General features: G+C 44.1%; 1 protein-coding gene across 6 annotated transcripts; it reads left to right on the forward strand.

The window, feature by feature from the left end:
- The first annotated feature begins 487 nt into the window (after positions 1-487).
- On the forward strand, positions 488-33,392 carry stac (SH3 and cysteine rich domain). Of its 6 annotated transcripts, none has more exons than XR_014570848.1 (14): positions 488-1,069; positions 4,376-4,390; positions 6,594-6,731; positions 7,051-7,225; positions 13,284-13,423; positions 17,230-17,311; positions 17,696-17,802; positions 19,856-19,931; positions 20,841-20,908; positions 25,406-25,497; positions 29,016-29,067; positions 30,663-30,800; positions 31,765-32,786; positions 32,835-33,392. XR_014570848.1 is itself a non-coding variant. In XM_083792047.1 (14 exons), the coding sequence occupies exons 2-14, from the start codon at positions 965-967 to the stop codon at positions 31,861-31,863; spliced, it is 1,287 nt and encodes a 428-aa protein (XP_083648173.1). In that variant the 5' UTR covers positions 491-622; positions 953-964; the 3' UTR covers positions 31,864-33,392. The 6 variants fall into 6 exon arrangements, 5 of the variants coding, with proteins under 5 accessions (XP_083648174.1, XP_083648175.1, XP_083648176.1 ...); XM_083792047.1 differs by having other exon boundaries at positions 491-622; positions 953-1,069; positions 31,765-33,392; XM_083792048.1 differs by having other exon boundaries at positions 25,412-25,497; positions 31,765-33,392.
- Positions 33,393-72,089: the final 38,697 nt, after the last annotated feature.

Here is a 72,089-nt window from a genome sequence, read left to right on the forward strand (position 1 = left end):
AGATACATTTTCATGTTGGGATACCAATTGTGTCCAAGTCCAATCAGGAGAGAGAACTCATACAGGATAATAAACAAGTGTAGCCTACTGGAAGTAATAAAACAAAAATAGGCCACCTAATATTGATTAAAACGAGATGACAAAACGGGAACACCAGAAATGAATGGGCCCTCCTGATGAAATTGGCAGAGAGACCCACATTTCTGAACAAACTCTCCATAGCAATGATGATAGAGCTTTAACTTTAAAGTTTTATTTGAATAATAAAAAAGTTAAAAAAAGGTTTTGTGTGGCATTTTCTATCCAAATTAAAACACAGGCTCACACCACCTTTTAAACATTTTTTCTGTGAATGTTCCTCCTCCTTCATCCTTCCTTCCCAGCCTCCCTTAATTGTCTCTTCGTCCTTCATCCTTCCTTCCCTCCCTCACATTGTGTCTCCGCTCTCCGGCTCCGCCCATCTAAGTTTACAGCAGGCCATGGAGCAGCAACGCGTGCGGCCGCGGCGTGCCTGCCCTGCCACAGACCACTGCGTTTAGTCGGTTAGAAGCGCACGCAGCGCACGCATGGACTCGGAGCTGTTTTGGCACGGCAATGAAGCGACCGTTACGCGATTTAAAAGGTACCCTCGATTGACTTTCAACGCGGTCCCATACCTATGAGTTGTTTCGTGGTGGCTTGGGTTATATTTGTCAGTGGGAGCCTCCCTGAGTCCCTCATCCCGATCCAGACACATCGGTTCTTTTCTTTTCAACAACACGGCGCGTCTTCGGTGGCGTGGACACAAGTTTGGACTTCTTCTCTGTCCTCTCAATTCACGCACGTGTTTTACGAATGTAACATAATTATGTAGACCAAACTCAACAAAGTGTTTTGTGGAAATCCGAGACTCAAGTGGCATAGAGTAGACTCGTCGCAACAGTTTTTGACATCACACTCACTGACAGACAAGACAGGCGAGAGGATGATCCCGCCGACAAACGCGATTCAGGACCAAAGTGACGGGAAAGATGACGACGGAGAGACGCCCCAGTCACCGCCGACGAGTGTCATTCAGCCGGAAACCAAGGTAGATCTCAAATCTATTACAAGAACACCTGATCAACTTAGACTATCGTGTATTTGATCGATTCTGACATTTGCAATTTTGCATATCTATACGAAAGACAGTAAAAGTCAAACTCGATAGCCTATAATATGTAGATGATAGTCTTGATCAAAGCTGTGATCATAATGTAATATGATGGCTTTCTGTCTGACTTAATGAAAGAAATAACAAAGAGTCGCTTAATTTAAGCCTCATAGATCACTCATAATCATTCAATCATAGCCTAATTAGTTTATTGTAGACCCTGGTGTAGGACTTCTTCGCATATTATATCCACTGATTATTACCACATACATATAGTGTTTAAAATGTTCAATAACAAAATCCATAGGCAAGTCCACAATTGTTCTTTTAGGCTTCTTATGTCAATTCATGCATATTCAGAATTACTTGAGTAATGGACTAAAGTATGGACTAAAGCCTTTTTTCTGTAGATATATTGTATTGTAATCTCAAGTAGTCTTAACTAGTTGGCTATTGTCTGTTCATAATAACATGATGGAGGTGGAAAAGCATACCTTCAATTTGTTGTTTCCTTGCAATATTTAATCCAGGTTTATGGTAGGCTACATTCAAGTAAACAACAGTTGGCTGATACAATTATGAGAACATGATCAAGAGTTCTAGGTTTGCCATAGGCATTTTATGGTGTTCTGCCATTTATATGGGTCACTCACTCATCGCCCACAGACGCAGTAATACAATTACCAGTGAAATATTGTGCTATTAATCCTGGTTGTTGAGGGGTTTATAGCTATAATGTTACTTTCTCTTGCTCTACTCAAAGCAGTGGGACAGATTAGACCTCTCTGACCTTATAACCACTTTCACCCTGGCCTCCTTATTTTGTTGTTATAGGCGGAAATGTCAAAAGATTTTCAAAAGATGTCAGTGTGAAAAAATAGCAGATCTTAAAATAGCAGATCTACAAGCTCACAATTGCATTCGTGACATGTGAGCTTGTCGATATTAGGCTATTTTCACCACACGACACCACACCACCCTGCAGCGTATAAAATAGTGGTTAGTGGTACTTAAAACCACATCCATCAAAAAGCTGACGGAAATGTATTAATCTCTGTCTAGCCTATACCTGCCTAATATTGCCTATACCTGATTATATAATTTATCCGTGGTCAACTCAGCTCAGTCAGCAGTGCAAATTAAGTGACTATTTTTCTTGTTTTAAAAGAGACTTAGTTGCTGGTTAAATAAAGGTTTATATCATCTCTGCCGGGTGGAAACCATATTTTCAAAACTGTTACTTTTCGAGGGGCACGGTGGCACAGTTGGTAGTGCTGTCGCCTCACAGCTAGAAGGTCCTGGGTTCGATTCCAGCTGGGGACGCTGTGGGCACTGGCGGCGTGTTCCCTCCTCCGTGTCATCAGTGCCCATACCCCAGGCGGGGGTTGGCGATAGGGCCTTTCTGTGTGGAGTTTGCATGTTCTCCCCGTGTCCCCTAGGGTAGATACCCTCACAAAAACATGCCGTAATCATGGTCTCTAAAACTACCTCCCCCTGGCCAGCCGGGGCGCCTGATGGAGGGGAAAGGAACTGGTCGGAATAACGTGTCCCTTCAACGCGCTACGTCCGGCCGGGGAAATTCCCCTCTGTCAGGTGAAAAGACGCAGCTTGGACTCCTCATACATAGAAGGAGGCATGAGGTCAGTCCGCTGCCCCCCCAGGTTGGCAGAGGAAGTGTAGTGCCCAGGATTACATTAGATAATTGGCACTGGGTGAAAAGAAAACTGGGTTACAAAATCGTGGGATAAAAATGTAGTTAAAAAACAAAAACAAAAAAAAACTGTTACTTTTCAGGATTCAAATTCCAAAGCATCAAAAGTAGCAGATCTACAAGATCAAAGCGCGCCGCTTTGTGCCATGTTTCCAGCTTGTAGGCTAGGGTTGGTACGTGGTAGCTAGGGGTCTGATATGGACATAGGAAGTTTCTGCCCGACAACAGCGATATATTAAATTTCCCATGCACTATACTGTGACATTGCAATATTAGGCATCATTTTAATCCCCCCCACCTGGCTGATATTTCCCTCAATTGTAATGCATTTGGCAAACAACTTCTGCCTTCAATATCTTGGGGTATTCTCAACAGCTGACCTTAAGTCAGCAAGTCAAAAAAGCATGAAATAAAGAGCTCGCCTGTCGTTTTGTATTGATAAAACAAGTCGCTGTCAATCAGAAGAAATACAAGTACTTGTAAGTATACAAGTATGTAAAGTTGAAGGTTCAGTAAGTGATTTGTTTGGTTAAAATAAGTGTTAAATAACTCTATAATCTGATAGCAGTAATTCCTATCGAGTGTTTGTTCATCTCTTCAGCTCTTAGGTAAAGTGAAAATACATTTTCATGTCTGGAATCTCAGGATACCAATTTTATCCAATCAGGAGAGAGAACTCCTACAGGATACCGTGTAAACAGGTGAAACCAAATTGGAGCTGGAACACTTAACATTGAAGCTGATAAATTATGGGTACTCTCTCCAGAATGGCTGAAATTGGCAACCCATCTGAAAAGGCTAGTTTTCCTCTTCTCTCTATAGCTGGAGAGACAGGGTCCTGGACATCCTTTTTACTGAACAAACACTATACTAAGCATTGATTACAATCAGAATATAGACTATAGGGCATTAAACCTTTTAACCCATTTTGGGCTCTTGGCCTTTTAACCTCTCTTGGTGTTTATAACATTATGACATACTTTAGCTATTGAAAAATAGCAGATCTACAAGCTCATAGCACGCGCTATGAGCTTGTAGGTCTGCTATTTTCGAAAAGTCGTGAAAATGGGTCCGCAAATCTTTGAATATATATTTCAGAGCGAACATTTTTAACTAAAATATTGGCTTCTGGGGAGTCCCTGGAGCAACATATTTTGAGATGGGGGTCCGTGGCCCAATAGAGATAATTCTGGGGGTCCTTGATATGAAAACGGTTGAGCACCTGCACTGACATAGAAACATGGGTTTTTCAGATAAAAAACTACTTTTTGTTTTAACAAAAAAATATCACTTTACACTAGCTTCAAGGTTTAGGGTCCCTGCCGTTATACTGCTAACTATGCCACTATACTGCACTACAGGAGAAAGAAGTGTAAAGCTACTGCCTCGTATGATGGTGTCACGCAACATCACAAATATCAGATCTACAAGCCCAAAATGAGCCTGTATGGACTATTTTTCAGCACGCGACACCAGTGCGAAACCAATTATAAATCTGGCTTAACGCTGAGGGTTTTGTTTCTCTTCCACAGCAGCAGAAGCGCAAGGTGAGAGAGTGATTCTACTCGTCTGCGATCTGTAGCGTATTCTGCCAATTTAAATCCATCATAACAGCATTCCTGCATGTAGCCTACATGAAGATAAAAGTTGTCTCACATCACAGCTTTTATTTCCCTTTTAAAATAACGTCACTCACTGATACAGGCTAATATCACGTGTATAACTCACATTGCTGCCTAATATACAAATGTATTTCTTGATGAAGCTCTTGCCCGTTTCGTTTTTTATCCATATAATTCATAATATAATTTGTATTATAAGAATATAAGGAAAAAGAAGCCTAATGAATTGCATTTTTAATGAATTGCATTTTTATGGCGCTTTTCTATGCACTACGTGCCTACTCAAAGCGCTTACAATGGTTCATTCATTCATACATTGGGAGCTCACACCGACCGACTCAAACCCCCTTAAACATCTCATGCTTTATGGTAAACTCTCTGAGTTAAATTAACACTGATTATTAACACTGTCAACTATTAACAAGTCTCTCCATTTGGCTGGGTAAACCTCATGTGATAGATATATATTACCATCAACAGCATGAGCTCTTATAAGTGCATGTACTGTATCACATTCTCTTAAACTCTTACATTTATTTTTAATATTATTAACTGCAACTAAAAAAATATTAACTGCTTGGTTTTTGCCCAGCGGAAAAAGCTAAGATTTAGTCATTCACCGTATTAGATGTAGATAATGTGACAACTTAAAACATTAAAATATTAGTTATATATGATATGTGGCCTGGCAAGTGTATGGGAATTGCCAATACCAGAGTGTATTCCTTCCCTTCCTGAGGCCACATACAGTCAAAGAGCAGTGAGAGGCCAAGAAAGGTGTGTGTGTGTGTGTGTGTGTGTGTGTGTGTGTGTGTGTGTGTGTGTGTGTGTGTGTGTGTGTGTGTGTGTGTGTGTGTGTGTGTGTGTGTGTGTGTGTGTGTGTGTGTGTGTGTGTGTGTGTGTGTGTGTGTGTGTGTGTGTGTGTGCGCGCGCGCGCACGCGGAATCCTAACCCTCTGTGTGGGTGGTAGTTGTAGACTGTAGAGAATGGGTCCTAATTGATTGTTTCCAGATTGACCCGCGAGATCAATTAGTCATCGTCACCACAAACACATGCTTCCAAATGTACTGCGTGTGTCTGTCTGACTGTCTGTGTGTGTGTGTGTGTGTGTGTGTGTGTGTGTGTGCCAGTGTGCCACTGAGCACAGAGTTTTCTGTGTGTACTGTATTCATAGCTAATTCTCTAGTACTGTACGTAGGCACACACTGACCGCATAGGAAACCATGCTAGGCACCAACCAACCAACCTGCTCATCGGGAGCAGTTAGGGTTAAGTGTCTTGCTCAAGGACACTTCGACACGCCGCCAAGAGGAGTCATGGATTGAGCCAGACATTGAACCAAGGACCGTCCGATTCCACGATGGAACAGCTCCTCCTGAGCCACATCTATGTTATGAGACAGAATGGATGATTAGTCACCCTTTCTCCACTCATCCCTGACACATATAGATCATGTTCTTTAATATTGCATCGTCAGACACCGGACTGGACAGAAACCAGCCCTATTAAAATTACATTATAGCAATATAGTCTGGAATGTGTTACTATACTGGGAAATATGGGGGGGGGAAGTGGATTACATTGTTGAAGAGGAGGTCCTCATATGGAGGGTGAATGAGGAGATGCTGTCGCCAGTCGTGCAGCTTTATAAATAGCATTTGTGTAAAAGAGATGATGATTAATGAGATGAATCGAGGCTGTGGTCAGAGACGGCAACACAGTGTGTTTATAAATAGTGTTGAAATGATGCATCACCCTAACCTTGGAAATTGCATTACCTCTCAAGGTGGGGGAACTCTACGGCTTCCCACTGAACAATGAGAGGTTGCCCCTAGCAAAGGTCTTTTCCATGGCTATACCGAGTGCAATTTCACAACTTGCACACTAGCGTTCCTATTTTGGGAGAACTGTTTTGCGAAAATAGCAGATCTAAGATATTTTGTGAAGAGGGAAAACACAAAACGTAGGTAGTGAAGGTAGTTATGTAATGGGACTGATGCACTCACAATCCACTTTCTCTTTTTTTGTCTCTCAATCTCACTTTCTGTCCTTTCTGCACACCGTTATTATGCCCTTCTTTCTGCCTCCTGGCTCCTCCCTCTCTCATCTCCCTCTCTTTAAGTTGCAGCGGCTCAAGCGATCCCTGTCCTTCAAGACCAAGACCGTCCGCAGCAAGAGTGCAGACAACTTCTTCCGGAGTAGCAACGACAACAAGACAGAGCTGCTCTGCGATGGTGGCAGCAACAGCACAGGGCATCTCAGCACGGTCAGGATGTCACAATTACTACATGATCGCCTAATCATCAGAATAATTCATCTGTATAACTTTGAATCTATTGAAAATTTGCAAAAATAGATGACGTTGCAGTTCAAGCCTCTAGATTGGCTTGAAATTATCAAATGATAAAATGAGTACATTATTCATTTTGATTATTGCTACCGGCCATTAATAATTTCTGTATATATTTGTCACATCTACCCTGTGGCAAACATGAATGCAATGCCAAAAACACAGTTAAATCATTAATCACAATGATTTGTATGCCAATTATTCATCCAATATTTCATGATTGTGACAACCCTAGAAGGCGCCCCCTCACTCCATCCCTCCGGTGCCTCCAGCTATACCCAATGCCCCGCCTGGCTCAGCACGCTCCCCAGCACGCAACGCGTTCCAGCTCGACTCAGCAGGCCACTGTTTCATGGAGCATATCTTCAAAAAGCCCACCTTCTGTGACGTCTGCAACCACATGATCGTAGGTATGATATGATGACCCCTGATTACCTCCATTTTCCGTCGTCTGGGAAAACAGCATATGGCAGATGCAATGTGAGCACAGTCAGACTCGCTTTAATCGACAAAACAGTTCAGGAAACTGTGTTCTGTGTCACTGGACCTCAGAGGATGGTCTGCATTTCTAGAAATGGGCTCTATTGTGGAGTTTGCATGTTCTCCCCGGGTCCCTTAGGGTAGGTAGGTACCATCACAAAAATCGTGGGATAACATTTTAGAGAGAAATGGGCTGTATTTCTATAGCATCTGTATCCAAAGGATGTTACTGTGTGCATTCACCCATTCACACTAAGCTAAGAACCTAACAGTGGAATATCTATATAATGAAACTATGCGTATACACTATAGAGTGCTATGTCTACATAAAATGCTATCTAAGTTACATAAATTGAGCCTATGCATATGCCTGTCATCGAGTCTAGGGCAAGTGCTACGGCGGAAGATTGGGAGTGAGTCTGCTGTTCTGATTGCAATGGGAAGTGTATTCCATAGTTTTGGAGCCAGAAGGGAGAATTGTTTTGGACGTGTGGAGCGTTGTCCCGGTGTTTTACCGATACTTCCAGCCTCCCTGCGTCGGCCGATTTGAGCGTGCGAAGGGTTTGTAGGGTCCGATCAGACTTGCAAGACTTGCACATTCACGTATTGAACTGAGATTAAAGAGTCACTTGATCTGACAGTAGACAGTAGGCGTTCAGTCCGATGCAAAAACCAGTCACCCAAGGCTTCAAGTGACCAACTGACTCCCACATTGAAACAGGTCATTCTGACCTATTCTCTGATACAGGCTCTGGCTTTCATCAGAGCCAAACGCCTTAGCAGCCTGATGTGGCAGAATAATAATTAGAAAAAAAGGAATTACATTTAAGCTGAAATCTTGCAACTAACTACGTAGACACATACGTACGAGAAATTAGGTCAAATGTCCACCAAATATGACGTAAATTTGTGGCAACAGGGAGCAGGCATTCTGATTGGCCAGTATGAGATGATGCATGATGATGTACGATGATAAGAGCGCCCCTCACTTCACACGGGTGTGATTTTTGTATTGTTTTTGGTAGGGAAAGTAAATCATAAACATTTGATTACAAACCAAAGAGAGCTGCTCAGGCCAATGTTTTGAAGGGGAGATGTGGAACATGGAAGAAAACTGCCTTCGTCATCGACAAAGGTCATTTACACAGGAAATGAGGAAGAGTGAGTTGTATTGCGTGGGGCCTGGATGACAGAATGTAAAATGAGGGAGAAATCGAGACAGTATTAAAGCAAAAGAAGACAAATGAGAGGGTAATAGAGATGGTGACACTTATCTGGCTGCTGTCCAGTCTTATTACTGTGACGTGAAGGAAAAATGGGCATTAATGGAAGCAAGAGTTAACCCATTTTGGGCGGGAACCCCTTTTGGAGTTAGCATTATGTTATGCTTTAGCTATTGAAAAATAGCAGATCTAGAAACTCATAGCGCGCCACGCTATGAGCTTCTAGATCTGCTATTTTTGAAAAATCGAAGAACGACTGACATAGAAACATAGCTTTTTCAGAAAACTGTCAGGATGTAGAAGACATTTTTAGAATCTGATCTCAGGTCAAAATGGAGCGGTTGCCAAAGGGAGCAACTGAGTGCTGCCATTCACTTCTCCTTTTTTGTTTTGAAATATATCAATTTTTTTTTTCAATGTAGGAAAAACAAATGTAGGATTTTTACTCAAGTCGTTTCTGAGGCTACTCGAGTCGTGACCCATAAAAATGTGTCTGTGATCCACAAATGGGTCCCGACTCAGTGTTTGGGAAACAGTGCCGTAGAGATACTCAATCCTCTTGAGGTCATCTCCCATGTCAGATTTCCACTGTAGCCACAAACAGTCGCCTCTTGAGGTCATCTCTCCCATGTCAGATTTCCACACTCCTCGTCCCATCAAAGGAAAGTGCCCTCCGGACCTTCCAAAGAAGCAATCCTGCAGGCACCATCGTCTTCGAGTACCATCCCTTTGGCAAGGGCAATGTTTTTGTCCTCTGTGTTAAATGCCATTACTTTCGTTTCTCCTTTGCATACTTGAGGTCAGTAATTGTGATGGGGAGGTACTCTGTGCTTAGCTTGGACAAGCAGCTCTGCAGTTGTACTGTACACACTGTACAGTGATTGGACTCAACTCAACTCAAACGTTACACGAGTACATACACGAGTACATTCAAAACCAATGTGCAATGTCGCGATCAAGCAATTTAACACACGCCATACACACTTGCACAAATGCATGTGTACTCACACATGTGCAAAAACGCCCATGCACGGCCCACTCTGTCATTAGAGTAGACACATGGCTCATCTGACCCAGTCATTATTGGGGGTGGAGGGGCATTGTGAGACGCTTGTGTCTTACTGCTCATGCCCATTTAGCTCTTCTTCTTATGCTGTCATGTGATTGGACATTGTAATGAGACAACCACAATCAACTAATAGATTGACATGGGGTGTCTTTTGTCCCCTTGCCAATGTCAGGTGGCACAGCCTGAGAGCCGGGAAAGGACTTCATATAGCAATGGAGTCCGAAAGCTAGGGTCATACAAAATGGTTGCGACTACTACAAGCATCTTTGAGAATTGAATACAGACAGAGATTCCCTGTTAATTACTTACTTACTTACTTAAATCCTACTTACGGTAGTTGAATCCAGGGCTATGTCTGTTCTGTCAACACCAAATCTTGAATGACACTGTTCACAGAGAATAGGGGCGATACGCGATAGGGTTCATGTCATTGATTTGGTCTAGTGAATAATGATTCCTGTTGACCTGATTTAGCTTGGCCCAAACTGCAAGTCTGCAACCCGATCAACAGTAGTCTGTGGCTTATTGTTTCATGTGGTTTATTTTGTTGCTGTTGCCGCTGTTGCTGTTGTTGTGATCTTTGACCCACCACTGTGGTTTACAGATCTACATTGCGTCTTTGGTTTCTCTCACAATATCATTTACACTCTTGTTCTGTGCCAGCCTCATGCAGGCTCAGTTAAGCGAGTTTCAGGTTACTGACATTTTAGCATGCCATTGGAAAGAAGTTCATGTTACATGTGTGCTCAGCATGCACAGATTTATTTCCCCTCTACTGGCTATTAAAATACCCATGAGGAGATTAGCCCCTGAGAGTGCAGGGCATCCCATGTTTGCTGTCTTGTTCACGGATCTGGTGTCATGTTTAATTTCATATTTACAACACAGTATCACTCCTGCTGGACCTCATCTTGACACCTTTTCTTTATTTTTTCAAAATAACGTTGCTGCATGACAGACTACTCACTGAAGTCCAACTGAATTTCTGTAACCAATTTAACAAATTATTCCCAAATGTAGGATCCTATCAACTTGGCAACATAATGTATACTGTACATAGACTGTCCACGCGTGCAAGCTACTGCATATTAATGCGTAAAAAAATATATACACACTCATACATGCCCACTGACAGAAAGGGATCAATGAATACTTTGCAAGCCCACGTTTTCACATGCACACAAAGATTGTGTGCCAGAGCATGGCATGTGCACATTGATTAATCAATACAGAGCTGGAAACACACAGCTGACTGGTAACCCTGCTTCACACCACCAAACTGCACGCCATTGTTGTTTGTAAACATCTGTTTAAACTTTAATGCTAATTGGTAACATGACTGTATTGCAGTGTCACATGATTATTTTCAGCCTGTCATACAAAAAGGCCTTTTCTACAAAGTCTCTCTACAGAGAGACTTTGTATCTCAGACTTTGTATATCAGCACTGATCTCAGATCTGTAGTCATTTAGAACCTGATGCTTGGCTTTAGCATTAACGCGCTTCATAAATGATATATACGAGAAGTGACCTCGAGCCGGTCACGCTGAAACAACAGAGCTAGCGAAATACGAAATGCGGCACAGTTAAGAAGCAGGAGTTAAACTATTAATCTGGTGTCCATTGTTTGTGGTTCGCCGCACATGCATGCATCAGAGCATGTTAGTTTCCTTCGCCAACCCGCAGACGGTTGAGGGTTTTCCAGATGGCCCGAGGTTGGTCATGGCCAGTCGCAAGACATTCATCTGGGGTGATGCCTCTCTCTGTTCATTGGGTTGTCTGGCTGCCCAAGCTGTTCCACTGGTTGTGCCACTCCGTGGTCCTGGTGACAGATGGTGTGGTGATGGTTTGATGAGGTCAGATCAATAGGTCGCAATAGGTTCTGAGAGCCGCACCGATAATGAGTTAATTAATTAAGTGTGCTCTGGAGCGTACACAGTAATATACTGTTGCAGGATCATTTTAATGGTTTCAATGGTATCAAAATAGATAAACTTGTAACAGGTATTCAGGAGAGCTTGACGTTATTCACGTTTTTATCATTTGAATATTTAAAAAGATAATTTATTATGCAAACATGGCAAGATTGATTGACATGAATCTCTAGGTCACAGATCAAAGTTAATCTATCTGTGGGCATATTTGTGGCAGAAAGGTGTGTTCATTTACTTCTGATTGTAGTTGCACGCCCACAATCAGATACAATACAGATCGCTGATCTGATTGTAGATCAGCGATACGCGAAACGATGCGCATCCACGTATAAATTGGCCTTCATTATTCAAATAACACTGGATTGTATGTACCTTCCCTCCCACCGCACCAATGTGCTGTATGCAGGCATTCTCTATCAGCACGCACGCACGCACGCACGCACACACACAGTCACACACACACACACACACACACACACACACACACACACACACACACACACACACACACACACACACACACACACACACACACACACACACACACACACACACACACACCTAATCAGGTATCCACTCATTAGACACTGGAGTCAGCTGGCAGGGAGACAAGAAGGTGGTGCACAACAGGAGTCTCCCTCCCTCCTCGACAACCTCTTTCTAACCCATTTTGACCTGAGATCAGATTCTAAAAATGTCTTCTACATCCTGACAGTTTTCTGAAAAATCTATGTTTCTATGTCAGTCGTTCTTGTCGATTTTTCAAAGATAGCAGACCTACAAGCTCGTAGCGCGCCACTCGGTGGCGCGCTATGAGCTTGTAGATCTGCTATTTTTCAATAGCTAAAGCATAACATAATGCTAACACCAAAAGGGGTTCCTTTTTCCTTCCTCCGTGGCTCTGTCTGTCCCCTCCCTGTTGATCATTTTATATTCTCTCACACACACACACACACACACACACACACACACACACACACACACACACACACACACAGAGAGAGAGACCGCTTGCTGTTTCGTAAATTGAGTTTACAAACAGAGTTGATTCATCTTAATTTATTGCATCATTAATAAGTAATTTCTCATTGGGTGGGTGCAGACAGACAGGGTGCTGCAGACATCCTTCTGTAGCACTAGCATGCCAAGTGAAGAGCTGAATAGGAATGGGGGTTGGTTTGAAGGTTAAACGAGGAATGAGGAATATTATATTACGTGAGCTCCAATTTTAATTTGAATACGTTTTTTGTTTTGAGAAGTTACCCTTTGCGGGAGGATGCTAAACTCACACCAGTCTTAGTAGTAGTGGTGCCAGCTCATCTAATTTAAACCTTAAATAATTTATTGTACAACGAATGGGGTAAATAACCAATGATCTGTTATATTCACTGTTGTCTATAATGGCCAAAATACAGATTGAAATTAGTTAACTTAACCCATTCTGTCCGGGCACCCATTTTGGTGTCAGCATCATGTTATGCTTTAGCTATTGAAAAATAGCAGATCTACAAGCTCATATCGCGCCACCGAGTGGCGCGATACGAGCTTGTAGGTCTGCTATTTTTGAAAAATCGAAGACACTTTTAGAATCTGATCTCGGGTCAGAATGGATTCATAATGAAACTGTCAGGATGTAATAGACATTTCTAGAATCTGATCTCAGGTCAGAATGGGTTAATACACACTGTATGTGATAATGTAATATGTCTGTGTGTGTGTGTGTGTGTGTGCGTGCGTGTGCGTGTGTGTGTGTGTGTGTCAGGTACCACGGCTAAGCACGTGGTTTTCCTGGCGGGGAACACAGCTAAGCACGGCCTGCGATGCAAAGCCTGCAAGATGAGCCTCCACCACAAGTGTGAGAGTGGAGTCCTATATATGCAGCAGCGTTGCATGGGCAAACTGGTAAGAACTGGATCACAATCACTATCTCTGTATTGCCATATAGATCAGGGGTAGGCAACCTTTGGCACTGGTGCCAACCTTGGCACAAAGGAGGGTGATCACTGGCACACTGGCATAAAGAAGACCAATTACCGGTAAATAAACAATTAAAGAAATGTAGTCAAATAAATGAATTCACTCATATTTGTATGTAAATTACATCCTGCACATCATTCTACATTCATTAAAACTCTTTAAACTCTGACTGGGGGAGGGAGATATAGGAGGGCTATGCTCTGAGTCTAATGATCATTATAACAATGTGAAAATATTTAACAAGGGAAAAGGTTATATTTGTGGACAATCAAAACATGTTGGAATTGTGGTGTGGTGGCATTAAAGTGACACGCTGACTATCCAGAAACTAAAAACATGGCACTTTGTTTCAAAAAGGTTGTAGACCCCTGATATAGATAGTGCCATTAATATATAATTGGCAAAATAATGTAATAACTGACGACAATGTTAACGATACGTGTTGACAAGGTTGCAGTTTATCAGTGGATACAATAGGCCTACACCAGTGTTTTTCAAACCTTTTATTTTCAAACCCCCCAGTTTCATAATTTATGCAATAGGGCACTACCCCGATTTGGTATGTTTTTTTGTTTTGTTTCATGTCTTTTATCTCTGGGACCCCAATCTACACCTCAAACTTCCACAGTGTTCATATAACTCTCTGTGTGGGTATAAATGGACCCAGGGTCCATTTGGTTCGATTTGAACACTCTTAAGAGTCCATTTGTTTCCTGACTGTCTCTCTGGAACCCCCTCAAGAACTCCTGGGGTTCCTGGAACCCACATTCCCAAGTAGCCTACCCGCAGCTATATTAGTATATCAACAATGTTATGTCATTGACCTACCGTTATATTAACAACGAGAGTATTAAAGAAAAAAGTTAGGTATGTCTTTTTCTGAAATGATTTTGGACATAGTTAAACAGGTAGAGTGACGCATTACTTTACCTGGCTTACGTCATTTTCTGACATATTTTGACATGAAATAATAATCCCGTCCCGTAGTGTTTTGTTTCATTAGCGCCAGCGTGACAAAATAGGCTACAGCTTGTTGTTGTTACACTGCTGCTGGTTGAACACACGTGAACGGTAAAGATACCAAGGATTCAACAGTGATGTCGAATCCTCAAAGACTATTTGCATTTGTTCGTTCAGTTTCATCATCCCATAGCGCAGCAAATGGCGTTTAATCCAATTGAGATTTGCGGTATGATATTAATGTGAGTCATTGAATAATTATTAAGGTCTGAATTGTATGCTTAAATCAATGTCAATCAATGTTATTTGGCAATTTACCAATAATATTATAATTTATATTGTTATTCTTAATGTATATAATCAGCACGTCTCTCTCTCTCTCTCTCTCCCTCTCTCTCTCTATTTGTGCGCTGTGTGTAGCCTTCTTCATGTCTTCTCTTCTCTCCCCATATGTGGTGTTGCATCATAATGAAACCATTTTGGTTCTGGTATTGGTCCATGGGGGTTTTGTGTGTGTGTGTGTGTGTGTGTGTGTGTGTGTGTGTGTGTGTGTGTGTGTGTGTGTGTGTGTGTGTGTGTGTGCGTGTGCGTGTGCGTGTGCGTGTGCGTGTGCGTGTGCGTGTGCGTGCGTGTCCGTGTGGTTGGGGGTGCTCACAAAGGCCTGTGCCAAGAAGCATTCGTCATTTTCCCATCTTCTATCGCAGTCCAAGACAATGGCAGTCATTACTGAACTGGGACTGTTTAAGTCAGAGTTGTACGTAACGGCGTGCCGGTGATGTGCACCAGGCACCGCAAATAGCTTGTAGATCAGCTATTTGCGGTGTGAGACACATAAATCATGCTTAGGTCATTTCAAATGCATATGTCCCACATGGAAATAGCTTCTCATTTTATTCTATTTTTTGGGAGCGGGGAATTTTTGCTTTTTCGTAATCGTGATGATGCGAATTTCCGTGTCAACCTTTGCAACACCACCCTTCATAATTAGTAGTATTAGTAGTAGGAGCATTCCTTGGGATTGTTTGAATTCAGGGTGAGTTGTAAATGTTTTTTCTCATCCACTGTAGCCTTTATGTCATTGAGATAATTTGATCAACCAAAACCCTGAAACTAATTTTCCCTCTTTTACGATTGTTACTTTTTCCATATAATGCTTTGAGGATGAGCCTTCGTTGGTGATAGGATCAGTGGAAAATGAGGTTGAGGGGTCACACATAAAAATGGAAACTGTCCCAGTGGAGCACTGCTCTAAATTAGGGTCGCTCTAAACATGGACACTACATCCGTGCTTATTTCTCTTGGCCTGAGAACCTTAGACAAAAAGAGACCTCTTATTTTATTTAGATTCTCAAAATGGATCTATATAACTCTGTGACCGACCGTGATGTGTGGTGGGTGGAAGGCTGCACAACAAATAGGTGATGTTCGTTTAAGCAGCATTAAGCATCTCTTTTTCCGCCTTTCCCCTCGAATGCCTGACAGCTCAGCTCTTGAGAAGAGCTCAAACAACTCAAGGGTTGCTTATTTTAGCCTTTCTCTTCATCAGTGTTGCAAAATAGAGAATTAATAATCAGGGCTATTAGGGATGCAGATTACCCCAAATGTTTATCATGCCAAACTTAAACAAACAGAGGGAGACAAGCAAGAGCAAGGCCAGGCAAATTCATTTGTATAGCATTTCAATAAGGTAATTCAAAGTATTTTACACAAACCATTAAAACAAAGTGTTAAACACATTATAATGGTACATTTACATACAATGAAAATGTATCTAAAAGTTCCAGCACGTCTTGGATGTTCATCATTGTTTCACTGTTTACAGTACATCCAAGAACATCTAAACACTGAACATGTTAGGCTATATATATATTTCCTATAGACTTAAGTTACATTTATCACATTATCCTCTGTGCTGAGATGACTTCATCTGAGGATAGAGGAGAATTTTACCCATCTGTCATTTTTTGCTGGTTGTGAGAAGAACTCAACATTGATCAACTGAATAATAAGATAGGAGGCAGTGTGTCGTGTACAGATAGATAATGGATTGATAAATGATAAAGGCTTGAAGCCTTATTATGTGAACTTGCACGATAACATGCAAGTAACTTTAGCCAGTGGAACTAAAGGCGCCATATCTCATTTGTACCGTAAGACAAGGTCGCCCGGCAACGTATACATTAGGGATCAACTTACACTCTATATACTACGTAGTACGTACTCAATTTATTTTAATCCGTCCCCACAACACAGCACCAGCTCACTCTCAATCGGTGGTCACTTCTTAAAGTCATTAGATGCTGTATTTTCTTTTAATATTATAATTTATGATTGTACTTTGCATAATATGTCATCATTATATTATTGCTGGTAATCTCTACATTGCATAACATGATCACCTAAAACTAAAACAAGTAAACAGGGAGGGTAATAGTGATACTACTCAAGGCATGATAAAATGTGAGCAGCAGGATGCACTGTGAAGCTATGGTCCAATAGTTGTTAGCTTTCTTTTCAAATTCTTTTAGGTTTACAGAGTCACTGGCCTGGGACTGATTGAGTTAGCGTGCTGAAAAATGAAAGGCATATTGCATTGCTTGCTGGAGGAGCAGTCCCAGCACATTACCAGTGGGTTTATGTATTTTAGTGTCAGGATACTGAGCTGTCTGTGGCTCTATATATCGATCCATCCCTCAATGTAATGGCTCTGTCTGCTCCCCATCCCCTCTTTTGTCTTCCCTCTGTTGCCCTTCTCTCTGTGCCTTCTGCAGCCAAAGGGCTTTCGACGATACTACAGCTCCCCATTACTGATCCAGGAACAGTTTGGGATCATCAAGGAAGTCATGCCCATTGGTGAGGACAGTCATCTTCATTTCTGTGATAAAGTTTAACTTTCAACCCACCAAAATGAAATGCATTGAAGTGGCAAATTCCATTATCCAAGTGACACATTCTTCCAGTCTAACCATTATCCAATTGACACTTTCCGTCAGTCTAAATGTTCTTACACACCAGCAGCATTTTCTCTTCTTTTTTTGTGAAATTAATTCACTCAAAAATATATATTTCTCATGAAAACGTCCACACACAATGCAGATTTTATGTGGCGATAACACATTTTATTCGCAACGAGGTAGAACTATCACCACGAACAAATGCATTAACCTGTATGAATGAGACACTCCCGGTGTGTAAATACAGTTCTTATAGCTGCTCGTATTTCTCCATGTTGTCCAGCTTGTGGTAATAAGGTGGACCCTGTGTACGAGGCTCTGAGGATGGGGACATCGCTGGCACAGAAGGCCAAGAGATACAGTGGTTCTGAGTCCCCTCACAGTCTCTCAGTAAGTATGATTCAGAGGTTTAGTGCTGCAACTATAGATTACTTTCTTAGCGATTATTCTATCTATTATTTGAATAATGGAGAAGTGTGATTTATTTCTTCTTTACTTTTTTTAAGTACGTACAGTAAGTAAGTACTACGGCTGTCCCCGACTAAGGATTTGCATAGTCGACTGATAGATGAATAAATTTGCTGTTAGTCGACTAATAGTCGACTGAGCAAAAAAAAATATATATATATAAATATATATATATATATATATATATTTGCCCCAAAACATTGTATATAAAAATACAATATTTACAAAAATATACAAAAATATTGTATTATTCCACTAGGTCTGTGGGGGACATAAACACACAAGTCACAGGCAATGTGCCACTGCCAACTGAGAGGCTTGTCATTAGCCAGATTGAGCACAGCAGGTGAGATTGAGATTCTGGAGTCTATCAGGCCAGCGCACTGTGCAATTCAAATCACAGGCAGTGGCACATTGCCACACAGGCAGACACACTCCACATGCACATTGGAGATTTGAACAGTCAGAATGTTCAAATGTGTTTATGTCCCCCACAGACCTAGTGGAATAATACAATATTTTTGTATATTTTTGTAAATATTGTATTTTTATATACAATTTTTTGGGGCAAAAAAAAGAAAACAACATTATTATTATTATTTATTGTTTTGCTCAGTCGACTAAGAGGTGGTCAGTCGACTGAGACCCGTTCCGATCGATTAGTCGACTATTCGACTAATCGAGGTCAGCCCTAGTAAGTACAGTATGTCAACAAATCAACACAAAATTAGATTATTACTTTTTTTTACTAAATAAATCAATTAGTCTGATTAACTGATGAAGCACTTTTTTATACTTTGTTGATGCACAATAAACAGAAATAAGCTATCTACAAGCTCACAATGCATCACATCGCAGTGGTTGTAAACATGTATATTAAGTTTAGACAATGTCACCTGTAATGACAAATAGAGATGCCAAACTGAAAGGTGTTACAGACCTATTGGACTTCATGGCCCATTCATGCTACTGTATTTTAAAATGGTAAGGGAAGGATGTTTAGAAAACAGAACAGAACAGTACAGAACACAGACCAGAATGCCGCTATTCTTGCATTTGTCTTTGTCCGGGTGATTAGAGCTCGAAGTTACAAACTGTACAACTCCCGTCCTGCAGTTTTTAGATCAAGTCCCTTAGTTCTGCTCGGTCTCTCTCTTTTTTTGTAATCATTAAATGGGATAGTTTTCCACATACACAGGCACATTAAGATAAGAAGATTAGCACAGTTTAGAGCAAGCATTATGAATGTTATGTTTAGTCCCAAGTCAGACATACAAAGTCGATGCTCTCCTTAGATATGGCCACTGTGCAGCAGTAAACACTACCAATAAAGGTAGTGGTTATAGGGCAATGAAGAAAGGGATGTGTGTGGGACTGCTCACATTACAGCTCTTTAGATGGACTGGATAGATTGTTGAGCTAGGCTACACTCTCCAGTCTGCTGTCCCTCGTTTGTGTAACACAAAAGGAAAGCTCTTATTTATAGCTTATCACTTATATTATAAGCTGTGTGATCTGCAGCTAGAATAGGCAGCTCTCTCTTAAGTGGATGTGAACGCTTGTTGGCTTGAGGCCACCCTGTCCAGTACAGCTGTTGGTGAATGGGTGTGTGTCACTTGCAGGCTTAAGACAGTTATACTTATCTGTGCACGGGTGTCGTGCACCGGAAATAGTCGATCTACAAGCTTATTGCACATCACGCTGCAATGTGTTGTGAGCTTGTAGATTGGCTAATGTTGGTGCATGACACCGGTGGACAACTAAGTCTAAATCAGTCCTAACAGACACAATGTGCACCCAGTGGGGGGGTTATGATAATAGTTACCAAATGCAGTCAGACTGGACTGCACATGTTGCTGCAGTCTGTTATGTTCAAGTCATCCACTCATTCACTCTGTGTGTGTGTGTGTGTGTGTGTGTGTGTGTGTGTGTGTGTGTGTGTGTGTGTTCTCTCTGTATGCGTGTGTGTGCGCAGACCAGTGATTTGGACAAGGTTCCAGAGGAAGTGGCGGCAGCCCACAGCAGTAGGCATGAACTATCCAGTGATGATGGTGAGCAGTGTTGTTTTTGGCAGAAATTTTCTATTTTAGTCATAGTCTTTGGACTGAAACTTCATTTAGTTTTTGTCATATTTTAGTCACCTGGAATGTCTTAGTGTTAGTCTAGTTTTAGTCGACTAAACGTCATAAGATTTTAGTCGACTAAATCTACAGTTGATTTAGTCGACTAAAATGTATTTTGGCGGGCCTTGATGCTGTAATGAGTGTTTTTACATTTGCTGAAAATAGACGATCTACAAGCTCACAACGCGTCGCACTTGTAGATCGGCTATTTTCAGCATGCAACCAAAGTGTAAAATGACTTATACTGGATATCTTGTCCACTAGTCCCTTCCTAACATTTAGTCTAGTTTTCATTTGTCTACGAAATTGTCAGTATATTTAGTCTTAGTTTTAGTCATCGTAGCTTAATTTTCATTTAGTTTCCATTCGTTTTTGTCAGTGAAAAAAGGTAGTCGACGAACATTTTTCGTCTTAGTTTTAGTCGACAAAAACAACACTGATGGTGAGTAGTATCCAGTACAGTGAAGCATGTGCATCTGGAGAAAAGAAAAGCCAGGCCGTGGTGACACAGAGAGAGAAAAATGCAATTGTGTTTTTTCCTGTAAGTGAGGCTGCAAAGGTTGCGACATCTAATTGTATGTCCCCAAAACACCATGAAGTATTTAGAAAAGGGGCCTTGGGTTCCATTGAGCTATAGACTCTCTTTTCTGTCTCTTCGTTCATTGAGCTGTCTACAGAATACACCAAGGGCAGAGTTCAAAGAAAACTAGGTTCTCTGTGTTTTCTCTGTTATTCCTGTGAAGCCTTAGTGGTTAAATCTCTTTGCCAGTGATTGTAAAACATATTATCCTGTGTTGTTGTAGTTTTTTGTTACTGAGTGATCTGTTCTGTTTTTAGTTTTCACAGCCATTGAGAATGGAACAAAGCCATACCACCAACCAGAGAGAATGCCTGAGGATTCACTGGTGAGAAACTCGCAACCTAACCTGTTGAACCCTAGCATCCCTATTCTGGGGATGAACAGGCTTTAAGTGCTTAAAGTACACCAAAATGTTCAATTAAAATTCAAGATTGATTGTATCATGAGAGACAAATATGAACACATTGCAACAAAACAAACCACACCAATGCAACTTGCAACTGCCATTGGGGATAATGGTTGATAAGAAGTTGCATGTTGCAAGGAGTTGCGTGCCGAATCATTGGTGTGGTTTGGGCCTAAAGAAGGACATTCGAAATCAGTAAACACCTATTCAGGACACACCTTAAAAAAAGGAAAAAACTAATTGTAATGATTAAAAGGGCGACCATCTGTAAGGCATCTAGGGCTCCATTTTCCATTTATCCCTAAACTTCTTTGCCTTTTTTACTATTTGTAAAAACATTTTTGAATAAGGGCTTTAGCGGTGACAAAAATGGAGTCTCCATGTAATCCCTTTGGGTGGTGGGTGAGTCACAGGCGCGGAGAACACATGCCAACACAACAGTGATATGTTACCATGCATTCTATACAGTAGGACAGTAGATCTATAGTAGATTATAGACAGTCAGTCGCTCTGATACAGTAGTATCAGAGGGACTGACATGGTTATCAATATGCTTATGCAGCTATGTGTCGTCTGAGTCAGGCAGCTGAGGCCAAACACAAATCAATATAAAATACACAATATAAAAGGAGAGTTGTTTGTATACAGTATACATAATATTAAATAAAACAGAAGGATAAGAAGCAGCTCAGCAGCAATGTTGCAGCAGACCTGCAGTTTTCTGCACTGTGTAGTTCTGATTCTAGAAACATAAAGGAGACCTGTCCCTGATGACTTGAGAGGTCTGGGTGGTTCATGATATCGCACAAGATCAGAACATTTTGACCCTAAACCATTCAAAGCATTAGTATTTTGAAACCAGAGTAGAAATCTAAGAACTGGAGTAATTTACTCCACTTTCTTGGTATTAGTACAGTAGATAATATAACTCAGACTTTCAATGTTAATTGAATCAATAGAATAGAGTCCTCGCTGAAATTGGATAATGGAAATAAGAGTGAAAACATTGTTGTTTAACAGCAAATTAATTGTTTATGTGAAGCACTTAAACAAGGTGCATTTCACATTGTTTTTTTAGTGTACCGTAGATCAGAGTCTAGGAGGGCAGTGCTGGCATGTTCAGAAAACCTCTGACTGACTGACCAGCTACTGAACTCTTGTTAGCCTGAGAACCAAGACAGTCAGTTCTTACTGTGTGACCCTCATCAGCTTGCTACACTTGGCCTGGCTCCATCATCACTGCTGTATTTCCCAGGAGTTAAAGAGGAAAAACCTATTTCTCTGTCAGTACAAATCATACCCATACTGCCTTAGACCCTGGCACACACGATAAGAATAAAACCAGCTTGAGAGACTACAGGGCCATATTTATTTTATACGGCACAAACGGAGCTAACTGTGCAATACTCATGTTAGTGAAACAGAAATGGTAAGATGCTTGTGGACACTATATATATTATTATCGCCTGTAGAAGTGAAATAAATATTGAATCGATTCATTGCAATTCACGCTTTTCGATGTCCATTGTGGTCACTTTGTGAGAGAGCTGCGGCAGTGACCACAGTGGAATACTGGGAAGATTCACTGTAGATTTTCTATTTGAGGTTCGATTTCCTGTTTACCTTTTAGTTGTACATGTTTATCTCCCAATTCAACAATGGAAAAAAGACACATAAACATGTTGGCATTTACAAACATGAACAAATAAGCATAGAAGACCCAGACCAACACACACCCCCACCCCTTACCTCTATCATCTGTCCTTTATCCTTTATCCTCTATCCTCTATCCTTACCTCTATCCTCTAACCTCTGCACACACCCAGTACAATCTCCCAGGCCAGTCGGCTATTTCAGGGTGTTTTGCGGTGATATCAGCCTGGGCTGCGCACAGCTGGCAGTAGGCCGTTTGTCTGTCTGACGACAGGGCCATTAGATCATTAGGGGCCAACAGACAGACGGAGACTCTGCAGGCTAATGAACATAGGAATGAGACATACGGTCATCGCTTCTTCACCTCTCCACAGGAGCATACTGCCTGTGGAGAGGCCTCCTATCTGGAATGAGAGGCCCGGGTGCACGCAGAAAAGCATGCACGCAAACGCACGCACACACACACACACACACACACACACACACACACACACACACACACACACACACACACACTGACAGTGCCCAGTCCCTTGGGATCACTGTCAGTTCACATTTCCACACTTGAGGTTGAAGCATAGCTTTTTTTTTCACCCACAAGCTATCATGTCTGAATGACTTGAGAGACCTGTCGCTCTCACCCCAATAGTCAGCAAATGCTTTGAGAAGCTGGTGAGAGAATACATCTGCTCCATACTACCTGCCTCGTCGGACTTGTGGCAGTTTGCATACCGTCAAAACGGATCCACCGATGATGCAATTGCCTGCAGAGCTCTTCGCACCGTCCTGTTGCACAAGGATGACAAGAAGCTGACATACAGTATGTTGTTCGTGGACTGCCGCTCAGCTTTCAACACAATTGTCCGAGCAAGACTTGACACAAAGCTCAGAGACCTAGACCTACACCTGGATACTAGACTTCGTGTTGAACCGATGCCAGGTGGTGAGAATGGACAGTATCACATCAGACACACTGACCCTCAGCATTGGAGCACCCCAAGGATGCGTGTTGAGCCCTCTACTCCCTGTACACGCATGGCTGCGCAGCCACACACGACTGCAACATCTTCCTGAAGTATGCTGATGACAGTGATAGTTCGAGACTTCAGATTATCAACAACGACGAGTCTGCCTAGTGCCTACAGAGATGAGATCAGTTTAGAGGCACTCTGGTTTCAGGTGAACAGCCACACCCTCAACGTTGAAGACCTAGGAGCTCAGCTGATCATGAACTTCTGGAGGCAGAGGAGAGAGCATGTCTTCATCGAAGGAGCTGCAGTGGAAAGGTCAGCGAGTTCAATTTCCCTGTAGCACACATCGAGGAGGAGCTCAAGGACACACACACACCACACACATGAGGAAAAAGGCCCTACAGCGACTATACTGGTTATCGCCGCCTGAAAAGGTACGGAGATAGACTCCGATTCAGATTGGACTACAACAGCTCCATTAAAAACATCTGGTCTACACTGCCCGAGAAAACAAAAAGTGGTGCGGTTAGCAGAACACATAATGGGAGGCAAGTTCCCCTCGCTCCAAGAACTGTACAAGAAGAGGTGCGTATAGTCAAAGCTCAGCACATCAAGGACAGACACCACCCCAGCCACAAACTGTTCAAACCCCTACAACAACAACCGGGCAAAGTGGCCTACCGTAGTATCAAGGGCTGGATGCACCAGGTTTATGAACAGCTTCCATCCGGCTATCATAAGACTGTTGACTGTTGAACTTTTGCTTTCCTCATGTGAAACCTAACGGTGAATTATACCAGTAAAGCAACCTTTTGTGGTCGAACTTGACACTTGCTGATACTTTAATCTCATGTACAATGCACTGACAGTGCACCTTATTTCTAAACCTCAGGCACATAATGTGCATTTATTGTCATCTTTATTGTGACAACAAAGATGATTCTAGAAGATTGTAGGTTATGGAAGGTTCTGGGTTACCCTTCCTAGTCGAAAAGGCCAATAGAGGCTTATCTATGGTGAAATGTAGCTCTCGAGGCTGCTGGTGAGCTGTTATTTGTAATAAATTGACATTGGGCGATGTTGTGCCTTTCATTCTGGTTCAATGGAGTAGTTTGCTTTGTTACCGGGGAAACTTGCCTCATCTATCAGCCATATCGCTCTTCCACCTGGGTGCTCCATTGGGGCCATTTTGTACAATGGCAAATTACTCCTCATTGATACTTGGTTGTGCACCCGTGTCTCACACAAAACATAGACAATCTACAAGCTCACAGCGCACCGTAGCTTGTAGGTCTGCGATTTTCAGTGATACACAAGCGAGTACAAATCAGGTCACATTCCTGGATTAAGCAGATTTTCACATTGTCTTGTAAAAAAGGAAAAAAAAGTGAGCCTTTGATTCTTATACTAGCAGGATTGCTAGTATAGGAAAAGATACATACATGTATCTGGAGGAAAATATACATACATGTATCTGGAGGAAAAGATACATAGGCTACATGTATCTGGAGGAAATTAACAGAACACATTAAGCATTAGTCTAACTCTAAACAATAGTTTTTTCCCACCTTGCGACTGGTAGTGCTAGAATCAATTATGATGTTGTTACAAGAAAATAGACCAGCAGTCAAATAAAATTCATATTGGTAATTTGTGTGTGTGTGTGTGTGTGTGTGTGTGTGTGTGTGTGTGTGTGTGTGTGTGTGTGTGTGTGTGTGTGTGTGTGTGTGTGTGTGTGTGTGTGTGTGTGTGTGTGTGTGTGTGTGTGTGTGTGTGTGTGTGTGTGTGTCAGGAGCAGACACAGTTCCAGGAGGATGACCTACTCAACACCTATGTAGCATTGTACAGCTACACTCCCCAGGACACCCACGACCTGGAGATGAGGTCTGTGCACACACCACACACAGACACACACAGACACACACACACACACACACACCACACAGACACACACCACACACACACACACACACACACACACACACACACACACACACACACACACACACACACACACACACACACACACCACACACAGTTTAGTTGTTTTTTTGCCACTCAGTAGGCGTTTCCTGCATAACTTCCGGTCACGCGCATGGCAGGATAGCAGAGTGATATACTGTACACAGTATTAATGCACTTATTTCCTTTCAAAAACACTGTAACCAAACTACCTGGTCCTCTCCTTTATATTTTCACCCCAAAATGGCAAATCTACAAGCTTGCAATGCGTGGTAAGCTTATAGATCTGCTAAATGTGGTGAATGTGGTGAACCTATTATGATATGTCCAGAAACAGCTTTCATTCTTTTAACACTTAAACGAACACAAACAAAGCTGATTCAGACAATGTAGAACATCACCAAACCCAGTACGGTTTATTTCTTAAATTAAACTTTTGAAGATTTGAACATCCGGATCCACGGATCCAATCTAAAATGTCTTCCTAATTAAAAAAAAATAGCAAAATAATAATCGCTTTGTGGCGCAACTAAATATATATCCAACTGTACTGAAGTAATTCAATCATTGTTGCTTACTTTATGTAGATCTCTCACAATTACAAATGTTTACAGCTCATCCAAAATAAATCTGTTTGTATATTTGCTGCCTCACATACCGTACAGACTCAAAATAGAAGCCATACATTGCTGCCAGTTCCTCCTTCAGTGCAGACTTAAATGACCATACTAGTGGTCGGGTATGTTTACACCATCGACTACGGCTCAACATACTGTATACTTGACATGACTGCCAGCATCGCAGTTATGTTTAGCCAGCATTCACTCAGGTAACTGCGGTAGCGTATGAATGACGTTGGGGAGAAAATCTAAACAAACACGGTATCTAAAAATAAAGCTATTAACAGGAGAATTGCCTTGTGTTTACGTACGATGCGATTAAGCTGTGAATAGACATTAACGTGTCTTGATGGCGTATTTTGACTGCGTTATGGTCCTCTGACTCAGAGCTGTTGGAGCAGGATGTGTCACCGGATTCTAACCATGAATAGCCTCTTTACTGTTGCTTTTCTGATTGACTTTGTAACGCTAATATAGCAGTTATTCTTAGCTGTTTCTGAATGCTAAACAACATAATGTGTGAGCATACAAACCTACGCATGCGTGTGCACACACACACACACACACACACACACACACACACACACACACACACACACACACACATGATAGTCGGTAGTCAGTGGAGAAAATCTATCTGGTCATAGCATAGCTTTCCAATGACTAATTGATATGATCAATAAGGCCATCACACGGCTAGCACGTTTGATGTTATGTGCTCTGTGTTGTTTGTGATGTGGGTGTTGAACAGACTGTGAAGATGAATATCCTTTCATTAGTCTGCTTGTGTTATCTCAGGCTAATTTCAGGCTATTCAGTGATTAATTATATCAGAGTGCTTCAGAGATGAGTCATACTAGATATGAGAGATATGAGACCTAATTATTATTATTAACATTTCTTCTTTTTTGGATTAATTAGTGTGGCCTGATTACCTGTTTTCTGTTCAAGATCTTATTTTTAGTAACCTTAACAGAGGCAGCTAACGGAGGAGAAGTCGGATTTGGGTTTCATTGGCCAAAAAACTGACACAAATTCTGTCAATTCCATTAGCTTGTTCGTCCTTTCGCCTTCACCACAGGATACGATAATGTTTTTTTCACGTCAACATGTGAGAGAACAACAATGCACAATGGCTACAGTATGACTGTTACAATGTTATTGTTATTATGGAATAAGCTGAAGCTTAGACCATCAATTTCTGCCCTCTATGATCTCTGATGAATAGGCTATCATTTGAAGCCCCTTGAAATAGGTCTTTACAAAAAGAGAGCATTGTCCTTCTGCCCCTCATCCACTCCCTCCTTCTGTCACAGACACACAGACACACACACACAGACACACACACAGACACACACACACACACACACACACACACACACACACACACACACACACACACACACACACACACACACACACACACACACACACACACACACACACACACACGCACACACACACACACACACACACACACACACACACACACACACACACACACACACAATCATCAGGTCTGATAAGGTATTCATTGGAATCTCTCGTACAGTTCAGTTCACTGAAAGTGTCTCTAAATCTCTCCTCTTATGAAAGCTTATTTCAAAGGCTCAGTATCCCAGTATAGTGAGCATGCATCTAGACCAACATGGAAAAGCTTCAATGGTGAAATGGTTAAAGTGGTTAAAAATCTGGCCACTTAACCCATTTAGGCCTAATGCCGATTCTAAAAATGCCTCTAAATCCTGATATTTATATATACAAAAAATTAACATTTTTGAATACTGTACATACTGTACAGAACCCCAAAATGGCCTGTGGAGGTAAAACACCAAAAGGGGTTCCCGAATGGGTTAAGCGTGGCATAATTGCTGATGATGGTCAAATAATGGTCAATATATTGGCCAAACCTATACATCAGTCTGGTTCTATAGAAATCTCTAATCAGAACATTCCATTTTCTCTTGAAAAATGGAAATGTGGCTTGTGATTAGCTACTTGCAGCCTCACACTTTTATTACACAATTACTGTGAGACTGTATGATGATTATGATAACGACGTGTGCTGCATTATTAAACATCAGACCGATTGCTCTGCTATTTGATATGTACTTTCTTGTTATTGAATAACCATCTTTCGCCCCCTTGTATAAGTGAGGGTCTGTGTTTTGCTGAGCCTTTCAGCACTGAATGCTGTGTTAACTTCACTGCATGCTGGGAAAATGTACAGCAGCTTACAAATGTCCCATGTATCAAGTTGTTGTTGACAGCAGAGGAACATTTTACAGCATCAAATGTCATCGCGTGTTTTTCCTCACCTGCCATGAAACCACATTCTCTGAGTCATGTTGAGCATTCCCAGCAGAAACACTGTCAGCATTTTAATTGGACCACAAGAGGGAAGCACAGGAAACGGCCTAAACTGCATTCGGGCCCGGCTTTTGTCCCACTGCTCTCTTTTGGTTCTTATGCGTCGAGTACACCATGGCTTTGAACAGATGCTAGTAATTATGACACATGAGTTGATGAGGTATTTATGATTCATTTTGCCCCGAAGAGCTTCAGAATGATAGAAGATCACTATACCTCTCAATCTTGTAATGTGCCTCTCAACCTGGTTTCATCTGTGAAACAAAATGTCCAAAGTTTTGTTGTTTTAAGTTATTCTATAGCTTTTAAAGAGTGAGACTACAGGACTTTCTTTTTTTACGTTTCCCATAGTACACTTGTGAATAATGCTAAACAGCACACCGGCCACGTCGGCTCCAATGTTTAGACGTGTGGTGAAAATGCACTTATTTTTGTTGTATTTCTGTACAGAGCTGGAGAGAGAATCATTGTGGCTGATGACTCCAATGATGACTGGTGGAAGGTCAGTCTGCAGTCAGTAATGTATTTAATTATAACTCATGCAATTTATTTAAGTTGTTTGTTTTGTCAGCCTTATTTCAGACATTTCTTTATATCCGTACATTAACTGGTAACCAGTGAGTATACTGGTTCTCAAAGTGGGTCCTTTACTGGGTTCCAATCCAGGAGGTCCCCGGCAAAATGAGGAACAGTTTATACTTACATTTCACTTAAGCCGTATTTAATTTTTCAGCTATTTTTGAAAAAGGTTGACAACATGTGTCAACTCTTTTCAAAAATAAAAATAATTAGTGCCAGGGACTCCCATAAGAGCATATGTGTCAACATTTAATGTATATGATCTTATGGGAGTCCCTACCACTAAATATTTTCAAATGGGGACTGCGACCAAATACATATGAATGTGGGTGTCCTTGACATGTCTGCATGCCACTGTGTTGATCAGTGGCGTTAGTGTTTTATTGTATTTTGTACCAAGCCAAGAATGCATAATATATGGACTGATAAATTACAGGCATTAGAGCAGTAAATTATGTTAGTAAGACAACAGCCAACCTCACGACAGAGAAGCATGGCAGATAAATGAGGGAAATGGGAAAGCCAAAACGTGACTTGGCAGGGGACAAAGACATCCATGCATCTTAACAATGTTGATGCTTTCTGCACATTCTGAGGAATTCGATACGTCCAAGGCCTTTAGCAGTTTAGCACTGTGTAGTAAGCCTTTCTGAGCCATGAGACCCATAGGGCAGGAGCCTATATAGGGCTCCATCTTGCGCCACCCCTTACCCCTTATCCCTACACTTATTTGCCATTTTTTACTATTTTAATACATTTAAAAATAGTTCCAATTAGCCAATCTACATCGACACGTTGTTGGCTTGTAGATTGGCTATTTGTTTTAAAATAGTAAAAAAGGGCAAATAAGTTTAGGGATAATGGGTAAGGGGTGGCGCAAGATCTAGGGCATAATCTCCGGTTTCTGTAGCATGAGGATGGACAAGATGTACAAGTACACCCCCTGGTGGACAATCCAACCCTTGACGCTGAAGTCTCTGAGTCTTTGGTATGACCCAGCCAGGGATCAAAGCCCAGTCCCAGGGCGGACACTCTAACCACAAGGCCACTGAGCTGGTTTAGTAGGTGTACCAAGTGATTATGTTATACTGTATATGATGTGGTTTAGTAGGTGTACCAAGTGATTATGTTATATATGATGTGGACGTTCTTCTTTTAGATAAACATTTGGTTTAGTAGGTGTACCAAGTGATTATGTTATACTGTATATGATGTGGTTTAGTAGGTGTACCAAGTGATTATGTTATATATGATGTGGACGTTCTTTTTTTAGATAAACATTTGTGATCCCCAGAGGGAAATTCAGTTTGTATCGGAAACAAATAGCAGTAATAATGTAAGTATAATATACTGTAGTTACAACAATGAGTTAGATTGGTTAGCCAACAACACCAGTTCATCTCAAATCACCTCTTTACATGAAACTGTTTGTCTACAGTGAAAGGGATTGTTTCTTTGAAACTAGTTGTATTAGTACCTTCTGTTTTTTTTTACGCTTGGTGTCTTTTTTTTGTCCAGGGATTAATAGAGGACAGGATCGGCTTCTTCCCATCATCCTATGCTCATCCGTTGCGGCCGGGGGACCAGGTGTTCAGGTGTTCCAGGACTTTCATTGGCTGTAAGGAGCAAGACCAGATCACTCTAAAGGAAGGAGAGGTAGTCTTGACTCTGTGTTTTTATAGTGCATTGAGATTATTGGTATGGACAGAAGACGATCCGGGAAAAAATGAGAAATATTTTGCTATCTTACCTTGCTCTCGTTTTCATTTATACGATACATAATCCAAAGCGTTCATATTTTGAACGAGAGGCAGAAATTAAGCGCTTAGTATATCCATCAGATCAAAACCACGGAGAGCGCACTGGATTAGGAGAGACGAGGCATTCTTTCTGCCGCGCTAACAGCTAAATGAACGGGACGCTAATATGAACGAAGAGCGAAGCGTACGGTGGCTTAGAGTCTCACTCAAAAATAAAAAAAGGAAGAAATTCAGAATATTATTCTCTCGCCTGATATCATTGAGGAGGATGCGCTAGGACATGTACGCACGTAATATGCATTCGTCGATTGGATTCCCTATGACGTTTCCAGACGTCCTACGGATGGAATGTGTTAAAATGGGAGTTTGAAGTTACAATGGGTTTGTATAAGAAAAGGGCGGGGCAGCTAAAATGAATATCAAATATCTAAATACTGAATCAAGCAACTTAAAAACTGCCCGGGGTGTTCACATAAGACTGAGTAGACGATGAAATTAACAAAAGATGTTTTGAATGTGAAATATTAAGGCCTCACTCACACCTTCGCAACAGACTGATGTATGCTTGTTGTATACAAAGGGTGTGATACATCTTGCCCCAATGCATTTCCATTGGGAGTCACATGGTTTGACACAACATTTGTGTTGTATGGGGGGGAGGGGGGCAGTCGAAACACATCCGATGTTGTGTCAAACCATGTGACTTCCATTGGAAATGCATTGGGGCGGCCATGACACTTACATCTTGCTTACATCTAGCATGCATCAATGTTGTATGCTAGATCGAAAGGTGTGAGTGAGAGGCCTAAGTGGTTACTAGTCATATTTGCCCTTATAATTGTCCCCAATCATTCCCACAGATTTGTGTGAGCTGCGAGGACGAACGGAATGGCTTCATCAGAGTGTCCTGTGGGAAAAAGATTGGTTGTGTACCCTGTGATGTTCTGGAAAACATTTGAGAGAGAGAGAGACGCTGAAAGAAGTGGAGAGAGAGGATGTCAGTGGACGAGAGTCAGAGCGAGAGAGAAGGGCATGAAGGCTGTGACGAGATCACGTAGACAAAAGGAGAGGGGACTTAGAAGATGGCTGCCATGGAAAGCACTGAGGGAAAACAGTCACATTTCAGAACGTGATGCTGCTTCTGCCCCTGTGGACATGACCTTGTTTTAGGCCACTGACTGAGCTTACGGTACCTTCCTCTCAACCTTAAGATGAGAGATGCTGAGCATGATGGATTCTTTTGACACATATAATACATGCTGCAGTGTGATTCTGAAGGTGAGACGTCCAGGTTTAAATGTGTCCCTATATTTGGCATGTCATAATAGGTGAAAACTCAAAAATAGCATGGGCCTATTATGCTTCATTTATTCTCCGTCCTACAACGAATTATAGATCAGGCTTTAAAGTGGTAAATATATGAAATGTGTAGAGATGTAAGAGACAACTTTCAACGCGCATATAGGGCTTGATTTATACTTTGTCACATTGACAGAGTAACTCAACTGAATTTACGAAATTTCTGACAAAGTGTAAATTTGCCATAAGACAAAATTGTATACATCTGCTTACAATGAATGTTGGTTTGTTTGTTTTTAATTTATGCAATGGCATACTTCTTACAAGTACTTCTTACATTCGTTTCAAATTATATTAAAATCAAAGGTTTTGCTTTAATACAAAGTAGCCACTGGTAGATAATGCACTAAAATGTGTATTTATTGTCTCTTGGATAAATCCTAATACTAGCAGCTAAAAAGATAAGAAAACTATTCCAGCTAAAATAATACAGTAACCTTGATTATTTCACCATTCATGAAATCAACTAATTATAGCACACAGATTGTCACAGATTCTCCTGTGACAAAACCAACAAAGCAAAGTAACGTTGCAATTTACTGAATATCAGGAACAGCAGAAACTGGAGGAGTGTTTTTTTAACTTAAAGAGATGGAAAGTCTGTTTTCCTCCCATTGTATGCAAGATATTGGCTTGTCTAGTTGCTTAGCCTATATATATTAGTTTTACTTATCCATAAAGATAAAACAACAACAACACATTTGGCATTACCATGACCTACCCTAAGTTCTTCCTTCTACCCTAATTTACTATTTTCCTAAATTAATTTTGCAGTACAATTTCTTTTAAGTATAATTATGGAAAATAATTTGAATGTTCTTTTTAATTTCTCCTGGTCCTGTCATAATTAAGTATTATCACTGTAAAAGACAACTGAATGAGATGCAGATGATGAGTTATGGTACAGCTGCTGTGTGTGTGTGTGTGTGTGTGTGTGTGTGTGTGTGTGTGTGTGTGTGTGTGTGTGTGTGTGTGTGTGTGTGTGTGTGTGACTGTGTGTGTGTGTGTGTGTGTGTGTGTGTGTGTGCGCCCCAGCAAACACTTGAGAATACATTGAAGACATTAAACAATACATTTCTAGTTATAGCTTTAAATGTAACCTCTCAAGACAGATTTTCAACTTGCAATACCATGACCATTGGGTTGTTGAAGTGAGCATGTGATAATAATAATTCTACAACAGGTCGTTTCGAGGAAGCAATCTGATTGGTTGAAACGGTTTCTAGCCGTAGATCAAACCAGCACTGATCACCACCTAATCAAAACAAAGAATTCAGCCGCTCTGTTTTCCCAGAGCGCTAGCAAACTCAGTGATGCTCGCAGAACTCGACTTTGTCTCGTTCCTGACCGCATCACTGTCGTGGCAATAATCACGTTAAACAACACCCTCTCGTGTAATATTGCTTAAATATGTGTTACCGTGAGCAGGCCCATGTGCAGGAAGCACCTGGACATTTGCATGAAGGGGTGTGACCAAGCTTTAGTTTCTGTTATTCAGGCACTGAAACGAGCCGTGTTGATTTCGGTGACTAAAACTATGACAAAAATGTTCGTCAACTACATTTTTTCCCGCTGACGAAAACTAAATAAAAACTAAGCTATGATCATGATAACTAAAAACTAGACTAAAATGTGAGATCCAGTATAACAAAAGTCATGTCAATTTATGTTTGGTTGCGCATGGGTGTTGCGCTCTGAAAATAGCAGATCTACAAGCTTATAGATTGTCTATTTTCACATGTGACCATGTGTCAAATCTGACATTGCGATGTCATCAAGGCCTGCCAAAATACATTTTTGTTGACAAAATCAACTACATTTTGTTAACTAAACTTTTATATTTAGTCGAGTAAAACTAGACTAAAACCAAAACATTTCAGATGACTAAAATATGATTAGCACAAAATGTGCTGTCAAAATCAACGCAGGTAACAAGGTTGCTTCAGATTAACCTGAATGGATTCTCCAATTCACGAGTTTCAAACGTAGTTATACAAACAAATGCTAACAAATTAAGTAGTTCTACGCCAATCAGACCGTTCAAACAAATTGAAACACCTGTGGTGGTCCCCAACATGGTGGTAGGTGTAGGACTACATTTGAAACCCATTTTGTTTTAAATGTAAACTCTCCTCTTTCCTGGCTCAGAATGTTCTACAAAGGGTGCTATGTTCAGATCCTACTTGAGTGGTAAGGTTTCACACTACAGTATATACGATAGGATATCTCACCCTGAAACTCGGCTTCATGGAATGTCTTAAGACCATTGTATTGTACATATTGTATGAACACAATTAAAATATCTTGATTATAAGAGGATAATATTGTATTTTGTTTGTACAGTTTTATTTTGTTTTCAATCCTCTTGCACTTTTATTTAATGTGATCCTTACACATCTGACTAGGCAATCTAGAAACCCTGACTGTATACAAGATTACTCCTCTGTAGCCCTTAAGGCAGGGATTCCCTGGAAAGATTTCAATGATAAACGAATAGTAAAAAGTTACAAATAAAAAAGTGGAATTTAGAAAACATAAATTTCTTTGTAATATACATTACCGATAAATAGAAACTTACTACTTGATCCAAGCAGGAACACAATTCATTGATTGATACTGTACTATAGGCCACAGCCTGGGCTGTGGGGGGAGGAGGAAAGGAAAGGAAAGGTACTATGTTTACCCAGGGTAACTGGACTAAGCTCAAGAACTTGTTTACAGCCAGGCCCTGCTCATAGAACATTTCATGGTAGGGGTTCAATGCCTTGTCCAAGGGCACTTCAGCGGTGGTAATTTTAACGTGCCGGTCCGGTGGTACGAACTAGCGACCTTCCGATATCAAGACCGCTCCGCAAACCATTCGGCCCCCATGACGATTATAAAAACATTTCGTCTCCTGTAGACAATAAAGTGGGTTTCAGGTGTGGTAATCTGAACAGCGTCTTTACAATCTAGTGAAATAGTGCATTTCATATATTGAATGTAAACATATACAACAGGTCAAAGGTCACAGCACTGTAGGACTTCGAACCAGAAGCTTGGATAGTACTTATTACTACCAAACTCCATACGTGGGGTGACAGAGCTTTCACCTTTGCTGCCCCAACCCTGTGGAATGCCCTCCATAAGGCACTCACTCAGAGATGCCCCTACCCTCCAAACTTTCAAAACCACCCTCAAGACCCACCTCTTCAATATTGCCTTCCCTAGCTAACCCTTTTCACTGTCTTTTAATGTTCTTTAGCTTTTAGTGTTTTTTTTCCCCCTTTTTTTCTAATAAAGTTGTTTTTATTTGTTGTCCTCTGTAAAGCCCCCCCCCCATGTAAAGCGTCTTTGGGTACTCAGAAAAGCGCTATATAAGTATGAGACATTATTATTATTAGTATTTGCTTTGCAACACCATGCCTTTAACTGCATGTGAAATATTTTGTTTTGTTGGTTATTGCTGGGGTAGCATATCCTATACCTGCATAACGTTGCGGTTGTCTAACTTGTAGATGCTCCCACTGAGCATTTTTGTAGTCTAATAGACGTCTAAATGGCTAAATCATTTGTCTAAAAACGGGGGTAAAAATAGTCTCTATATAGGCTTAGATTAGTTGAAAGTACAACGTCTAATCTAATTAAACAACGTCAACGTCTATATATAGACGGAAACGACGTTGTTTCAACGTCTAATCTAAGCCTATAGACTGCTAAAAAAAAACCCTCATTTTTAGACTATTTTTTACATCCACTCTTTCAATGATGCACGTAACGTTGCGTAATTTGCGTTGCCTATCATTTCAGAGCGAGAATATAATACTTTTATGTATCACCCTAAAATTAACCTGACATGAAAGCAGTCTTTGCGGAATGAGCTATTTAAAGTATTTTGGTGCGCATGCATCCTTGGATTTCTTTCTGACAAGCAGTCCAATGCGTTCTTTCAAGTGTATAGGCTACTCTCGTTAATTGTTTGTTTTATAGCTATATATCTCTCTCTCCTTCGTAATATGTGCCGTTAGAATGTCAACAATAAGCAGCACGCGGCTATATAATCAAAGCGAACGATGCTCGACTTGTAGCCTACAATGCCAGCCAGTGGCAGTGGGCATATAGCCTATACACCACGAATGATCCACGATAGCACATGGCTAATTAACATATATTTAAATTAGTATGCAAATTAGCCATGCGGCATATGCCACATGGAAAGAGTGCACAATGCGTAACATAACATAGCTTACTCGTTTTTCATTGCATGTCAGATAAGACAACATTACAATTTACAATGTAGGCATTTAGCAGACGCTCTTAATCCAGAGCGATTTACATTAAGCAAGAACAAAAAAGCATGGGAATACATCACATAAAAATGATAAAAGCATTTATCATGAAACATTCGTAAGCTAAGAAAGTAACAGTGGAATATCTATATAATGAAACTATACATATAAATTATACATATATATATATATATATATATACATATATATATATATATATACTTGCTATACATAATGTACTATGACGTGCTATGACTACAGTCATACAATGCAATTATAGTGCTGTCTACATAACATGCTATAAGTCTGTATCAAATGCTATCTAAGTCTGATTCACATTGATGTGAGTGAGATGATACAAACATAATGAAACATTACTTACACACGATGCTTGACTTGAATGAATAACATACATATGATACTACCATAGAATACAAGTGTGATGCCGCCTACCGAACACCATCAGTGATATTTTATTACTAATGAATAAAAACAAAACAAAAAAAAAACAGTGCAGTAATATTTTTTATAGTAGGCCTAGGCCTATATACAACAATTTAGGCCTAGTCAATATATCATATATCATCAAATAAATGTTTAACAAAATATTCTTTATTTTGGGGTCTGAGAGGCTAGATTTAATTGAAAGGTGGTCCATGGCTCATATTCCTCATAATGTCAATTGATTATATATTGATATGAGAAAGGTTTAAAACCACTGATGAGATATTTCTGCCTGACAGCAACGATATAATTGCCTATATAACATTTAACATAATATAAAATGCAACTGTATTACTTACATTTTTAAACCAGGTAGGTTTACTTACAATAGTTAGAAATAGTGCTTTGTAGCTTGTAAACATAATATAAAATACAACTTTTTAGGTAGTTTTAACTTGTAGCATATAAATCGTAGCTTGTAATGCCCATTAGAGCTATGGACCAGAGCTATAGACTACACCATGATATATTATTAGGAGTACAATAACGTTGCATTGTGAATAAAAAGGCAGCCACAGTGTGGTTGGTTGCAGTGTGTAATGCTGAAGGTTTAATCACAGGGCTGTCTGCTTCATGTATTTATGATTAAATAAACGTGCATTCTGGTATTGTGAATCAATGATTGAGAAAAAACATCAGAGGGGTTTGAACCCGTGAAGTTATATAAAGTTCGTTTTCAAAAGTCTGGTGTTTAGACCGCTAGACATGTCTGTATTGACTATTTAAGCCGTGACGTAACCCGCTTCCGGGTCTTACTCAAGGAAGCTCCACGTCATACATTTTCTTGTTTACACTTTACGGTTACATTAATAATTCTACTCGAGTTGGAAGCATTAAGACCCATTTTAACCCTCAATGGCTTCCTTTCTGAAAAATAACGTTATTGTAAAAAATAAAAAAAATAAAAAAGATTCACGCGTTCAGAATCATATGTAGCTATAGAGGCGGACGGGACCCGGATGTAACGTAAGAGGACTACATTCTACAATGTGACTACAAGAAACTCGCGGCAAAAAACTCGCGGGCGTGGCCCACGTCACACCGGAAGGAAGTGACGGCCCACTTCAAATACGGAAGAGAAACGTGGAGGGAGGTTTGGTCAGTGTTTGTTGGATAGTTGCCACGTCACACCGGAAGGAAGTGACGGCCTCCTTCAAATACGGAAGAGAAACGTGGAGGTGGGTTTGGTCAGTGTTTGTTGGATAGTTGCCACGTCACCATGTCCGCCGCCTCGTCGTCGTGTCCGCAGCAGCAAGGTAAGCAATGAAATGTTATTTAATACTTAAACGTTGTTGTTGTTGTTGTTCAAACATCTGTTATCACTTTATATGATGTTACTAGTTGTGATGTTTATATATTATGTTCGTACTACTCTGTAACACCGTGTTCCAGTAGCCGAACGGTTAGCGTCGGGGGTTAGTGAACCAAAGGGCCCGGGTTCTAGTCCCACTCGAGGACTGAGTTTTTCTTCTTTCTTACCGGTAAAAAACACAATTCTTTTTAAGCATCTCGTCGAGGTCCATTATTCATTCAGTATTTGAGCCTCAAATGGTGGTCCGTGGCTCAGATACTGAATGAATAAAGGACCTCGACTTGAAGCAAAAACAGTTTTGTTTGTTAAGAAGAAAACAAACTCAGTCCTCGACTGGGAAGTGAACCCGGGCCCCTACGTTCACTAACCATCGATTGTAACCACTCGGCTACTGGATCACTGTTTTGTAAAGTAGTAGTATCATTTATAAACACAACAAGTAACTTCATAGGCGACATGTTTGAGCCACGGACTACCATTTTGACTCTCACAATGGTGGTCCGTGGCTCAAATGCTGAATAAATGATCGACTAGAGGTGAAAAGAGCTAACCTGACCTGACGCTGCCAGATCCAAGAAGCTTGCTACACAAATTTGTTTCACAGCTTAATACCGCCCCCATCTGGCAGCGTCAGGTTAGAAAAGAGTTTTGTTTGGTTGGTAAAAGCACAAAACATTCTGGTAAATTGTCGGGAAGCAAACAAACATTCTTTGAAATTGGCCGGAAAAGATCCCAGGCACTAATGTTAATAAGGCACAGTCACTAACCGCTCTCCTACAGTAATACATACAACAAAGGATTAAAAGCAATCTTCTACATTCTCTGTTTTTTTGGGAAATTAAGCAGATGCTTAACAATTAAACTATTGAGAGTGTAAAGATCTACTATTGGAGTCCATTTGGTTACCTAAATTAAATTGCTCTATATTGTGACAGTAATCATTGCTATAGAGTGTGTTCAGTACAGTGTTAAATAATTCTATAGTGTGACAGTAATCATTGCTATAGAGTGTGTGTTCAGTTACAGTGTTAAATAATTATATAGTGTGACAGTAATCATTGCTAGAGTGTGTTCAGTAACAGTGTTAAATAGCTTTATAGTGTGACAGTAATCATTGCTAGAGTGTGTTCAGTAACAGTGTTAAATAGCTTTATAGTGTGACAGTAATCATTGCTATAGAGTCTGTTCAGAAACAGTGTTAAATAGCTCTATATTGTTACAGTAATCATTGCTATAGAGTGTGTGTTCAGTAACAGTGTTAAATAATTCTATAGTGTGACAGTAATCATTGCTAGAATGTGTTCAGTAACAGTATTAAATAGCTCTATATTGTGACAGTAATCATTGCTATAGTGCTTGTTCAGTAACAGAGAGAACTTTTTCTGAAACGGCAATTTTATCCAATCAGGAACGCAGTCAGGATACAGATTAAACAAGTGGAATTGTAATGTAACAGACACAAATAGAACTGGAACATTAAGCTCATAAATAGCTACTTTCTCCTGATTGGCTGAAAATGTGTCACATATAACTGATTTTTATTTTAAAACCCCTTTCTATTTATTAAAGAGCTGGAGAGACAGGAATATTCCTGTTACTTAACACTGTTACTGAACACACACTATAGCAATTATTACTGTCACAATAACTTTCTAATGCTACTGATGTTTGTGTGCAACATTTGAGCTGACAGGCCTTTTTATGTCAATCAATCAAGTCACCTTAATTCAAGTGATAGATTATATACAGGGGCATGCCATACCTGCACAGTAGAGCTGGGACTCGATTAATTTTTTTAATCTAATTAATCAGAGGCTTTGCGATTAATTCATCTAGATTAATCGCATTTTAATCGCATATCAATATTCAACCCGAGAACAGCGAGAAACCTTTTTTTTAATGTTTTTTGGTATCCCAGTGAATCAATGAATAGTGACTACAGGATACCACTCATTTTCAACATTTTACTGTCATTAATATACCTGTTGTGGAAATAATAATAAAAGTCACCCCATTCTGTGTTGCCTATAGAACTGGAGGTCTGAAAATTGTTTTGTAACAGTAACAAGTACATCTCAGTGACATCACAAAGCTGTACTTACTTCATATTGTTACTGTTTTTTGTCAGACCTCCAGTTCTAGGCAACACAAAATGGGGTGACTTTTTATTATTTCCAGTTTTCAGTACTATAGAAAAGCGCCCAGTGAGAAACGTTCCGCGGTGAAAGAAAAGGTGCGATTAATTTATCTGTAGTTAATCGCGATAAATTTTTCTGTAGTTAATTAATCTAAATTAATCGCAATTAGTCCCGGCCCTACTGCACAGCCTTTGTGATCTACTGGTAGATCACAATGTAAATGTGGGCACCCCTGCAATACAGGATTCCTGTCCAGAATTGTTTTATTAAATATAGAGGGTTTAAGTCGTTCTAAATGTGTGTTTCTTTTTCTGTCTTTCTTTCTTAGGACGGCGATCAAGGTAGACAGCTAGCCTGCCTGCAACTTGAATGAGGTGTGTAAACATTTATTTCACGGGTGTGGGTGTTGACCTTGGCTTTTGTGTTCTCCAGATGTTTTTTTAAAGGAGAGTGTCCTGTCCAGTGTAACTCCAAGTTACATGGGGTGGGTATGGTTGGAGAGTTTGTGACCATCCCAAGTGACGCTCAGTTCTTTTTCCCCGTCTGGGTTCCTCAGGTGGAAGCTGCATAGTTGGGTTTTTGATGGGTTGGGTTTCAGGTGGTTGTATTGTAGTAGCTTGACATTTCTTGGAGGGCACTTTCAAGGACAGACTCAATCTTCTGGAAGTCTGCTTGTTGGGTGGTAATGCAGAGGTTGTCGGCGCAGATGAAACGCTGGCATTAGGCATTGGGTAGTGGCTGGTCGTTTGTGTAGATATTGAAAAGGAGGGGGGGCGAGCACGCTACCTTGTGGGAGGCCGTTCTTTTGGGCTTTCCATTTACTCCTCTGGTCATTTAACTGGACATAGAAGCGCCTGTTGTTGAGGAGGCTTTTCCTGACCTTTGTGCGGTGTTGGACAGTGTCGTAGGCAGCAGAGAGATCTCTGAATGCTGCTCCAGTTATTTGTTTTCCCTCAAACCCATCCTCAATGTGTTGGGTGAGGTTGAGCTATGTCCAGCACAGGAGCGGCCAGGACGGAAACCAGCTTGGTCTTTAGTCAGCTTGGTATCTATGAGTGGCAACGAGGCGTTGGAGTAGCAGCCTCTCATAGAGCTTGTAGGTGATGCATAGGAGGGAAATGGGTCGGTAGCTCTTTGGGGATAATGGGTCTTTGCCAGGTTTAGGCATTGCAACCACTTTGGCCTTTTTCCAGATAGAAGGGATGGTTTTCTGTGCTATGCATGTGTTCAGCATCCCCACAAGCCAGGTCTTTGCGTTGGGTCCCAGGTGCTGTATCATTTCTGCCAGTAGGTCATCAATCCCTGCTGCTTTTCCGGGTTTCAACTTTCCCATTGCAGTTTCAAATTCTTCTAGGTCGAAGGGTTTGGTTTAAGGGCTGGCTGATTGTGGTTGGTCTGATACCACTGTGCGATGGTATTCTCCTGTGGGTCGGTGGCGGTCTTGGTCACAACTGGTGGCCAACAGTCATAACCAACACCGCCACCGACCCACATAGAATACCATCGCACAGTGGTATCAGACCAACCACAATCAGCCAGCCCTGAAACCAAACCCTTCGACCTAGAAGAACTTGAAACTGCAATGGGAAAGTTGAAACCCGGAAAAGCAGCAGGGATTGATGACATACTGGCAGAAATGATACAGCACCTGGGACCTAACACAAAGACCTGGCTTGTGGGGATGCTGAACACATGCATAGCACAGAAAACCACCCCTTCTGTCTGGAAAAAGGCCAAAGTGGTTGCAATCCCTAAACCTGGCAAAGACCCATTATCCCCGAAGAGCTACCGACCCATTAACCTCCTCTGCATCACGTCTTTCTTATACCTGTGGTGTGCGGGCTCCATCCAATACCTACACCAGTTGTGATGCAACAGAGTTTGCTGTGACCGTTGTGAATTATGGGTGTTGTGGTCTTTGCCAAGACGGTGGATTGTGGCCCATGCCTTCCTGCTGTTATTTGTCATGTTGGTGTTCTCTATATCTTTTCGTCCTGGGCATGACGTTAAACTGTTCCGTTCGAGAGGACCGGCGACCCTCGAATGTAAACAGGTGTTGGGACAGGGACAGGTGTTGTCTTAATGCATCCTGTGATGATGCCACAGGTGTCATTTAGGGCTGTGTCGACCAATTTGGTGTGACGTGATCGGCTCCAGCTTGAGCAGGCATACTCTGGTGTAGAGAAAGACAGGGCCATGGCAGTTGCACGGATTGTTTGTGGGTCTGCGCCCCACTTGGAGTTCACTAGTTTTCACAGGATGTTATTGTGGTTGTTGACCGTGGCTTTTGTGTTCTCCAGGTGTTTTTTTAAGAAGAGTGTCCTGTCCAGCGTAAATCCAAGATACATGGGGTGGGTATGGTTTGAGAGTTTGTGATGCGCAATTCTTTTTTTGCGTCTCGGTTCCTCAGGTGGAAGCTGCATAGTTGGGTTTTTGATGGGTTGGGTTTCAGGTGGTTGTATTGTAGTAGCTTGACATTTCTTGGAGGGCACTTTCAAGGACAGACTCAATCTTCTGGAAGTCTGCTTGTTGGGTGGTAATGCAGATATTGTCGGCGTAGATGAAACGCTGGCATTCTGTGGGTAGTGGCTGGACGTTTGTGTAGATATTGAAAAGGAGGGGGGGCGAGCACGCTACCTTGTGGGAGGCCGTTCTTTTGGGCTTTCCATTTACTCCTCTGGTCATTTAACTGGACATAGAAGCGCCTGTTGTTGAGGAGGCTTTTCCTGACCATTGTGCGGTGTTGGAGAGTGTCGTAGGCAGCAGAGAGATCTCTGAATGCTGCTCCAGTTATTTGTTTTCCCTCAAACCCATCCTCAATGTGTTGGGTGAGGTTGAGCTCTGTCCAGCACAGGAGCGGCCAGGACGGAAACCAGCTTGGTCTTTAGTCAGCTTGGTATCTATGAGTGGCAACGAGGCGTTGGAGTAGCAGCCTCTCATAGAGCTTGTAGGTGATGCATATGAGGGAAATGGGTCGGTAGCTATTTGGGGATAATGGGTCTTTGCCAGGTTTAGGGATTGCAACCACTTTGGCCTTTTTCCAGACAGAAGGGATGGTTTTCTGTGCTATGCATGTGTTCAGCATCCCCACAAGCCATTTCTTTGCGTTGGGTCCCAGGTGCTGTATCATTTCTGCCAGTAGGTCATCAATCCCTGCTGCTTTTCCGGGTTTCAACTTTCCCATTGCAGTTTCAAATTCTTCTAGGTCGAAGGGTTTGGTTTAAGGGCTGGCTGATTGTGGTTGGTCTGATACCACTGTGCGATGGTATTCTCCTGTGGGTCAGTGGCGGTCTTGGTCACAACTGGTGGCCAACAGTCATAACCAACACCGCCACCGACCCACATAGAATACCGTCGCACAGTGGTATCAGACCAACCACAATCAGCCAGCCCTGAAACCAAACCCTTCGACCTAGAAGAACTTGAAACTGCAATGGGAAAGTTGAAACCCGGAAAAGCAGCAGGGATTGATGACATACTGGCAGAAATGATACAGCACCTGGGACCTAACACAAAGACCTGGCTTGTGGGGATGCTGAACACATGCATAGCACAGAAAACCACCCCTTCTGTCTGGAAAAAGGCCAAAGTGGTTGCAATCCCTAAACCTGGCAAAGACCCATTATCCCCGAAGAGCTACCGACCCATTAACCTCCTGCATCACGTCTTTCTTATACCTGTGGTGTGCGGGCTCCATCCAATACCTACACCAGTTGTGATGCAACAGAGTTTGCTGTGACCGTTGTGAATTATGGGTGTTGTGGTCTTTGCCAAGACGGTGGATTGTGGCCCATGCCTTCCTGCTGTTATTTGTCATGTTGGTGTTCTCTATATCTTTTCGTCCTGGGCATGACGTTAAACTGTTCCGTTCGAGAGGACCGGCGACCCTCGAATGTAAACAGGTGTTGGGACAGGGACAGGTGTTGTCTTGATGCATCCTGTGATGATGCCGCAGGTGTCATTTAGGGCTGTGTCGACCAATTTGGTGTGACGTGATCGGCTCCAGCTTGAGCAGGCATACTCTGGTGTAGAGAAAGACAGGGCCATGGCAGTTGCACGGATTGTTTGTGGGTCTGCGCCCCACATGGAGTTCACTAGTTTTCACAGGATGTTATTGTGGTTGTTGACCGTGGCTTTTGTGTTCTCCAGGTGTTTTTTAAAGAAGAGTGTCCTGTCCAGTGTAAATCCAAGATACATGGGGTGGGTATGGTTTGAGAGTTTGTGATGCGCAATTCTTTTTTTGCGTCTCGGTTCCTCAGGTGGAAGCTGCATAGTTGGGTTTTTGATGGGTTGGGTTTCAGGTGGTTGTATTGTAGTAGCTTGACATTTCTTGGAGGGCACTTTCAAGGACAGACTCAATCTTCTGGAAGTCTGCTTGTTGGGTGGTAATGCAGAGGTCGTCGGCGTAGATAAAACGCTGGCATTCTGTGGGTAGTGGCTGGTCGTTTGTGTAGATATTGAAAAGGAGGGGGGGCGAGCACGCTACCTTGTGGGAGGCCGTTCTTTTGGGCTTTCCATTTACTCCTCTGGTCATTTAACTGGACATAGAAGCGCCTGTTGTTGAGGAGGCTTGTGCTGACCATTGTGCGGTGTTGGAGAGTGTCGTAGGCAGCAGAGAGATCTCTGAATGCTGCTCCAGTTATTTGTTTTCCCTCAAACCCATCCTCAATGTGTTGGGTGAGGTTGAGCTCTGTCCAGCACAGGAGCGGCCAGGACGGAAACCAGCTTGGTCTTTAGTCAGCTTGGTATCTATGAGTGGCAACGAGGCGTTGGAGTAGCAGCCTCTCATAGAGCTTGTAGGTGATGCATATGAGGGAAATGGGTCGGTAGCTCTTTGGGGATAATGGGTCTTTGCCAGGTTTAGGGATTGCAACCACTTTGGCCTTTTTCCAGACAGAAGGGATGGTTTTCTGTGCTATGCATGTGTTCAGCATCCCCACAAGCCATGTCTTTGCGTTGGGTCCCAGGTGCTGTATCATTTCTGCCAGTAGGTCATCAATCCCTGCTGCTTTTCCGGGTTTCAACTTTCCCATTGCAGTTTCAAATTCTTCTAGGTCGAAGGGTTTGGTTTAAGGGCTGGCTGATTGTGGTTGGTCTGATACCACTGTGCGATGGTATTCTCCTGTGGGTCAGTGGCGGTCTTGGTCACAACTGGTGGCCAACAGTCATAACCAACACCGCCACCGACCCACATAGAATACCGTCGCACAGTGGTATCAGACCAACCACAATCAGCCAGCCCTGAAACCAAACCCTTCGACCTAGAAGAACTTGAAACTGCAATGGGAAAGTTGAAACCCGGAAAAGCAGCAGGGATTGATGACATACTGGCAGAAATGATACAGCACCTGGGACCTAACACAAAGACCTGGCTTGTGGGGATGCTGAACACATGCATAGCACAGAAAACCACCCCTTCTGTCTGGAAAAAGGCCAAAGTGGTTGCAATCCCTAAACCTGGCAAAGACCCATTATCCCCGAAGAGCTACCGACCCATTAACCTCCTGCATCACGTCTTTCTTATACCTGTGGTGTGCGGGCTCCATCCAATACCTACACCAGTTGTGATGCAACAGAGTTTGCTGTGACCGTTGTGAATTATGGGTGTTGTGGTCTTTGCCAAGACGGTGGATTGTGGCCCATGCCTTCCTGCTGTTATTTGTCATGTTGGTGTTCTCTATATCTTTTCGTCCTGGGCATGACGTTAAACTGTTCCGTTCGAGAGGACCGGCGACCCTCGAATGTAAACAGGTGTTGGGACAGGGACAGGTGTTGTCTTGATGCATCCTGTGATGATGCCGCAGGTGTCATTTAGGGCTGTGTGGACCAATTTGGTGTGACGTGATCGGCTCCAGCTTGAGCAGGCATACTCTGGTGTAGAGAAAGACAGGGCCATGGCAGTTGCACGGATTGTTTGTGGGTCTGCGCCCCACATGGAGTTCACTAGTTTTCACAGGATGTTATTGTGGTTGTTGACCGTGGCTTTTGTGTTCTCCAGGTGTTTTTTAAAGAAGAGTGTCCTGTCCAGTGTAAATCCAAGATACATGGGGTGGGTATGGTTTGAGAGTTTGTGATGCGCAATTCTTTTTTTGCGTCTCGGTTCCTCAGGTGGAAGCTGCATAGTTGGGTTTTTGATGGGTTGGGTTTCAGGTGGTTGTATTGTAGTAGCTTGACATTTCTTGGAGGGCACTTTCAAGGACAGACTCAATCTTCTGGAAGTCTGCTTGTTGGGTGGTAATGCAGAGGTCGTCGGCGTAGATAAAACGCTGGCATTCTGTGGGTAGTGGCTGGTCGTTTGTGTAGATATTGAAAAGGAGGGGGGGCGAGCACGCTACCTTGTGGGAGGCCGTTCTTTTGGGCTTTCCATTTACTCCTCTGGTCATTTAACTGGACATAGAAGCGCCTGTTGTTGAGGAGGCTTGTGCTGACCATTGTGCGGTGTTGGAGAGTGTCGTAGGCAGCAGAGAGATCTCTGAATGCTGCTCCAGTTATTTGTTTTCCCTCAAACCCATCCTCAATGTGTTGGGTGAGGTTGAGCTCTGTCCAGCACAGGAGCGGCCAGGACGGAAACCAGCTTGGTCTTTAGTCAGCTTGGTATCTATGAGTGGCAACGAGGCGTTGGAGTAGCAGCCTCTCATAGAGCTTGTAGGTGATGCATATGAGGGAAATGGGTCGGTAGCTCTTTGGGGATAATGGGTCTTTGCCAGGTTTAGGGATTGCAACCACTTTGGCCTTTTTCCAGACAGAAGGGATGGTTTTCTGTGCTATGCATGTGTTCAGCATCCCCACAAGCCATGTCTTTGCGTTGGGTCCCAGGTGCTGTATCATTTCTGCCAGTAGGTCATCAATCCCTGCTGCTTTTCCGGGTTTCAACTTTCCCATTGCAGTTTCAAATTCTTCTAGGTCGAAGGGTTTGGTTTAAGGGCTGGCTGATTGTGGTTGGTCTGATACCACTGTGCGATGGTATTCTCCTGTGGGTCAGTGGCGGTCTTGGTCACAACTGGTGGCCAACAGTCATAACCAACACCGCCACCGACCCACATAGAATACCATCGCACAGTGGTATCAGACCAACCACAATCAGCCAGCCCTGAAACCAAACCCTTCGACCTAGAAGAACTTGAAACTGCAATGGGAAAGTTGAAACCCGGAAAAGCAGCAGGGATTGATGACATACTGGCAGAAATGATACAGCACCTGGGACCTAACACAAAGACCTGGCTTGTGGGGATGCTGAACACATGCATAGCACAGAAAACCACCCCTTCTGTCTGGAAAAAGGCCAAAGTGGTTGCAATCCCTAAACCTGGCAAAGACCCATTATCCCCGAAGAGCTACCGACCCATTAACCTCCTGCATCACGTCTTTCTTATACCTGTGGTGTGCGGGCTCCATCCAATACCTACACCAGTTGTGATGCAACAGAGTTTGCTGTGACCGTTGTGAATTATGGGTGTTGTGGTCTTTGCCAAGACGGTGGATTGTGGCCCATGCCTTCCTGCTGTTATTTGTCATGTTGGTGTTCTCTATATCTTTTCGTCCTGGGCATGACGTTAAACTGTTCCGTTCGAGAGGACCGGCGACCCTTGAATGTAAACAGGTGTTGGGACAGGGACAGGTGTTGTCTTGATGCATCCTGTGATGATGCGACAGGTGTCATTTAGGGCTGTGTCGACCAATTTGGTGTGACGTGATCGGCTCCAGCTTGAGCAGGCATACTCTGGTGTAGAGAAAGACAGGGCCATGGCAGTTGCACGGATTGTTTGTGGGTCTGCGCCCCACATGGAGTTCACTAGTTTTCACAGGATGTTATTGTGGTTGTTGACCGTGGCTTTTGTGTTCTCCAGGTGTTTTTTGAAGAAGAGTGTCCTGTCCAGTGTAAATCCAAGATACATGGGGTGGGTATGGTTTGAGAGTTTGTGATGCGCAATTCTTTTTTTGCGTCTCGGTTCCTCAGGTGGAAGCTGCATAGTTGGGTTTTTGATGGGTTGGGTTTCAGGTGGTTGTATTGTAGTAGCTTGACATTTCTTGGAGGGCACTTTCAAGGACAGACTCAATCTTCTGGAAGTCTGCTTGTTGGGTGGTAATGCAGAGGTCGTCGGCGTAGATAAAACGCTGGCATTCTGTGGGTAGTGGCTGGTCGTTTGTGTAGATATTGAAAAGGAGGGGGGGCGAGCACGCTACCTTGTGGGAGGCCGTTCTTTTGGGCTTTCCATTTACTCCTCTGGTCATTTAACTGGACATAGAAGCGCCTGTTGTTGAGGAGGCTTGTGCTGACCATTGTGCGGTGTTGGAGAGTGTCGTAGGCAGCAGAGAGATCTCTGAATGCTGCTCCAGTTATTTGTTTTCCCTCAAACCCATCCTCAATGTGTTGGGTGAGGTTGAGCTCTGTCCAGCACAGGAGCGGCCAGGACGGAAACCAGCTTGGTCTTTAGTCAGCTTGGTATCTATGAGTGGCAACGAGGCGTTGGAGTAGCAGCCTCTCATAGAGCTTGTAGGTGATGCATATGAGGGAAATGGGTCGGTAGCTCTTTGGGGATAATGGGTCTTTGCCAGGTTTAGGGATTGCAACCACTTTGGCCTTTTTCCAGACAGAAGGGATGGTTTTCTGTGCTATGCATGTGTTCAGCATCCCCACAAGCCATGTCTTTGCGTTGGGTCCCAGGTGCTGTATCATTTCTGCCAGTAGGTCATCAATCCCTGCTGCTTTTCCGGGTTTCAACTTTCCCATTGCAGTTTCAAATTCTTCTAGGTCGAAGGGTTTGGTTTAAGGGCTGGCTGATTGTGGTTGGTCTGATACCACTGTGCGATGGTATTCTCCTGTGGGTCAGTGGCGGTCTTGGTCACAACTGGTGGCCAACAGTCATAACCAACACCGCCACCGACCCACATAGAATACCATCGCACAGTGGTATCAGACCAACCACAATCAGCCAGCCCTGAAACCAAACCCTTCGACCTAGAAGAACTTGAAACTGCAATGGGAAAGTTGAAACCCGGAAAAGCAGCAGGGATTGATGACATACTGGCAGAAATGATACAGCACCTGGGACCTAACACAAAGACCTGGCTTGTGGGGATGCTGAACACATGCATAGCACAGAAAACCACCCCTTCTGTCTGGAAAAAGGCCAAAGTGGTTGCAATCCCTAAACCTGGCAAAGACCCATTATCCCCGAAGAGCTACCGACCCATTAACCTCCTGCATCACGTCTTTCTTATACCTGTGGTGTGCGGGCTCCATCCAATACCTACACCAGTTGTGATGCAACAGAGTTTGCTGTGACCGTTGTGAATTATGGGTGTTGTGGTCTTTGCCAAGACGGTGGATTGTGGCCCATGCCTTCCTGCTGTTATTTGTCATGTTGGTGTTCTCTATATCTTTTCGTCCTGGGCATGACGTTAAACTGTTCCGTTCGAGAGGACCGGCGACCCTCGAATGTAAACAGGTGTTGGGACAGGGACAGGTGTTGTCTTGATGCATCCTGTGATGATGCCGCAGGTGTCATTTAGGGCTGTGTCGACCAATTTGGTGTGACGTGATCGGCTCCAGCTTGAGCAGGCATACTCTGGTGTAGAGAAAGACAGGGCCATGGCAGTTGCACGGATTGTTTGTGGGTCTGCGCCCCACATGGAGTTCACTAGTTTTCACAGGATGTTATTGTGGTTGTTGACCGTGGCTTTTGTGTTCTCCAGGTGTTTTTTGAAGAAGAGTGTCCTGTCCAGTGTAAATCCAAGATACATGGGGTGGGTATGGTTTGAGAGTTTGTGATGCGCAATTCTTTTTTTGCGTCTCGGTTCCTCAGGTGGAAGCTGCATAGTTGGGTTTTTGATGGGTTGGGTTTCAGGTGGTTGTATTGTAGTAGCTTGACATTTCTTGGAGGGCACTTTCAAGGACAGACTCAATCTTCTGGAAGTCTGCTTGTTGGGTGGTAATGCAGAGGTCGTCGGCGTAGATGAAACGCTGGCATTCTGTGGGTAGTGGCTGGTCGTTTGTGTAGATATTGAAAAGGAGGGGGGGCGAGCACGCTACCTTGTGGGAGGCCGTTCTTTTGGGCTTTCCATTTACTCCTCTGGTCATTTAACTGGACATAGAAGCGCCTGTTGTTGAGGAGGCTTGTGCTGACCATTGTGCGGTGTGCAACCACTTTGGCCTTTTTCCAGACAGAAGGGATGGTTTTCTGTGCCATGCATGTGTTCAGCATCCCCACGAGCCAGGTCTTTGCGTTAGGTTCCAGGTGCTGTATAATTTCTGCCAGTATGTCATCAATCCCTGCTGCTTTTCCGGGTTTCAACTTTCCCATTGCAGTTTCGAGTTCTTCTAGGTCGAAGGGTTTGGTTTGAGGGCTGGCTGATTGTGGTTGGTCTGATACCACTGTGCGATGGTATTCTCCTGTGGGTCGGCGGCGTTGTTGGTTATGACTGTTGGCCACCAGTTGTGATGCAACAGAGTTCGCTGTGACCGTTGTGAATTTTGGGTGGCTCCCTGAGGTCCTTGATCGCCATTGGGTCCAACAGTGGTCATTGAAGCGTGCACACACACATGCACACATGCACCTACACACGCACAGGCGCACATGCGTATGCACACCTGGACCTTTAAATGAACAACAACACAAAAACTAAGGCACTGGTGTCGGACTTCTGGTTTACCGGAACGGGGTTCAACTCCCTGCAGTGCCCTGCTCAATGTGTTGTATTTCATTCATTGGTCCATGGTCTCAGAGGTCATTGAGCGGCGCGCTATAGTGCGCAATTCTTCATCATTGTTGAGGATTTAAAAAAAGGCGAAAACCAAGGAAAAGCAAAAGGCTATAGTCCATGGTCACAGACTGCATACTGGTCAAGGTCATTTATACTGGTGAAGATCATTTACTAGTCTTATGAAGGTCATTTATACTGGTCAAGGTCATTTACTAGTCTCATGAAGGTCATTTATACTGGTCAAGGTCATTTACTAGTCTCATGAAGGTAATTGTCTCCACCAGGCCGAAGGCATGGGGGTAGAGTATGTTTTATAATGCCTTCCTGCTGTTATTTGTCATGTTGGTGTTCTCTATATCTTTTCGTCCTGGGCATGACGTTAAACTGTTCCGTTCGAGAGGACCGGCGACCCTCGAATGTAAACAGCCACGAAAGGAAACTATGTGTGTGTGTGAGGTGTTCTCTATCATTTCATTCCAGTACTACTACTTTGGGCAGTGGCTGGACGTTTGTGTAGATATTGAAAAGGAGGGGGGCGAGCACGCTACCTTGTGGGAGGCCGTTCTTTTTGGGCTTTCTATTTACTCCTCTGGTCATTTAACTGGACATAGAAGCGCCTGTTGTTGAGGAGGCTTGTGCTGACCATTGTGCGGTGTTGGACAGTGTCATAGGCAGCAGAGATCTCTGAATGCTGCTCCAGTTATTTGTTTTCCCTCAAACCTGCATAGTTGGGTTTGTGTGTGTCTTTCTTTTTCTGTCTTTCTTTCTTAGGACGGAGATCAAGGTAGACGCCGTTGGAAGGCTCAACACAAGCCGATGCCCCTAGAGATCCATCCAAAGGTTCCCTCAGGGAGCCCAGCAAGCCAGCTAGCCAGCAAGCCTGCCCAGTCAGCCAACGTAGCCAGTCAGCTCCGCCAGTCAGCCAGTGTAGAAAGTCAGGCTGCCAAGCCAGAGCATATCAGCCCTTGCAGTCAGCCATTGCAGCCATACCAGCCTTGCTCAGTCAGCTCAGCCAGGCCTCTCTCGAGGCCTGGCTCTCTGTCTGCCTGGCCCGGTCTGCCCCGCCCTGCCTTGCAGCAACAGAACCAGCCTTTCTGGCAAGCCAGCCAGCTCAGAATGCGAGCTGAGCAAGCCAGTGCAGCAGCAAGCCCAGACTAGGTTACCGCAGCCTTACTGTGCAGCCACAGCCACTCAGCCCAGACCAGCAGGAGCTGGCCAGGCTCCAACCCTTGCAGCGCAGCCTTAGGCCGGATAGTCCCCCTGCCTGCACTTTGTTGCCTTCCTGGCCTGTCTGCCTGCCTAGGCGCCTCGGTCTTCCTGTCTGTCTGCCTTGGCCTGCCGGTCTGAAACTGGTTTAGACTAACTGCGTGCTTGCCAGCTGCGCTGGCTTGCTGAGCTCGTATTCTGAGCTGGCTGGCTTGCTAGCAAGGCTGGTTCTGTTGCTGCAAGGCAGGGCAGGGCAGACCGGGCCAGGCAGACAGAGAGCCAGGCCTCGAGAGAGGCCTGGCTGAGCTGACTGAGCAAGGCTGGTATGGCTGCAATGGCGGACTGCAAGAGCTGATATGCTCTGGCTTGTCAGCCTGACTTTCTACACTGGCTGACTGGCGGAGCTGGCTGGCTGCGTTGGCTGACTGGGCGGGCTTGCTGGCTAGCTGGCTTGCTGGGCTCCCTGAGGGAAGCTTTGGGATGGATCTCTAGGGGCATCGGCTTGTGTTGAGCCTTCCAACGGCGTCTACCTTGATCTTCATCCTAAGAAAGACAGACAGAAAAAGAAAGACACACACAAAGTCAACTATGCAGCTTCCACATGAGGAAGGCAGGCAGGAAGGCAGGCAGGCAGGCACTAGCTGCCTGCGTGCTTGCTTCGCCCTCCAGTTTCTGCTCCAGTTATTTGTTTTCCCTCAAACCCATCCTCAATGTGTTGGGTGAGGTTGAGCTCTGTCCAGCACAGGCCGGGACGGAAACCAGCTTGGTCTTTAGTCAGCTTGGTGTCTATGAGTGGCATGAGGCGTTGGAGTAGCAGCCTCTCTTGTAGGTGATGCAGAGAAGGGAAATGGGTCGGTAGCTCTTTGAGGATGATGGGTCTTTGCCAGGTTTGGGGATTGCAACCACTTTGGCCTTTCTCCAGACAGAAGGGATGGTTTTCTGTGCCATGCATGTGTTCAGCATCCCCACGAGCCAGGTCTTTGCATTAGGTTCCAGGTGCTGTATAATTTCTGCCAGTATGTCATCAATCCCTGCTGCTTTTCCGGGTTTCAACTTTCCCATTGCAGTTTCGAGTTCTTCTAGGTCGAAGGGTTTGGTTTGAGGGCTGGCTGATTGTGGTTGGTCTGATACCACTGTGCGATGGTATTCTCCTGTGGGTCGGCGGCGTTGTTGGTTATGACTGTTGGCCACCAGTTGTGATGCAACAGAGTTCGCTGTGACCGTTGTGAATTTTGGGTGGCTCCCTGAGGTCCTTGATCGCCATTGGGTCCAACAGTGGTCATTGAAGCGTGCACGCACACATGCACCTACACACGCACAGGCGCACATGCGTATGCACACCTGGACCTTTAAATGAACAACAACACAAAAACTAAGGTACTGGTGTCGGACTTCTGGTTTACCGGAACGGGGTTCAACTCCCTGCAGTGCCCTGCTCAATGTGTTGTATTTCATTCATTGGTCCATGGTCTCAGAGGTCATTGAGCGGCGTGCTATAGTGCGCGATTCTTCATCATTGTTGAGGATTAAAAAAAAGGCGAAAATCAAGGAAAAGCAAAAGGCTATAGTCCATGGTCACGGACTGCATACTGGTCAAGGTCATTTATACTGGTGAAGATCATTTACTAGTCTTATGAAGGTCATTTATACTGATCAAGGTCATTTACTAGTCTCATGAAGGTAATTTATACTGGTCAAGGTAATTTACTAGTCTCATGAAGGTAATTTATAATGCCTTCCTGCTGTTATTTGTCATGTTGGTGTTCTCTATATCTTTTCGTCCTGGGCATGACGTTAAACTGTTCCGTTCGAGAGGACCGGCGACCCTCGAATGTAAACAGCCACGAAAGGAAACTATGTGTGTGTGAGGTGTTCTCTATCATTTCATTCCAGTACTACTACTTTGGGTAGTGTCTGGACGTTTGTGTAGATATTGAAAAGGAGGGGGGCGAGCACGCTACCTTGTGGGAGGCCGTTCTTTTTGGGCTTTCTATTTACTCCTCTGGTCATTTAACTGGACATAGAAGCGCCTGTTGTTGAGGAGGCTTGTGCTGACCATTGTGCGGTGTTGGACAGTGTCGTAGGCAGCAGAGAGATCTCTGAATGCTGCTCCAGTTATTTGTTTTCCCTCAAACCTGCATAGTTGGGTTTGTGTGTGTCTTTCTTTTTCTGTCTTTCTTTCTTAGGACGGAGATCAAGGTAGACGCCGTTGGAAGGCTCAACACAAGCCGATGCCCCTAGAGATCCATCCCAAAGCTTCCCTCGGGGAGCCCAGCAAGCCAGCTAGCCAGCAAGCCTGCCCAGTCAGCCAACGTAGCCAGTCAGCTCCGCCAGTCAGCCAGTGTAGAAAGTCAGGCTGCCAAGCCAGAGCATATCAGCCCTTGCAGTCAGCCATTGCAGCCATACCAGCCTTGCTCAGTCAGCTCAGCCAGGCCTCTCTCGAGGCCTGGCTCTCTGTCTGCCTGGCCCGGTCTGCCCCGCCCTGCCTTGCAGCAACAGAACCAGCCTTTCTGGCAAGCCAGCCAGCTCAGAATGCGAGCTGAGCAAGCCAGTGCAGCAGCAAGCCCAGACTAGGTTACCGCAGCCTTACTGTGCAGCCACAGCCACTCAGCCCAGACCAGCAGGAGCTGGCCAGGCTCCAACCCTTGCAGCGCAGCCTTAGGCCGGATAGTCCCCCTGCCTGCACTTTGTTGCCTTCCTGGCCTGTCTGCCTGCCTAGGCGCCTCGGTCTTCCTGTCTGTCTGCCTTGGCCTGCCGGTCTGAAACTGGTTTAGACTAACTGCGTGCTTGCCAGCTGCGCTGGCTTGCTGAGCTCGTATTCTGAGCTGGCTGGCTTGCTAGCAAGGCTGGTTCTGTTGCTGAAAGGCAGGGCAGGGCAGACCGGGCCAGGCAGACAGAGAGCCAGGCCTCGAGAGAGGCCTGGCTGAGCTGACTGAGCAAGGCTGGTATGGCTGCAATGGCGGACTGCAAGAGCTGATATGCTCTGGCTTGTCAGCCTGACTTTCTACACTGGCTGACTGGCGGAGCTGGCTGGCTGCGTTGGCTGACTGGGCGGGCTTGCTGGCTAGCTGGCTTGCTGGGCTCCCTGAGGGAAGCTTTGGGATGGATCTCTAGGGGCATCGGCTTGTGTTGAGCCTTCCAACGGCGTCTACCTTGATCTTCATCCTAAGAAAGACAGACAGAAAAAGAAAGACACACACAAAGTCAACTATGCAGCTTCCACATGAGGAAGGCAGGCAGGAAGGCAGGCAGGCACTAGCTGCCTGCGTGCTTGCTTCGCCCTCCAGTTTCTGCTCCAGTTATTTGTTTTCCCTCAAACCCATCCTCAATGTGTTGGGTGAGGTTTAGCTCTGTCCAGCACAGGCCGGGACGGAAACCAGCTTGGTCTTTAGTCAGCTTGGTGTCTATGAGTGGCATGAGGCGTTGGAGTAGCAGCCTCTCTTGTAGGTGATGCAGAGAAGGGAAATGGGTCGGTAGCTCTTTGAGGATGATGGGTCTTTGCCAGGTTTGGGGATTGCAACCACTTTGGCCTTTCTCCAGACAGAAGGGATGGTTTTCTGTGCCATGCATGTGTTCAGCATCCCCACGAGCCAGGTCTTTGCGTTAGGTTCCAGGTGCTGTATAATTTCTGCCAGTATGTCATCAATCCCTGCTGCTTTTCCGGGTTTCAACTTTCCCATTGCAGTTTCGAGTTCTTCTAGGTCGAAGGGTTTGGTTTGAGGGCTGGCTGATTGTGGTTGGTCTGATACCACTGTGCGATGGTATTCTCCTGTGGGTCGGCGGCGTTGTTGGTTATGACTGTTGGCCACCAGTTGTGATGCAACAGAGTTTGCTGTGACCGTTGTGAATTTTGGGTGGCTCCCTGAGGTCCTTGATCGCCATTGGGTCCAACAGTGGTCATTGAAGCGTGCACACACACATGCACACATGCACCTACACACGCACAGGCGCACATGCGTATGCACACCTGGACTTTTAAATGAACAACAACACAAAAACTAAGGCACTGGTGTCGGACTTCTTGTTTACCGGAACGGGGTTCAACTCCCTGCAGTGCCCTGCTCAATGTGTTGTATTTCATTCATTGGTCCATGGTCTCAGAGGTCATTGAGCGGCGCGCTATAGTGCGCGATTCTTCATCATTGTTGAGGATTTAAAAAAAGGCGAAAATCAAGGAAAAGCAAAAGGCTATAGTCCATGGTCACGGACTGCATACTGGTCAAGGTCATTTATACTGGTGAAGATCATTTACTAGTCTTATGAAGGTCATTTATACTGGTCAAGGTCATTTACTAGTCTCATGAAGGTAATTTATACTGGTCAAGGTCATTTACTAGTCTCATGAAGGTAATTTATAATGCCTTCCTGCTGTTATTTGTCATGTTGGTGTTCTCTATATCTTTTCGTCCTGGGCATGACGTTAAACTGTTCCGTTCGAGAGGACCGGCGACCCTCGAATGTAAACAGCCACGAAAGGAAACTATGTGTGTGTGTGAGGTGTTCTCTATCATTTCATTCCAGTACTACTACTTTGGGTAGTGGCTGGACGTTTGTGTAGATATTGAAAAGGAGGGGGGCGAGCACGCCACCTTGTGGGATGCCGTTCTTTTTGGGCTTTCTATTTACTCCTCTGGTCATTTAACTGGACATAGAAGCGCCTGTTGTTGAGGAGGCTTGTGCTGACCATTGTGCGGTGTTGGACAGTGTCGTAGGCAGCAGAGAGATCTCTGAATGCTGCTCCAGTTATTTGTTTTCCCTCAAACCTGCATAGTTGGGTTTGTGTGTGTCTTTCTTTTTCTGTCTTTCTTTCTTAGGACGGAGATCAAGGTAGACGCCGTTGGAAGGCTCAACACAAGCCGATGCCCCTAGAGATCCATCCCAAAGCTTCCCTCGGGGAGCCCAGCAAGCCAGCTAGCCAGCAAGCCTGCCCAGTCAGCCAACGTAGCCAGTCAGCTCCGCCAGTCAGCCAGTGTAGAAAGTCAGGCTGCCAAGCCAGAGCATATCAGCCCTTGCAGTCAGCCATTGCAGCCATACCAGCCTTGCTCAGTCAGCTCAGCCAGGCCTCTCTCGAGGCCTGGCTCTCTGTCTGCCTGGCCCGGTCTGCCCCGCCCTGCCTTGCAGCAACAGAACCAGCCTTTCTGGCAAGCCAGCCAGCTCAGAATGCGAGCTGAGCAAGCCAGTGCAGCAGCAAGCCCAGACTAGGTTACCGCAGCCTTACTGTGCAGCCACAGCCACTCAGCCCAGACCAGCAGGAGCTGGCCAGGCTCCAACCCTTGCAGCGCAGCCTTAGGCCGGATAGTCCCCCTGCCTGCACTTTGTTGCCTTCCTGGCCTGTCTGCCTGCCTAGGCGCCTCGGTCTTCCTGTCTGTCTGCCTTGGCCTGCCGGTCTGAAACTGGTTTAGACTAACTGCGTGCTTGCCAGCTGCGCTGGCTTGCTGAGCTCGTATTCTGAGCTGGCTGGCTTGCTAGCAAGGCTGGTTCTGTTGCTGCAAGGCAGGGCAGGGCAGACCGGGCCAGGCAGACAGAGAGCCAGGCCTCGAGAGAGGCCTGGCTGAGCTGACTGACCATGGCTGGTATGGCTGCAATGGCGGACTGCAAGAGCTGATATGCTCTGGCTTGTCAGCCTGACTTTCTACACTGGCTGACTGGCGGAGCTGGCTGGCTGCGTTGGCTGACTGGGCGGGCTTGCTGGCTAGCTGGCTTGCTGGGCTCCCTGAGGGAAGCTTTGGGATGGATCTCTAGGGGCATCGGCTTGTGTTGAGCCTTCCAACGGCGTCTACCTTGATCTTCATCCTAAGAAAGACAGACAGAAAAAGAAAGACACACACAAAGTCAACTATGCAGCTTCCACATGAGGAAGGCAGGCAGGAAGGCAGGCAGGCACTAGCTGCCTGCGTGCTTGCTTCGCCCTCCAGTTTCTGCTCCAGTTATTTGTTTTCCCTCAAACCCATCCTCAATGTGTTGGGTGAGGTTGAGCTCTGTCCAGCACAGGCCGGGACGGAAACCAGCTTGGTCTTTAGTCAGCTTGGTGTCTATGAGTGGCATGAGGCGTTGGAGTAGCAGCCTCTCTTGTAGGTGATGCAGAGAAGGGAAATGGGTCGGTAGCTCTTTGAGGATGATGGGTCTTTGCCAGGTTTGGGGATTGCAACCACTTTGGCCTTTCTCCAGACAGAAGGGATGGTTTTCTGTGCCATGCATGTGTTCAGCATCCCCACGAGCCAGGTCTTTGCGTTAGGTTCCAGGTGCTGTATAATTTCTGCCAGTATGTCATCAATCCCTGCTGCTTTTCCGGGTTTCAACTTTCCCATTGCAGTTTCGAGTTCTTCTAGGTCGAAGGGTTTGGTTTGAGGGCTGGCTGATTGTGGTTGGTCTGATACCACTGTGCGATGGTATTCTCCTGTGGGTCGGCGGCGTTGTTGGTTATGACTGTTGGCCACCAGTTGTGATGCAACAGAGTTCGCTGTGACCGTTGTGAATTTTGGGTGGCTCCCTGAGGTCCTTGATCGCCATTGGGTCCAACAGTGGTCATTGAAGCGTGCACACACACATGCACACATGCACCTACACACGCACAGGCGCACATGCGTATGCACACCTGGACTTTTAAATGAACAACAACACAAAAACTAAGGCACTGGTGTCGGACTTCTTGTTTACCGGAACGGGGTTCAACTCCCTGCAGTGCCCTGCTCAATGTGTTGTATTTCATTCATTGGTCCATGGTCTCAGAGGTCATTGAGCGGCGCGCTATATTGCGCGATTCTTCATCATTGTTGAGGATTTAAAAAAAGGCGAAAATCAAGGAAAAGCAAAAGGCTATAGTCCATGGTCACGGACTGCATACTGGTCAAGGTCATTTATACTGGTGAAGATCATTTACTAGTCTTATGAAGGTCATTTATACTGGTCAAGGTCATTTACTAGTCTCATGAAGGTAATTTATACTGGTCAAGGTCATTTACTAGTCTCATGAAGGTAATTTATAATGCCTTCCTGCTGTTATTTGTCATGTTGGTGTTCTCTATATCTTTTCGTCCTGGGCATGACGTTAAACTGTTCCGTTCGAGAGGACCGGCGACCCTCGAATGTAAACAGCCACGAAAGGAAACTATGTGTGTGTGTGAGGTGTTCTCTATCATTTCATTCCAGTACTACTACTTTGGGTAGTGGCTGGACGTTTGTGTAGATATTGAAAAGGAGGGGGGCGAGCACGCCACCTTGTGGGATGCCGTTCTTTTTGGGCTTTCTATTTACTCCTCTGGTCATTTAACTGGACATAGAAGCGCCTGTTGTTGAGGAGGCTTGTGCTGACCATTGTGCGGTGTTGGACAGTGTCGTAGGCAGCAGAGAGATCTCTGAATGCTGCTCCAGTTATTTGTTTTCCCTCAAACCTGCATAGTTGGGTTTGTGTGTGTCTTTCTTTTTCTGTCTTTCTTTCTTAGGACGGAGATCAAGGTAGACGCCGTTGGAAGGCTCAACACAAGCCGATGCCCCTAGAGATCCATCCCAAAGCTTCCCTCAGGGAGCCCAGCAAGCCAGCTAGCCAGCAAGCCTGCCCAGTCAGCCAACGTAGCCAGTCAGCTCCGCCAGTCAGCCAGTGTAGAAAGTCAGGCTGCCAAGCCAGAGCATATCAGCCCTTGCAGTCAGCCATTGCAGCCATACCAGCCTTGCTCAGTCAGCTCAGCCAGGCCTCTCTCGAGGCCTGGCTCTCTGTCTGCCTGGCCCGGTCTGCCCCGCCCTGCCTTGCAGCAACAGAACCAGCCTTTCTGGCAAGCCAGCCAGCTCAGAATGCGAGCTGAGCAAGCCAGTGCAGCAGCAAGCCCAGACTAGGTTACCGCAGCCTTACTGTGCAGCCACAGCCACTCAGCCCAGACCAGCAGGAGCTGGCCAGGCTCCAACCCTTGCAGCGCAGCCTTAGGCCGGATAGTCCCCCTGCCTGCACTTTGTTGCCTTCCTGGCCTGTCTGCCTGCCTAGGCGCCTCAGTCTTCCTGTCTGTCTGCCTTGGCCTGCCGGTCTGAAACTGGTTTAGACTAACTGCGTGCTTGCCAGCTGCGCTGGCTTGCTGAGCTCGTATTCTGAGCTGGCTGGCTTGCTAGCAAGGCTGGTTCTGTTGCTGCAAGGCAGGGCAGGGCAGACCGGGCCAGGCAGACAGAGAGCCAGGCCTCGAGAGAGGCCTGGCTGAGCTGACTGAGCAAGGCTGGTATGGCTGCAATGGCGGACTGCAAGAGCTGATATGCTCTGGCTTGTCAGCCTGACTTTCTACACTGGCTGACTGGCGGAGCTGGCTGGCTGCGTTGGCTGACTGGGCGGGCTTGCTGGCTAGCTGGCTTGCTGGGCTCCCTGAGGGAAGCTTTGGGATGGATCTCTAGGGGCATCGGCTTGTGTTGAGCCTTCCAACGGCGTCTACCTTGATCTTCATCCTAAGAAAGACAGACAGAAAAAGAAAGACACACACAAAGTCAACTATGCAGCTTCCACATGAGGAAGGCAGGCAGGAAGGCAGGCAGGCACTAGCTGCCTGCGTGCTTGCTTCGCCCTCCAGTTTCTGCTCCAGTTATTTGTTTTCCCTCAAACCCATCCTCAATGTGTTGGGTGAGGTTGAGCTCTGTCCAGCACAGGCCGGGACGGAAACCAGCTTGGTCTTTAGTCAGCTTGGTGTCTATGAGTGGCATGAGGCGTTGGAGTAGCAGCCTCTCTTGTAGGTGATGCAGAGAAGGGAAATGGGTCGGTAGCTCTTTGAGGATGATGGGTCTTTGCCAGGTTTGGGGATTGCAACCACTTTGGCCTTTCTCCAGACAGAAGGGATGGTTTTCTGTGCCATGCATGTGTTCAGCATCCCCACGAGCCAGGTCTTTGCGTTAGGTTCCAGGTGCTGTATAATTTCTGCCAGTATGTCATCAATCCCTGCTGCTTTTCCGGGTTTCAACTTTCCCATTGCAGTTTCGAGTTCTTCTAAGTCGAAGGGTTTGGTTTGAGGGCTGGCTGATTGTGGTTGGTCTGATACCACTGTGCGATGGTATTCTCCTGTGGGTCGGCGGCGTTGTTGGTTATGACTGTTGGCCACCAGTTGTGATGCAACAGAGTTCGCTGTGACCGTTGTGAATTTTGGGTGGCTCCCTGAGGTCCTTGATCGCCATTGGGTCCAACAGTGGTCATTGAAGCGTGCACACACACATGCACACATGCACCTACACACGCACAGGCGCACATGCGTATGCACACCTGGACTTTTAAATGAACAACAACACAAAAACTAAGGCACTGGTGTCGGACTTCTGGTTTACCGGAACGGGGTTCAACTCCCTGCAGTGCCCTGCTCAATGTGTTGTATTTCATTCATTGGTCCATGGTCTCAGAGGTCATTGAGCGGCGCGCTATAGTGCGCGATTCTTCATCATTGTTGAGGATTTAAAAAAAGGCGAAAATCAAGGAAAAGCAAAAGGCTATAGTCCATGGTCACGGACTGCATACTGGTCAAGGTCATTTATACTGGTGAAGATCATTTACTAGTCTTATGAAGGTCATTTATACTGGTCAAGGTCATTTACTAGTCTCATGAAGGTAATTTATACTGGTCAAGGTCATTTACTAGTCTCATGAAGGTAATTTATAATGCCTTCCTGCTGTTATTTGTCATGTTGGTGTTCTCTATATCTTTTCGTCCTGGGCATGACGTTAAACTGTTCCGTTCGAGAGGACCGGCGACCCTCGAATGTAAACAGCCACGAAAGGAAACTATGTGTGTGTGTGAGGTGTTCTCTATCATTTCATTCCAGTACTACTACTTTGGGTAGTGGCTGGACGTTTGTGTAGATATTGAAAAGGAGGGGGGCGAGCACGCCACCTTGTGGGATGCCGTTCTTTTTGGGCTTTCTATTTACTCCTCTGGTCATTTAACTGGACATAGAAGCGCCTGTTGTTGAGGAGGCTTGTGCTGACCATTGTGCGGTGTTGGACAGTGTCGTAGGCAGCAGAGAGATCTCTGAATGCTGCTCCAGTTATTTGTTTTCCCTCAAACCTGCATAGTTGGGTTTGTGTGTGTCTTTCTTTTTCTGTCTTTCTTTCTTAGGACGGAGATCAAGGTAGACGCCGTTGGAAGGCTCAACACAAGCCGATGCCCCTAGAGATCCATCCCAAAGCTTCCCTCAGGGAGCCCAGCAAGCCAGCTAGCCAGCAAGCCTGCCCAGTCAGCCAACGTAGCCAGTCAGCTCCGCCAGTCAGCCAGTGTAGAAAGTCAGGCTGCCAAGCCAGAGCATATCAGCCCTTGCAGTCAGCCATTGCAGCCATACCAGCCTTGCTCAGTCAGCTCAGCCAGGCCTCTCTCGAGGCCTGGCTCTCTGTCTGCCTGGCCCGGTCTGCCCCGCCCTGCCTTGCAGCAACAGAACCAGCCTTTCTGGCAAGCCAGCCAGCTCAGAATGCGAGCTGAGCAAGCCAGTGCAGCAGCAAGCCCAGACTAGGTTACCGCAGCCTTACTGTGCAGCCACAGCCACTCAGCCCAGACCAGCAGGAGCTGGCCAGGCTCCAACCCTTGCAGCGCAGCCTTAGGCCGGATAGTCCCCCTGCCTGCACTTTGTTGCCTTCCTGGCCTGTCTGCCTGCCTAGGCGCCTCGGTCTTCCTGTCTGTCTGCCTTGGCCTGCCGGTCTGAAACTGGTTTAGACTAACTGCGTGCTTGCCAGCTGCGCTGGCTTGCTGAGCTCGTATTCTGAGCTGGCTGGCTTGCTAGCAAGGCTGGTTCTGTTGCTGCAAGGCAGGGCAGGGCAGACCGGGCCAGGCAGACAGAGAGCCAGGCCTCGAGAGAGGCCTGGCTGAGCTGACTGAGCAAGGCTGGTATGGCTGCAATGGCGGACTGCAAGAGCTGATATGCTCTGGCTTGTCAGCCTGACTTTCTACACTGGCTGACTGGCGGAGCTGGCTGGCTGCGTTGGCTGACTGGGCGGGCTTGCTGGCTAGCTGGCTTGCTGGGCTCCCTGAGGGAAGCTTTGGGATGGATCTCTAGGGGCATCGGCTTGTGTTGAGCCTTCCAACGGCGTCTACCTTGATCTTCATCCTAAGAAAGACAGACAGAAAAAGAAAGACACACACAAAGTCAACTATGCAGCTTCCACATGAGGAAGGCAGGCAGGAAGGCAGGCAGGCACTAGCTGCCTGCGTGCTTGCTTCGCCCTCCAGTTTCTGCTCCAGTTATTTGTTTTCCCTCAAACCCATCCTCAATGTGTTGGGTGAGGTTGAGCTCTGTCCAGCACAGGCCGGGACGGAAACCAGCTTGGTCTTTAGTCAGCTTGGTGTCTATGAGTGGCATGAGGCGTTGGAGTAGCAGCCTCTCTTGTAGGTGATGCAGAGAAGGGAAATGGGTCGGTAGCTCTTTGAGGATGATGGGTCTTTGCCAGGTTTGGGGATTGCAACCACTTTGGCCTTTCTCCAGACAGAAGGGATGGTTTTCTGTGCCATGCATGTGTTCAGCATCCCCACGAGCCAGGTCTTTGCGTTAGGTTCCAGGTGCTGTATAATTTCTGCCAGTATGTCATCAATCCCTGCTGCTTTTCCGGGTTTCAACTTTCCCATTGCAGTTTCGAGTTCTTCTAGGTCGAAGGGTTTGGTTTGAGGGCTGGCTGATTGTGGTTGGTCTGATACCACTGTGCGATGGTATTCTCCTGTGGGTCGGCGGCGTTGTTGGTTATGACTGTTGGCCACCAGTTGTGATGCAACAGAGTTTGCTGTGACCGTTGTGAATTTTGGGTGGCTCCCTGAGGTCCTTGATCGCCATTGGGTCCAACAGTGGTCATTGAAGCGTGCACACACACATGCACACATGCACCTACACACGCACAGGCGCACATGCGTATGCACACCTGGACTTTTAAATGAACAACAACACAAAAACTAAGGCACTGGTGTCGGACTTCTGGTTTACCGGAACGGGGTTCAACTCCCTGCAGTGCCCTGCTCAATGTGTTGTATTTCATTCATTGGTCCATGGTCTCAGAGGTCATTGAGCGGCGCGCTATAGTGCGCGATTCTTCATCATTGTTGAGGATTTAAAAAAAGGCGAAAATCAAGGAAAAGCAAAAGGCTATAGTCCATGGTCACGGACTGCATACTGGTCAAGGTCATTTATACTGGTGAAGAGCATTTACTAGTCTTATTCAGGTCATTTATACTGGTCAAGGTCATTTACTAGTCTCATGAAGGTAATTTATACTGGTCAAGGTCATTTACTAGTCTCATGAAGGTAATTTATAATGCCTTCCTGCTGTTATTTGTCATGTTGGTGTTCTCTATATCTTTTCGTCCTGGGCATGACGTTAAACTGTTCCGTTCGAGAGGACCGGCGACCCTCAAATGTAAACAGCCACGAAAGGAAACTATGTGTGTGTGTGAGGTGTTCTCTATCATTTCATTCCAGTACTACTACTTTGGGTAGTGGCTGGACGTTTGTGTAGATATTGAAAAGGAGGGGGGCGAGCACGCCACCTTGTGGGATGCCGTTCTTTTTGGGCTTTCTATTTACTCCTCTGGTCATTTAACTGGACATAGAAGCGCCTGTTGTTGAGGAGGCTTGTGCTGACCATTGTGCGGTGTTGGACAGTGTCGTAGGCAGCAGAGAGATCTCTGAATGCTGCTCCAGTTATTTGTTTTCCCTCAAACCTGCATAGTTGGGTTTGTGTGTGTCTTTCTTTTTCTGTCTTTCTTTCTTAGGACGGAGATCAAGGTAGACGCCGTTGGAAGGCTCAACACAAGCCGATGCCCCTAGAGATCCATCCCAAAGCTTCCCTCAGGGAGCCCAGCAAGCCAGCTAGCCAGCAAGCCTGCCCAGTCAGCCAACGTAGCCAGTCAGCTCCGCCAGTCAGCCAGTGTAGAAAGTCAGGCTGCCAAGCCAGAGCATATCAGCCCTTGCAGTCAGCCATTGCAGCCATACCAGCCTTGCTCAGTCAGCTCAGCCAGGCCTCTCTCGAGGCCTGGCTCTCTGTCTGCCTGGCCCGGTCTGCCCCGCCCTGCCTTGCAGCAACAGAACCAGCCTTTCTGGCAAGCCAGCCAGCTCAGAATGCGAGCTGAGCAAGCCAGTGCAGCAGCAAGCCCAGACTAGGTTACCGCAGCCTTACTGTGCAGCCACAGCCACTCAGCCCAGACCAGCAGGAGCTGGCCAGGCTCCAACCCTTGCAGCGCAGCCTTAGGCCGGATAGTCCCCCTGCCTGCACTTTGTTGCCTTCCTGGCCTGTCTGCCTGCCTAGGCGCCTCGGTCTTCCTGTCTGTCTGCCTTGGCCTGCCGGTCTGAAACTGGTTTAGACTAACTGCGTGCTTGCCAGCTGCGCTGGCTTGCTGAGCTCGTATTCTGAGCTGGCTGGCTTGCTAGCAAGGCTGGTTCTGTTGCTGCAAGGCAGGGCAGGGCAGACCGGGCCAGGCAGACAGAGAGCCAGGCCTCGAGAGAGGCCTGGCTGAGCTGACTGAGCAAGGCTGGTATGGCTGCAATGGCGGACTGCAAGAGCTGATATGCTCTGGCTTGTCAGCCTGACTTTCTACACTGGCTGACTGGCGGAGCTGGCTGGCTGCGTTGGCTGACTGGGCGGGCTTGCTGGCTAGCTGGCTTGCTGGGCTCCCTGAGGGAAGCTTTGGGATGGATCTCTAGGGGCATCGGCTTGTGTTGAGCCTTCCAACGGCGTCTACCTTGATCTTCATCCTAAGAAAGACAGACAGAAAAAGAAAGACACACACAAAGTCAACTATGCAGCTTCCACATGAGGAAGGCAGGCAGGCACTAGCTGCCTGCGTGCTTGCTTCGCACTCCAGTTTCTGCTCCAGTTATTTGTTTTCCCTCAAACCCATCCTCAATGTGTTGGGTGAGGTTGAGCTCTGTCCAGCACAGGCCGGGACGGAAACCAGCTTGGTCTTTAGTCAGCTTGGTGTCTATGAGTGGCATGAGGCGTTGGAGTAGCAGCCTCTCTTGTAGGTGATGCAGAGAAGGGAAATGGGTCGGTAGCTCTTTGAGGATGATGGGTCTTTGCCAGGTTTGGGGATTGCAACCACTTTGGCCTTTCTCCAGACAGAAGGGATGGTTTTCTGTGCCATGCATGTGTTCAGCATCCCCACGAGCCAGGTCTTTGCGTTAGGTTCCAGGTGCTGTATAATTTCTGCCAGTATGTCATCAATCCCTGCTGCTTTTCCGGGTTTCAACTTTCCCATTGCAGTTTCGAGTTCTTCTAGGTCGAAGGGTTTGGTTTGAGGGCTGGCTGATTGTGGTTGGTCTGATACCACTGTGCGATGGTATTCTCCTGTGGGTCGGCGGCGTTGTTGGTTATGACTGTTGGCCACCAGTTGTGATGCAACAGAGTTCGCTGTGACCGTTGTGAATTTTGGGTGGCTCCCTGAGGTCCTTGATCGCCATTGGGTCCAACAGTGGTCATTGAAGCGTGCACACACACATGCACACATGCACCTACACACGCACAGGCGCACATGCGTATGCACACCTGGACCTGTAAATGAACAACAACACAAAAACTAAGGCACTGGTGTCGGACTTCTGGTTTACCGGAACAGGGTTCAACTCCCTGCAGTGCCCTGCTCAATGTGGTGTATTTCATTCATTGGTCCATGGTCTCAGGTCATTGAGCGGCGCGCTATAGTGCGCGATTCTTCATAATTGTTGAGGATTTAAAAAAAAGGTGAAAATCAAGGAAAAGCGAAAGGCTAAAGTCCATGGTCACGGACTGGTCAAGGTCATTTATACTGGTGAAGGTCATTTATACTGGTCAAGGTCATTTACTAGTCTCATGAAGGTAATTTATACTGGTCACAGTCATATCCTGGTCACGGTCATTTATACTGGTGAAGGTAATTTATACTGGTCAAGGTCATTTGTACTTTTCAAGGTCATTTATACTGGTCAAGGTCATTTACTAGTCTTATTGAAGGTCATTTATACTGCTCAAGGTCATTGATATTGGTCAAGGTCATTAAGTGGCACGCTATAGTGCGCGTTTCTTCATCATTGTTGAGGATTTGAAAAAAGGTTAAATCGCAGAAAAGCGAAAGGCTAAAGTCCATAGTCTCGGAGGGCTTAACAAAATGTGTGGTGCTATACAGGCCGTTCTGGAAATTTGGGGCAGAGGTTCATCGTTGGCATCCAGGGAGTGTGTGTGCAAAATTTGGCATCGACCGGGTTAATGGTGCTGGAGATTAGCTGTTAACAAACTGACTCACACACACTCTCCCCATGGCTTTGGCCTGGTGCCATACCGTTATTAATTATTGCCTACAATGTAAATTGTGAAATTACTTTACTGTTGAAATGCGAAATTTACATTTCAACGAATGGACCTCGTACAACAAAACAAAAACTAAGGCACTGGTTGTGGTACTTCTGGTTTACCGGAATGGGGTTCGACTCCCTGCAGTGCTCTGCTCAATTTGTTGTGTTTACATGGTTCATTTTTATTTTCTACTCATTCTGTTGCCTTTTCATAGATGATAACCCCCAGGTTCTTTACTGTGTTTGCATACTATGAAACTATAAAACCATGGGCTATAGACCATACCGTACGGCATACTATAGCACGCCGTTTTTCATCATTTTTGAACATGGGCTATAGCCCCTACCGTACGGCATAGGCTACTATAGCACGCCGTTTTTCATCATTTTTGAGGATTTGAAAAAAATTCAAAATTTCAAGAAACATGGGTTATAGCCCATCGTTTTTTGAAATGTTGAATTTTTTTTTAACCTCGTTTTTCATCATTTTTGAACATGGGCTATAGCCCCTATCGTACGGCATACTATAGCACGCTGTTTTTCATCATTTTTGAGGATTTGAAAAAAAATCAAAATTTCAAAAACATGGGTTATAGCCCATCGTTTTTTGAAATTTTGAAAAAAAAGAATTAACCTGGTTTTCCATCATTTTTGAACATGGGCTATAGCCCCTACCGTACGGCATACTATAGCACGCTGTTTTTCATCATTTTTGAGGATTTGAAAAAAATTCAAAATTTCAAAAAACATGGGTTATAGCCCATCGTTTTTTGAAATTTTGAATTTTTTTTTAACCTCGTTTTTCATAATTTTTGAACATGGGCTATAGCCCCTACCGTACGGCATACTATAGCACGCTGTTTTTCATCATTTTTGAGGATTTAAAAAAAAATCTAAATTTCAAAAAACATGGGTTATAGCCCATGTTTTTGAAATTTTGAAAAAAAAATGTAACCTCGTTTTTCATCATTTTTGAACATGGGCTATAGCCCCTACCGTACCGCATATTATAGCAAGATGTTTTTCATCATTTTTGAGGATTTGAAAAAATTTCAAAAATTAAAAAAACATGGGTTATAGCCCATCGTTTTTTGAAATTTTGAATTTTTTTTTTAACCTCGTTTTTCATCAATTTTGAACATGGGCTATAGCCCCTACAGTACGGCATACTATAGCACGCTGTTTTTCATCATTTTTGAGTGTGAAGTTGGCCGACCGGCCAAGGCTCCAAAAAGACAGACGAGTCCAAGAATGCCCTTTTAGGGGTTTTTTATTCACCTTTCCAGTCCCGTGCAGATTATGGTACAGTGCGGCCTCTGCAACGACAATGACGAAAAACAAGATTTGGCCAAAATAACAGATGTACAAACAAACACACTTGAAGACAACACTACTGAACAACACCTAAAACAAGGAGAAGCTGTAACAGGCCATACCCTTACTTTCAAAAGGGCCCTGGCAGCTCTCACTTAGGCGGTTACCTGTGTGTCAACCAAGGTCTAACTAACACACATCAGCTGCGGTCTCCCCTTTATAGGAGAGAGACATACCAAACCATATCACAGCAAATTGGCAATTCAATTAACTCACCATAAGCATACAAAAGGCCAATGAGTTAACACACCATTACTGAAGGTTTTAACCTGAACTTAAACATGAAATTCCGGACGTCCATTCATACACAAACTATAGTTTGGTTTTAAATAAGATTGCTCTCGAATCAAACACCCCTCCTCCTCTGCAGCACTTGGCACCTTCCCAGTCCACAGGAATGCCACTGCAGAGGGAGAGGTGACTCACAATCAATTCAACTTCACATCAATAAATACCTTTAAAACAATTAGTATCCTTCAGCAATGCATTTCAGTTACAGTATCAATAAATAGAACATACACTTTACAACTTGAACCACCACTTCCAAGCCGGCTAATTGATGATAATTAATTGGAAGCAGGTGTAGTAAAGTTTATGAAATGTCCCCAATCATTGTCTGTGTATAGGGCACGGGCTGCCCCGTGACATTGAGGATTTGAAAAAAATTCAAAATTTCAAAAAACATGGGTTATAGACCATCGTTTTTTGAAATTTTGAATTTTTTTTTAACCTCGTTTTTCATAATTTTTGAACATGGGCTATAGCCCCTACCGTACGGCATACTATAGCACGCTGTTTTTCATCATTTTTGAGGATTTAAAAAAAAATCAAAATTTCAAAAAACATGGGTTATAGCCCATGTTTTTGAAATTTTGAAAAAAAAAAATTAACCTCGTTTTTCATCATTTTTGAACATGGGCTATAGCCCCTACCGTACCGCATATTATAGCAAGATGTTTTTCATCATTTTTGAGGATTTGAAAAAATTTCAAAATTTCAAAAAACATGGGTTATAGCCCATCGTTTTTTGAAATTTTGAAAAAAAAGATTAACCTCGTTTTTCATCAATTTTGAACATGGGCTATAGCCCCTACCGTACGGCATACTATAGCAAGCTGTTTTTCATCATTTTTGAGGATTTGAAAAAAATTCAAAATTTCAAAAAACATGGGTTATAGCCCATCGTTTTTTGAAATTTTGAATTTTTTTTAAACCTCGTTTTTCATCATTTTTGAACATGGGCTATACCCCCTACCGTACGGCATACTATAGCAAGCTGTTTTTCATCATTTTTGAGGATTTGAAAAAAATTCAAATTTTCAAAAAACATGGGTTATAGCCCATCGTTTTTTGAAATTTTGAAAAAAAAAATTAACCTCGTTTTTTATCATTTTTGAACATGGGCTATAGCCCCTACCGTACAGCATACTATAGCAAGCTGTTTTTCATCATTTTTGAGGATTTGAAAAAAAAAAAAAAATTCAAAAAACATGGGTTATAGCCCATCGTTTTTTTAAATTTTGAAAAAAAAAATTAACCTCGTTTTTCTACATTTTTGAACATGGGCTATAGCCCCTACCATACGGCATACTATAGCACGCTGTTTTTCATCATTTTTGAGGATTTAAAAAAAAATCAAAATTTCAAAAAACATGGGTTATAGCCCATCGTTTTTTGAAATTTTGAAAAAAAAAATTAACCTCGTTTTTCATCATTTTTGAACATGGGCTATAGCCCCTACCGTACGGCATACTATAGCAAGCTGTTTTTCATCATTTTTGAGGATTTGAAAAAAATTCAAAATTTCAAAAAACATGGGTTATAGCCCATCGTTTTTTTGAAAATTTGAAAAAAAAATTAACCTCGTTTTTCATAATTTTTTAACATGGGCTATTGCCCCTACCATACGGCATACTATAGCAAGCTGTTTTTCATCATTTTTGAGGATTTGAAAAAAATTCAAAATTTCAAAAAACATGGGCTATAGCCCCTACCGTACCGCATACTATAGCACGCTGTTTTTCATCATTTTTGAGGATTTGAAAAAAATTCAAAATTTCAAAAAACATGGGTTATAGCCCATCGTTTTTTGAAATTTTGATTTTTTTTTTAACCTCGTTTTTCATCATTTTTGAACATGGGCTATAGCCCCTACAGTACGGCATACTATAGCACGCTGTTTTTCATCATTTTTGAGGATTTGAAAAAAATTCAAAATTTCAAAAAACATGGGTTATAGCCCATCGTTTTTTGAAATTTTGAAAAAAAAATTAACCTCGTTTTTCATAATTTTTGAACATGGGCTATAGCCCCTACCGTACGGCATACTATAGCACGCTGTTTTTCATCATTTTTGAGGATTTAAAAAAAAATCAAAATTTCAAAAAACATGGGTTATAGCCCATGTTTTTGAAATTTTGAAAAAAAAAATTAACCTCGTTTTTCATCATTTTTGAACATGGGCTATAGCCCCTACCGTACCGCATATTATAGCAAGATGTTTTTCATCATTTTTGAGGATTTGAAAAAATTTCAGAATTTCAAAAAACATGGGTTATAGCCCATCGTTTTTTGAAATTTTGAAAAAAGATTTTAACCTCGTTTTTCATCAATTTTGAACATGGGCTATAGCCCCTACAGTACGGCATACTATAGCACGCTGTTTTTCATCATTTTTGAGGATTTGAAAAAAAATCAAAATTTCAAAAAACATGGGTTATAGCCCATGTTTTTGAAATTTTGAAAAAAAAAATTAACCTCGTTTTTCATCATTTTTGAACATGGGCTATAGCCCCTACCGTACGGCATACTATAGCACGCTGTTTTTCATCATTTTTGAGGATTTAAAAAAAAATCAAAATTTCAAAAAACATGGGTTATAGCCCATGTTTTTGAAATTTTGAAAAAAAAAATTAACCTCGTTTTTCATCATTTTTGAACATGGGCTATAGCCCCTACCGTACCGCATATTATAGCAAGATGTTTTTCATCATTTTTGAGGATTTGAAAAAAATTCAAAATTTCAAAAAACATGGGTTATAGCCCATCGTTTTTTGAAATTTTGAAAAAAA

The sequence above is a fragment of the Protomyctophum parallelum genome, assembly GCF_964188405.1.
Source record: "Protomyctophum parallelum genome assembly, chromosome: 20".
NCBI classification, from domain to species: Eukaryota; Metazoa; Chordata; class Actinopteri; order Myctophiformes; family Myctophidae; genus Protomyctophum; species Protomyctophum parallelum.

Excerpts from the sequence above, each read along its gene's own strand:
- stac (XM_083792047.1), top strand. The coding sequence starts at position 965 with ATGATCCCGCCGACAAACGCGATTCAGGACCAAAGTGACGGGAAAGAT. Across the intron at positions 17,803-19,855 it reads AGTCCCCTCACAGTCTCTCA|ACCAGTGATTTGGACAAGGT; the intron begins GTAAGTATGATT and ends GTGTGTGCGCAG. Across the intron at positions 30,801-31,764 it reads TCACTCTAAAGGAAGGAGAG|ATTTGTGTGAGCTGCGAGGA; the intron begins GTAGTCTTGACT and ends TCATTCCCACAG.